The sequence below is a fragment of the Idiotropiscis lumnitzeri genome, chromosome 3 (assembly GCF_059441095.1).
Source record: "Idiotropiscis lumnitzeri isolate Australia: NSW breed Sydney's pygmy pipehorse chromosome 3, RoL_Ilum_1.0, whole genome shotgun sequence".
NCBI lineage: Eukaryota > Metazoa > Chordata > Actinopteri > Syngnathiformes > Syngnathidae > Idiotropiscis > Idiotropiscis lumnitzeri.
Window position 1 is genome coordinate 18768973 of NC_142393.1, and position 72089 is coordinate 18841061.

A 72089-nucleotide genomic window follows, 5' to 3' on the forward strand; every position below is an offset into this window, starting at 1 on the left:
AACTGTCATAAAACTCTTGCCCTTCCTCACTACGTAAGAGCTTTTGCTGCGTTATGTTGTCTCAAGATTGAGAGGACAATATTGAGTAAAAATAGTTAGTTTGGATACGTTGCACTAGGCTGTTTCGTTAAAAAGTGTTAGCTGTAATGCTCTGGTGCAAAAGGAAGCCCATCAGACACAAAAGTAAGTATGTCTGTCGATTAATTTCATTGCTTAGTCAGTTTAGTTATCGTTGTATTTATTGCATCATTTATGGCTCTGAGATAATACTTTGGGAAGAGGACGTAACCACAGTTGTCTGGTCAGGGGATCAGTGTGAATTGGTGTCCTACCATTTAAATTATTATTATTATTTTTTTTTTAGCGTGTTAAATTACCAATTGAGCTTGACTTGTGGGTGATTTTAAGTTAATGTTGCTGCAGAAGAGTTGATGATAACAAGCTAATATGTAATGCCAATTTAGTACCAATGAAGCAGTGCTTGGTCCTTCAGAGCAAAATTATGTTTTTTTTTAATTTCCTGAAGACATGGGATTTTGGACGTGAGTATTTCACCTGACGCCAACAATATGTTAGAATTATCCAGTTGTTGTCATTCTATCAGATCGTCACCGATGGACTCTGACGACTTTGACACACTGACGGAATAAGCGCAGACGGAAACAATTTACAGCCGTCACCTAAACCGTCACTGCCCTGAAAAGCAAGGACGACCTTCAGCAAATAATGTTTTGCGGCACACATTCACGCGTTAATCCCATCCACATTAGAGGAATGTCAGCGTGACCGTGCAGTATTATATCAGTCGCCAGCTGGCTTTTGTAATTAAAGGTTGTCTGTCGCAAGAGCTTCGCTTTTGCGGTGCTGAGGGCCAGCATCCAAGACTGGAAGCCCCGGCGGGAAGCCCTCTCCTGGGCCCTCTTCCCAAGGTGCACAGGGAGGCGTGAGATGACTTGTTCATCAAGTACAACATCCCCTCCCTTGTCCACTTCTGTGGACAGGCCAAAGTGGCCTGCCCTGACAGGCGCCAACTTGAAGCACGAGAAGCAGCGATAATAGTACAATAATTCATATTTGTGGCCCAAATAGTTTCTCAATTAATAACATTGTGTGCTGTTGCCCTTGTAAACATTTTTTTACTGATGGTCCTAAAATAGCGGTGACCAACTGTGATTTAGAATTGACGGTAGCGCGGTTAAAGTAAAAAAAAAAAAGTTATGGTGTGATGAAGAAAGAAATGAAAAACATGACTTCCAAATAATTATCTGCCCAATTTCTAATGAATTCTTCTCTCTTTTGTTCTCATTGTATTCCATATTACCGAATACCCACAGTAATACCAAGGCCTTCCACATGGTTACAATATATTGACCATTGTTTACCAGACTTAACAGACACTGAATGCTTGCTTACAAATTCTAGCAATGACAATTTGTTTTTAGCCCAAAGTGTACACATGCTCAAAAATACATCAGCACATGACCTAGTCATTATTTTGGTAATAATGTTTAATTGTGATCCCTCAATATTTATCCACAAGTGCTGTCATATAAAGTGGCAACAATTTGTTTGAGTTACCTCGTGATGTATCGATCCACCAACCAAAACTATAGTAAAGTCTGATTGTTTTCGCACTGCCGTGGTACTTGGAAACCTCTCTGACTCAATCTCCCTGCAGATGCAGTCTTGGTAAATGCACAGTAAAGTCCAATCCATCAGTTTGCAGGAAAGCACAAGGACTGCTCTGAAGCATAAAAACCTTGAGGAGCCCTCATGCTAAACGGAGCGCTCCATAATCAAATCACACAAGGTAAATTGACTTTTATGAGTTGGAATCTGGGATGGGACCGCCAACAAGCAAGTAAAGATGAAGATGGCTGTAAGTGTCGTTCTCCTCTGTCAATGAGCTTGAAAGGCACGGACGCGTGTGAAGGATTGTGCTCCTGCTTGCCAATTCAGAAAGGAAAAAAAAAACCCGAAATACAAAACACCAGTTCTCATTGCGGTTGTCCGGAAAACACAAAGATCTTCATCAATGAGAATCTGTGTAACGATATTGAGAGGAAGGCTGAAACTACTTTGGCACATGAATGGAAGTAAGGCATCTGCATCATTCTAGAGTAGAGAAGAAACAAAACGCTGAAATGGAGACGGACGTTGCTTCTACTCCTCTTCTACCTCATGCCCGCAAAACATCTCCAAAAAAACAAAAAAGACACGCCTTAAAATGTAAAAAAAACCAAAAAAAACAGAGCAAATGCATCACAGTGTCGACCTGAATGTTGATATTGCAATGGCGAGGAGCAGGGAGGGCAGCGATGCATCCGCATTCAAGGCTCTCGAGCCGCGAGCACTCATACCTGTAGCACACACAAAAGGTATAAAGTGATGTTAAAAAAGATAATCAGTTCCTGTTTAGATGTGATATCTCACAGGTAGAACTGGAAGATACAATGACAGATGGTTAAAACCACGGGAAATTATGCTTTCTAAGGATTTGAATTGGGCTGGCCAATCTTGGTAGTCGAAGCGAATTGCTGCACTATAGTGGCAGTTTGCATAAAAAGGAAACAATCTGTTGGCAGTATGTGCTTGTCAAATTAACACACTTTGACAGGCAAATGTTTCTAGGTTTGTTCATTAGTTCACACAGCAAACCACAAGGGGAGTAACCAATATGGGGTGCAAGCCAATTTGAATCGCAAAATATTGTACGTCATGTGTCTAAAAAAATGTAATACAATCGTCTTAATGCGAGGCGCACGACTAGAAAAAAAAACAGCTTGATGATGCTCATGATTTGTTTGTTTCTTCGAATCAAATTAATTTGAATAGTTTGGCCTTTTGACAGTTTTGACATGTTGTGACATAATCCAACTGAATCGAAAGGACCCGAATCGTTCCACTTGAAAATTTACTGTTCCTGATTTGTACGGTACCCCATGTATCAAGATACTTAAAAAAATTATTTTATTAGTGAGCTGCACACCTCTAATTTCCACTGATAATTAAAAAGATTGTTGATGCATAGGCCAGGGAGTAACCCATTCAAATGTTGTGCAAATCCATAGACTTGATTACAATTTTTGCTTGGAGAGTGACCTGCCAGACCCAGCCAATAGAGGGTGGCGGAAAAATAGCTTTCGGTGTGGCATTTGGCACAGACCTTTGAGTGTGCAATTTTACACGACTGGATTGAAAGCGTTTATTCAGTCTTGGTCGGCATCTTGTGAATAAAAGAGTATTAGAGCCACACTCGGAGAAAAAAGTATAAATACTAGAGTAAAATCAGATGAATTCCAATGATAAAAAAGTTGGGACATAACAATAATAATAATAATAATAATAATAATAATAATCTAAATGTTCCTCATGTTATTACAATATTTTACTTAGAACAAATTGTTTTGGTCATATTATTAGAAAAAAAAATCAAAATTTCATAATCCTATTCACACAATTTTCTCAGACTCATTACATCTGTGCTCTACATTTCATCTAGGATTAAAAATGCCTACTTTCCCATAAGCTTTCCCTCCCATGCCAGTTACTGAAAGGTAGGAGCATATAAAGAAATCCATTTTTATTTATATTTAGACTTATATCTCAACTGCTGTTCTTTGGAGAGTGAATATAAAAGGCAGTTTTAAATGTAAATGAGCATCGACACTTGAAGACGAGCCCCTGTGAAGTCACACAGGACGGTAATTTCATGTGGTAATTGAGAAAATCAGCTTGCGACAGAGATGAATTGTGCAGAAATATTCTGCCCAATATAAAGCGGTTTGAGCCCACTGAGTCGGATGGGGACTCAAGCAATGTTGTGTGAACTCAGGACCAAATTTTCTTCTATAAAAAGTGTGAAGTGACATTTGGAAAGTGGCTGAATAAGAGAAAAACAGAGATCTTTTGGACTGAGGACCTGGCTTTTCCTCATGTCATGGCCAGCGTGCTCAGTGCTAGGAGGCATTAAACACTGAAATAACATATCGCATTTATTGTTGGAAAATAAAAGTATAGCTGTCAATGTTTCCCTTTCATGCAAGTGCAAAGGCTGTTCCCTTGAACCACTCAAAGGTGAAAGAAGGTGCTTACTAAACTGGTGGACTCGAATGGCATCTGAAGCAGGACCCAGGCCTCCTTCACTCAGGGACTGAATGTGAATGATGTATTCATCGTCGACCTTGGGTAGCATCAGCTCAGCTGTTGAATTGGTTGTTGTGAGCGTGTTTACATCTTTGAGTTGACTTCTTCTGTATGACAACTGAATAGGAAAAAGGTGGGTGAAATGTATACACTTACACCTATACACTTACAAACAAATAAATATAAGACTAAAAAAACCCTATTCAAAAGGAAGGATTTTGTGTTGACTTTTTTCACCATTGATGTGATAATGCGATAAATAGAACCCGTACAAATCAAATTCAATAAAAAATGGAGAAGGGGAAATAAAAATATAAACCTGAAACAATGTGGTTGTGCACACCCATTTACAACTGTGATTTTGCTGTGCTCAGAATTAACCAGTCACACTCAAACTCATGTTAATTGGGTGTGAGCATGAAGCTGCCACAATTTAAAGCCGCTGTTGTAAAAGTGTTTCTTCAGCTGGAATTGGGGACTTAGACAAGGTGGAGGGAATTAAGAACAGTTCAAAATAGCAAGAAGTGTTCGCACAAAATCTCTAGGCTTCTGCTAGAAAGAAAAAATACGTTAGTTTACTAGAACATCAGAAATGGATTTTTGGGATAATCAGACATACTTTAAATTACCCACGATGTATCATTTTTTTTTTTTTAAATCTGCATATCTTGTTCAGTATCGTGGGGGAGCTGAGGCCTATTCCACCTAATGCGAGGCAAAGGGCTAACTACAGCCTGGGCTGCTTGCCAGTCAAGGCACATAAAGAGACAAACAATTGTTCACAGCCCCATTCCCACCATCACTGAGAAAGAACTGAACACTGAACCAAAGTTGTTAATTTAGCTAAATTGTGTCATAAAGCGTATCTTTGGTGGTAATCTAATAAATGTGTTAAGCATTGTACATGGCAGTGTTAACGTGTAATAACTCACTTGGTAACCTGTAACTTCTGACTCGGACTCCAGTGCCACCACAGGCTCCCAGTAGAGCGAAAGTTGGGAGCCAATTAGAGTCCATTCAATATCTAGCGGTGGTTGAGATGGTGCTGTGACGTCATACATTTGCAAAGTTAGAAATTGACACAAATGACAAGACGCACTGTAATCGCAATGAAGAAAGGATCAAATAAGAGTGAGCAAAATATTTTGGTGAGAGAAATCATTGTGATATAGGTCTAAATGAATATATTCCTAAATTTCAAGAATCAATTATCAAATACTAGAACACATAAAAATGTGGTAGCTCTGTTCCCGCTTGATAGAAACTGTGACACACATTTGGAAAGCTGCAGTGCAAAATAAGCGAGCGAGCATAATTTGGGAACACAACAAAAAAGGAGGAATTACATTATGCAATTCCAATACAGAGAAGCCGGAAACGCAGCCAGTTGGAACGTCACCTGCCAGTCAGAGAACTACTGTACAGTTCTATCAAAACAAGTTATACCAAAACTGTCTCACAACTTAGAGCATGTCACATGATTAATTCAGCTTTCATTGCCAAGGATTTGCATCCATATTTTCTAGTTTAAAAGTAGCTTTTGACTCTGTGGCGATAATGTAGGGACTCTACTACTTGTGCCTTCTCAGCCTGCGTGACGTTTTTTGTCATTTGCTCTGTCAGACTTAAAGATAATATCGTTCTGTCTCTTGGACCTGGCGAGACGTCACACTACAAGTCCGTAACTACCCAAAATTATGTCCATCGTCCGGGTCTGTTGGGGAGGAAGGACATGTGGCTGACAAAGTCATGTCGACAACGACATTTTGGGCATGTGCGTTTGTTCTCGGCTAGGAAAATAAAAGAATAAAAATAAATAAATATATAAATAAAGAGTATGGATGCCAGGGGAGAAGGCAGTATAGACTGTCTATTCTCCAAAAAGAATTAGTTTGCTAATCAGCTACTTTTGAAGCAGTTAGCATACGTAGCATGAGTTGAAATGTTACATATACTTTACAATAATTCCTCCCTACGGTCTGTTCCTTTTTTTTGTAATTTTGGATGTACGTGCCATGTCCAGTCTCCCGTCATTGTTTCTATGACGAAAAACGACGGAGGATATGTCACACTATGCGGCAAGACATACAAAAGTCCGACGTCGACAAAAGAATCAGTCTAAGTACAGTTAGGTTGTTTTAAATTTTAAGTTCCAGCAAATTAAATCTTAAAACGTTTTAAATTATATTTAAGTATTAATTAAATAATCATTTCAGTCACAATCTTTTTTAATTTTCAAACATTTTAGAGTACTGCTTCATTTTCAAACGGTGCATAAGTGGATAACAAAAATAGACTTTGAAGGAACAAAACCACCGCCTCATTTTTGATAAACAGTTCGATCTACTACATTCATGATGGTCGTATGGAGAGCAGTAAGTATTTTTCGTTTTGGTGCTTGCTGTAAAATTGTTTAATAGCCACTTTATACAGACAGAGATACAATGTCCTAAACACGGCAATCAACTTTTGCAAATTGTGTTATAGACGGTAATTAATTTGATGGCTCCTCTCTCCGGTTATACATGTTTTGTCCTCTGCATTTCACAAAAAATGAACATACAATATTCAGTGTGTGTCAAATAATTAATAATGCATAAGCACATTTGTGATTCTCATTGATTGTTGCACAATAGAAATAAACAGATCAACTCAAATAATTAATCTGCAGAATCAGGAAAATTGCAGTAAGGTAACATTATATAACAAAGGCCAGGCAGACGTGAACATGCCATGAGAGGTGGGCAGCAAGGTACGGGAGAAGAAGGGAAAATTTGTATGACACTTTTCTAATGGCCAAATATATCGAGTAAGTCATCCTTGCACTGGGAATACAGTGGATGTACTCAGTAATTGACTTTATCTTCCCTGACATAGCTGAATACATCAAAAACCAACACGGAGGGACAAACAGAGCACAGCACCATCCATAGTTTGTACCTCGAGATAATCATCCAAGTGTAAACATAATCAAGCAGCAGAGCGGCGGGGTGTCTCGAAGACTTACGAGGTTTTTTCGTGGTAACATTGATTGCAGGAAGGAAGGGGCCGGTGCCCGCTGTGTTGAAGGCGCTGACAGTCAGGAAATACTGCGTGTGCCCTGCCAAGCCGCTAACTGTAACCGAGGTGTGGTTCCACGGGACGCGAACCTTCCCCATGGTCTCTGGTTTTGTGTCGTCTTCCCAGTACACCACCTATATGGGACATCGATTGATCGAATCAAACTGTTACGACTTGAAGTCAATGGTCAAAAGCATCTCATTTTACGCGTGGTACAAAACCGTTAAGTCTGTTTGTTGTGGATGTGTCAGCGTGTGGTATCGTTAAATGATCCCTGTATCGTCTAAAGAGAGATCACAGCAACTGAGCCATCTGCTGAGATGTTAGTCGGGCGGACTTTATTTGATCTTATTTGGAAGAACGTCTTATTTCACCAGCAAACAGAAGAGCAGTAAGTATGAGCCAAAAATGATTGGGATAAGTTCATAGATTTTCAGAGATATTAACCCATTAAATAAGATGGACGCAGTAGTCCAATTGTGTCACGTCGGATCACCAAAGCATATCTCAGAAGGGCCAAAACTCTATTTAATCAAAATTAGTTTTTTAATCAAAACAATATTTCAATGACATTATTTTTCCAGTTATAGAAATATGACCTTCTGGACATTTTAATCTGGATAGATACTGAATAGTGTAGAAGTATTTGCAAAAAAAAGTAGTTTCGCAGACACACATATAGTTAATTTCATGCATCTTACTTAAAAAAAAAAAATCAACACTCTAGTCGTATCATAAAGGGTCAACTTTAAAGCACAACATTTTTTTAATAAATACTCTCATATTATGGTATTGTGACAGTCTCACAAAGAACACACTGATGTTTTCCCACATTCAGACAATAACACTGAAAGAAATTAAACTACCATTTGCCCCCTTAGATATGAAATGGCACCAAAAGAAACCTTATGTGATGGACAACTTTAATCAAATATGTTTTTTTTTTTTTTTTTTTTTTTTTATGCAATAAAGCCACATCATCACAATCTGTGGATTCAGACCTCTAAATCCCATCTCTGGATAGTAATAACTGTGATAAAAATGAATTTTTTGCATAATCTAAAGAGTAAGTGATTTATTATCACTCATGGAAGCATAGCCTACGCTACATTTGGATTAAAATTCAAATAGTAAGTCATTCAACTTACGTTGCACTTTTGTTTGCATACATTCATACATGTTTTTGAATTCAACACGAGCTTTTTGGTGGTAGGTTGGAAATCACGCTGCCAGATTTGGGTGGGTGACAAATTCTTGGTGTTTTTTTAACTCAAAACCTTTGAGAGCATAAAGACGTTTATTTGTGGCAATGGCGCTTTTCAGCATTTTGACATGAGATCCAGTGTTGTGTGCGGCCACTGTATTGACTATGTTACCCTGTAATTGACAGCCACGGTGAAAAGTACGGGCAGGCAATTTTCTTTTGTTCCGGTGCAAACAGTCTGTCATGTCTGTCACAATCGTACAAAGCGCTATATAATTTCAGCTCGAGTAGCAGCCAAGCTGAACCAAGCGTTTCCTGGGCAACAAATGAGCAGCTTGGTGACGAATACTTGAATTGCATTTCGTGCAATTTCTGTTTGTCAACTGGATAAAGTAAAACGTACCTCATAGCCGAGTACCCTTTCAGGGGTGAAGGAAAGAGCCTGCCAATTCACTTCGATCTCATAGGCTGAAACACTTGTGGCCCAAACTCCCACTGGCATCCCACTTGGCTCTGAAGCAGACAAAAGGAGCCGGACTTAGCATCGCTGCCGTCTTACGTCCGCACAAAGAATAAATCTGTCTTTCCAAACATGAATTACATTGGTAGCATCTCAAAATGATGGCAATATTCCAGCAGAACGAACCTTTCAATGCGCGTGAATGTAAATGTCAGTGGATTGCGAGTTTTAAAAATATGTGATATTTCCAAGCAATCTTCTTTGTGTTTGAAAATCTCCACACTCTTCAATCATCGATATAAGGATTTGTTTGCCTGCACAGCACGCCCTCGTGGTTTTCTCAAGCCCTTTCAACAAAACCACTTCTGTGACCTTTGTCCTCTTTTGGCATTCAGAAGATTTTGCAGCCTTGCAAACATTTTTCTGGGTCTCATCGGCTTACCTATTTCTGCAGAGTAGATGGTGACCACGGGGCTGAAGGGGCCCTGTCCTTTGCTGTTATATGTGCCAACTTTCACATGGAATGGGGAAAAGGGCGCAATGCTTTCATTGCGGTAAACATAGCGGGATGCGCCAGGGGCAGAGGTGGCCACGTGGGTCCAGCTGACTTCTCCAAAGGCGCGGAAAGCAATGATGTAACCAAAGCTTTCGCCATTCTGTAGTTCTTCAGGGACAGGCTGAGATTGAAACACAAAACTATAGTGATATTAAAACATATACAAACCACTCACGTTCATCCCGCCCTTGGGCCGACGCGATCGGTTTTGTGTGACCCTCAAATTGCTTTTGAGACCCACCTGACAATATGGCATGAAGAAAATGACTTTAAAAGTGTCCAAGCTCACAACAGTGTATCTTTCAAATGAAAACGTTGCTTCTCCTTATACACGGTGCTTAACAAATTTATGAGCCCCCCCTGTCATAAAAATGACAATGAAGCTCTCGACATTTTAACAGCAATGAGGAATTTCTTAATAAACTCAATTCACCTTTTTATACTTACATTCAGCACAGCAGGGTCTAGTAATTAAAACAAGAAAACTCGACGGTATATTTAATCAGTGTTGTCTTTTATATGTTTAAAGAAACTTAGAGTAGTGGGGCTTCATTCCAGGAAAACTAATGCACAGGTTTCTTTTTTTATTGTAAAACAACAGCAATCCATATGATGAATCTCAAACAACATGGCAGAACTCATACAAAAATGTAACTGTGCATGTGTTAAAGTAGATCAACAGGATTTCAGTCTGACTACTTGTTGTTAGGCAGAATTCAAAAGGCTCAATCACAATTGCTCCAAAAAACAATAAAACTGTTTCGAGACTATTGGCTTTTGACTGGTAAACTGATGGTTGAAGGAGCAGTGCTTAGAGACAGTCACTATAATGACACATTCATTTTCTCATCCTCTCTATTAAATATACAATATAAAACATACAATGAGACTGAAATCTGTTGGGGCACTGCTCCGAACGCTTTCACATTTACTCTACATTCAAGTGCTACAATGATTGTCAGCTACCAGTGCCACTCCATTGCATTGCAAAGTACAACTGGTTGAACAATCGTAAACAAACCAAAGCCGTGGAAAAAAAATGTGTGGAGTGAGTGTCACACTTCAGGGGTTTATGATCTATTAAAAATGAACAACATAAGATCGATGACTTACCTCCCATGTGATGACCAACTCTGACCTGCTTCCGCCTCCTCCGCCCACATCACCTGGCGCTGCATCAGGGACTACACAACAGAGAACTTGTCAACACCTCCACAAACAAAACTTTTGAAAAAGAACAAGAGCAGAGACATCTGCCAAGGCTTCATGGAGGTAAAGTTTCAACCAGAATAAAAATGTTCTCTGAATTCCAGGGAACACAATTTTAATTTTATTTTTTTTTCATGTGATGATGTGATGAAACTTAGGGCATTTATTAGGCTCTGAATATTTTTAATGGGTTTTTAAATGTTGGATTTTAATTGCTACTATTCATGATCAGGTCTGGATAAAACTTTTTTTTTGAGGTAAACAATCACTTTAATAAATATAAAAAAATGGCCCAGTATAAATGATTGATTTTGACATAAATGGAAAAAAATCTAATAAGAATATAGAGAGTATTCATCTTAAAAAACTAATTCAGATCGTAACAAAAATTGACAAGGAAGTTGCCCTGACGCATAATTAGACAAACCGATGCTGACAAAGACACACTTGTTTTTTGTTTTTACTCCGATTACATTATGTACCTGCATCCTCTGTTCTTGTCTTGACTGACACAGGGCTGGGTTCTCCAACTCCGACACTGTTTCTAGCCAATACCCGAAACTCATACTCCACCCAGGCATTAAGGTCCACCACAGTGGCTGTCAGCGTGCTCCCATCAATTGTCTCGGGAACTAAAAAAAAAACAAACGACAATTAAGCATGTCACGCAACCTCACAAAAGGATACAAATTGGAATATCTGGCCTTCCTCGGTGGAGTTTGCGTGCTCTCTTCATGTTTGCGTGAGTTACTCTGGCCTTCTCACAAATTCCCAAAACACATGTTCATTGAAGACTCAAAAATAAGGTGTAAGTGTGGCAAGTGTTTGTTTGTTTCTATGTGTCCCGTGATTGACTCGCTATCAGGGATAGAAACAGTTTAATACTTTGTGTGAGAATACCATCAGAGGTTTTTGGTGTGATTATTAGGAATCGGTACTGATGCTGGTGAGTGACTGAAAACATTACGTTGGCGTGTGAAAAGGACTATTAATGACTGTGGGTCTAGGATTTGTGGGCCAATTGTGCCTTCTATAATCTCGGGACAATTTGGATGATTGAGAGGCGAGTTGCAGATTGGAGTCTAGACTGGTGAATGGTCACTGAAGTTCAGGTTTATTGTCGTGCAGTGCAGAAGAGCTGTTGTTTTTCATCCCCAACAGTGAATTTGTGAGCTTCGATTATGTAAGATTGTGTTCACTTGATTGGGTATCTGTAGGCAGAGTTCAAACTCTGTTTTTCTCTCCTTTTGTTCCACAGAGCTGGATCAGAGCTGCATTACGTATTATAATGGGACTTGTTCTTTTTTATTTTCTTGCCTGTCCAGGCTATTTCTAAATTGTTGTATCTTTTTCCTCTGTAGGATTCGCCACAGAGAATTTAGAACAAACAATGTACTGAGATTAGATTTCACAGTAACAAGAGCCGGAATAAATTATTGCAATGGATGATTTTTCACCACCACCCGGTTCTTTTGAAGGTCCCCGACAGAGTTGACATCCAACAATCCAATCACATGGGCCAGTTCATTTTCATAATCACAAATGCATCGCAGGGCCAAAAGCTAGCTTGCAAGATAGAAATGCATGCATTCATCAACAAAGATTTTTTGGGGGTAAACGGGGAGCAGATTTGTCATCTTAAATTACAGGTACAGAAACACTATTGTTACAAGAGCACTGTGTGTTGGTGGTGGTACTAAGATCCTCTTGTTGCTGACAAAAATCCCAGATTTCCTGAAGAGATGTTATTTGCATTGACATGAGAGGCAAGCCCTGTGATGTATGTGGTTGGAATGTCTACCATACTGGGATCACTGGGCTTCAGGGTTTCTGTATTCAAATCCAAGGCATGGCCCTCCTTGTATGAAGTTAGCATGTTCTCCTCCATGCTTGCATGCTCTATTTTCCTCGCAGTATGACTAATTGAAAAACTCTAAATGCCCCGTTGCGGTGGATATGAGTGAGTATGGTTGTTTTTCTGTACACCACGCGCCCTGTGATTAACAGGCAATCAGTCCACAGTGCACGCTGCTTCTTACTCAAAATAACCTCAACTCAATGGTTAAAGAACGTAGATGGTTAAGTGACATTGAATTGAGAGGAACAATATTATTCAATGTGAGTTATTTATTTTCCCATTATTTAGCAATACAGCCTAATAAAGAAGTTTCAATACAGGAGGATACTTGTATCTAAAACGCTTTTTTTTTCAAATGTCTTATTCTTTAATATATATATATATATATATATATATATATATATATATATATATATATATATATATATATATATATATATATACATATATATATATATACATATATATATATATATATATATATTTATATATATATTATATTGATGGCGATTATTGTGAGAGCATTACGTTACATTTACAGTTGTTGACGATGAGTGTTCTCTGAACAGATCGGGTAGACAAAATCCTTCTGAACATATCCAACACCAAAGGATAATCGCTCAGAATAATTTTTACGCGATATGTGACAAACAGGGCTTTACCGAATTTGATTGTAAGGGTGAGAAAATGCTCAAATTTGGACCAGGTTTAGTGAGGCGCCTAAAGTCAATTTAGTTAGCAAATATGGTTCCTTCACAAAGTGTTAACCTGAAGACGAGAGGACTCCGGTTTGACTGACACAGGTGTGAAGTGGTTTTGGTGAGCCCTACTGACCATCACATTGATTTAGCAAGGCACTACCCCCTGTGTAGCTGACCTCTAACTGTCCTCTTCACATACAGCAGTTGGATCTCTCTTAGGAGGCCCCCAAGATGTCTGAATAGGTGTGCAATTAAATAAACGTTTCTTTGAAGGGTTTCCTACCAGTGCTAACCCTTTGCCAGCCCACAGTGAAAAGCGTTCTGGTCTGAACGATGTAATTGATGAGGGGGCTCCCGTTGTCCCGTCCGGGGGTCCACACCAACTGGGCAGTGCTGTCTGTCACCTCCTCCACTGTCACAGAGTCTGGTGGGCTGGGCGGGCCTGGCTCGATCACAACGACACACACACACATTAAGAGGTACGCACGCCGGCAGTACTACACAACATGGGTGTACATGCGTGCACTCACATAGCTCTAAGGAACGTGTTGGCATGAATAAAATATTTCCTCCGGTGATTGTCAGCCTTTAGCCGAAAGCCTTAACACCTTTTAATCGATATTACCAAGGGGAAATATTTCTTAAGTTTTGAGTTCGAAGAGAGGCGATGCCCTTCACAAGGAATTAAAATTGAATTCACAATTTATCCCCCCAATATTCACTCAAGCTGCAATACTTCCCTTTCATGGTCCTCCTGGTAATTGATCGATGAAATAGCAGACACGAGTAGATGCCGCGAGTCACGTAAAAAAAAAAAAAAAAAAAGAAAGTTAAAGATGAAAAAGGGTCTCATAGTTGAGAAGGATCAGCATTTAATCATTTATTTCTATTACTCCTTCTTTTGAGGAGTGTTTCATCCTCATCTGCTGTTTCCTGTTCTAATGAAGGTGTCAGCTCATCAGAAATAATAGACCACTAGAGAGCTATGAGGTGCACCGCAGAATAACAACGCCTCGGGCCGCGGCTCACACACTAAAGTGGCTCTTAAACAGAAGCAAATGATATACTCTAATTATTAAAGGGGTTAAATCTTTTTAACAAGCAAACAATAGATTTTGTGGTATACTGAAGTTGTACACTCAACCTCCATCCTCGGTGAAGTAAAGTATTTCCGCATTAACCTCGTGTTCTTCACCCCGCTGGCATACACTTATACTTAAAACAGAGAGATTGATCTGAGTAAAACTAATTAGGGATCTTGATACGAAAAAATAACATAAAGCTTTGCTAATAAATAATAATGGAGAGTCAAAAGCAATCAACACTCAATTCTCCATTTTCTTAATTACATTTTGTTGGATGAAGCAAAAGCGAGCTGACACTGTTCCAAAAAACAACTATGTGCTTATTGCTTAATAAGGGAATATTTTTTTTAGATCTTTGGGAAAGCATGAGAATAAATTGCATTGCAATATAGAAAATATTTGAAAAATGACTCTTAGAACCAGGGTGAGATGATCAAATTGTCATGTCTAGAGGACAGGGACAATGACAACAATTTGAGAACTCATCCACATGGTTTCGTCTTAAAGCACTGACCTTCCCATGGGCCGACATGCCACAGTGGAGTGTTTGTGAAGTACTAACTAGAGTGGTTTCAAAAACACTTCCATGGTAGGTATAATTAGGAGGACCCGGGGAGGGAGCGATGATCATTCTGGAGTGCTCAGAGAAAAAAATCTTTGACCTTCAGTGCAATGAGAACATTGTAAAAACGTACCTCGTGCTGTGTTCAAATGAAATGAATGAGACATTCACGATTGAGCCAGCCTCCTAATTCTTGAATTCCAAGTTCAATGTACACATTACAGTAAAAAATAACCAGATACGTCTTTTAACAATTAATCACTGAATCATGGGAGATAATTTGGGATAAATTTCAAGCCATGGTGACCTTACAACTTATCCTTTGGATGGAATTCCCACAGAAACACCCGTTAACGTCTTAAAGAAAGTCCTCACAGAGGAATGGCCGCTGTTGGAGCGGACAGAGGATGCATCGAATTTTTCACACTGCAGTTGCAATGGCCAGGTTTCCCTATATTTATGTTCATATTGTGTACATCAAATCTTGGTGACACTCCCTGCCAAGCTCATGCTTCCTGTCATAACTCCCAAAACCAAAACAATTTCCCCCAGCACCATAATTCTGTATAAAACAAACAAACCTCCAAAACCTAAATTGCAGTTCTTATAAAAGTACATTTCCCATTTTTGCATGTCCTTCCTTCGCTCTGCTGTTCGATATTTCCAACCACTGCCGCCCTCAATAGTACGTAGACTGTTCTGAATATGTTTTATTTATGTATAGCTGTCACGGCACTGCTGTCAGTTGTTATTACTGGTTTCTTGCACAACTGCATATCCAGTATGTACTGTGTTGTTGATCCATGTGCTGTGCAGCCATCACAAACATTGCCACTGACTCCTTGCTGCTTTCCATTACCGTTTGTGAAGCATAGTGTCGTTTAGTCATTTTCTTCGTACTATTCCTATTCGCAGTAAGTTCTCTATATTCGTTCTATTCTTTAACAGTGAGTCATTCACATCAAAGGATTATATATGCAGTAGTACTGCTATGGTTCTCTTTCATTGCGGAAATATATGTGCTGTACATGCTGTCGATCATCCTCGGTTTATGACGGCAGCGAGATACGATGTTTCGAGGTTTTGAAGGACATGCATTGAAGTGTTCACACAGTGGCGTAAAAATAGCTACGCTGCACAGGAAGGCGCGGTCTGTTCGGGCCATGCTTAGCGTTTTCGGAATGGATTCTACACCCCAGCGTGGTCTGATTTACTGCATGTACAAATTTGGGTTATTTTGCTAATGTAGGAGTGGATCTTTGCCATAAACTGAGAACTCTCTGGCCAGCAAAATGTTTGAGTGGATCCCAGGTTGGACTTGGCTTTTAGTTGAAAAATAATATTATTATGACATGTATACGTGAGAAATGATATTACTTGTGCCAGGGGACATTTTTCGAAAGCAGACATTTGTGTCAAGATTTGAGTGTAAACTTGTGACCAGATGCTAAATCTCTTCATTTTATGCTCTGACATGCACTTTGATGTACGCATGTGTCGTTTTGTGGTTTCAAAGGTTAATTTTTAGCAATGCAATCTCTTTGTGGTTTTTAACTTATATAAATGTGAGTTTTGACTTGAAAACAGTTGAGAACCACTGCAGTCGATATTTTGGGACTTTTGATTTTGTGAAATTCATATTCTTGAGAACTGCTGCTGTCCAGTTTACTGCTCTAAACCAAACATTTCCCCATTGTGGGCAATATAAATTCATTTTTGTGTTCTAATCTTTTGTTTAAAAGCTTCTTCATATTCTATCATTGTTATTGGCCACATGTTTAAAGGTAGCAAGGTTTGCGCACAGCATATCAGCTGGCAGTTGTACTGGAAAGTAATATCTGAAATGACACATCGCTTGGTTGCCACTAGCTTCATGGTTTGCTGCCTAACATTTGAAGCCGTTTGGTGTGTGTGGAATGACACTTTGGTGACAGCTGCCATCAGAAGGATGTTCTGTATAAATAATGCAGTCACAGGCAGGATTCACTTCACTTGACATTTCATTGTTTCTATTAAGAACAAGCCTTATTTCCACTTAGTCCTCGTATATTACAGCTATTTGACTGCAAGATGATTAACGTAACTTTCAAACGAATCAACAACCTGACAAACACACACTGCCAGGCTACTTTGCTAGGCACACTTTTTTTTAAATTATGATTTAAATATTACAAAAGTCTTGTATGATAATGTGCATGAAAGCAAACTACATCAGCAATAATAATCATTCATGGATTCTATATATACAGTATATCACGTATGTCAAAACAAAAATGGCTACTATTGTCTTTATAAAGTCATACGTTTTGTTTTTTTTGCAGTTGGAAATCTTAAAAGGTGGTATGATTAATTCTTTCAATGCCATAATGATACTAGTGCAGTGGCAAAGATATGTTTACACTTGTATGAAGTTAATTAGGTTACAGTGTTACTAAAAATACAGCCAGTACAGTTTATAACGTCTGCAGTTCTTGTATAATGTATGTGCCGAATGTTGTGGCCCACGGGTGCATGCTTCTAACCTTTTCACATGCTGAACATCCTCTCTCCACTCGTTTGGCATTTAACACATTTGTGTAGTGTCAATTTGCGCCGCAATTTGGCACATTGATCCAATCGAGAAGCCGACCTCCTCTCACCCAGCTGCCATACAAATCAGCTATTAAACAAAAAAATGTCTGTACAGCCTGATGTAGTTCATGACAAATGGCGCCCTTATTGTCATGTTTGCAGACTATTAGCCGTAATAGAGGAAAGATGGCTGGCAGACAAACAAGCCGGTCCTAATCAAGTGAATCAAAGTACAAACAAAAACTGCAAATAAAACCTGGGGAGCAAACTTGATGACAATTTGGGCAATTTAGCCTCCCTCCATTCAGTAGCTGAAACTAAACCTATTTGAGCTTAAAAGCCTGAGTGAACAATACGCACCCAGAGAGAAGCACGCGCGGATAATGTCTCCTCGAAGATAAATTGCGCTTTATATTTTTGCAGCAAAGCAGTTTGCCAACACGCAGGGCATAAATAGTATTTTGGATCAATTTGTGGCTTTCACACACACTTTAAAAGTTGGGTAGGGTTTTTAATTTCTACCAACTAGAAGCTTCTAAAAAGACCCCGTGCTCTCAGCCCCGTTTTAATTAGCGCATCCAGAGCAGTGGAGACGTTCTCTTACCTTTCACGATCAATATGGCCACGGCTGAGAGGCTTTCCACATCCGTGTCCACCACGCAGATGTATTTGCCCGTGTGGTTCAGCTGAATATTCCTGATCATCAGATCTCCTGCAGCTCTCTGGCAAGGAGAACAGAAAGCTTTATGTTGCATGAAAGATTACAGAGCGTGTGACAGCTTACTAAGGGATGGAGTGGGGCAGGTTTAAGGTGGTGTAAATTAAATGACAAATAAAAAGGTTTTGCAGATGCTGCAGATATTTTACTTTAAAGGCCTGTTTCAAAGTGACAACCCATATACAGTAAGGCTCAACATGAGTCAGGAATTAGAGTAATGTGAATTCTGATTTGGTTAATAGGGGTCTTCTGGCTTGAAGATTGAAAGTCATGCTATCATGTTTCTCCGTTTGTGTTTTGAGGAAAGGCAATCTTTGACACCACTTGAAAGGACCCTGGTAGCTTGTAATATAATCTAGAGCAGGGATGGGATTTGGCGGCCTGCGCGCACAACACTTTGAGCGGCCCCTTGATTAAAAAAAGTAACAATAAGTAAAGTGTTTTTTTATTTAATTTTCATTCTTCAAAAATGCGGTTAAACATTGAATCTTTTTTCATGACAAATGGGGAGAAATGGCAGGGGGGAGTCCTGTAAAAAGCGTGAAAAATATGATTTAAAAATCTGCAAATATGTAAATCCGTGGGTGCCGAACTTCAGTCGTTGACAGCATTTTTAGGTTGTAATACCACCACGCACCACTAGATGGCAGACATGTTTTAGTTATGCTTACACTGGGTCATATAATGCTCTATTATACAGTGTGAGTAGGCCTAATAATTTTGGGCAGAGTCAGAATGATGTCCAGGACAAAAGTAATATCTTAATAATATTAACAATTTGAGTAATTTAATTTTCGCAAAAAACAATTCAAAATTTGTTCTTGCACTTGATGTTGGTTTATTGTACAGCAGTTTTGTGCTGTCCTTGAAAGGTAATTTTATGCAAGCAAGCCCTTTGCACTGGAAAAATACAAATACAACAAGTGGTTGTTTTGTTGCTTGCTTCAAACCCTTTGTTGTTGGGTTAGGATAGCAGTTCTTGATACATGCATTGAAAATGTATTGTCAAAAATCGAACACATTAAGATGACATATTTAAAATAGCATTTCATCATACATCTGGTTCAGAAGTGCATAGTTCAATGTATTAACTTAATTATGTTTTTTATTTTTGTAGCACGATATTGTGGAAACAGCAGACGTAACAAAACTGCAACAATAATGTAATGAATAATATAGTCAAAAAGTAAAGCATAATGAAAACACAGAAGACTTCCAAAAAAATCGTTGAAAGAGTCTTTTCCAGCCAAAAGTCATACATTCACCAAATATAACCATTTCAAGTAGGCTACAAAACACAATTGAGGTTGTCAAATCAAACAGAACCTTGTGATTTCGATGAAAAAGAATAAAGTTCATGATTTGTAATAGTGCGAGAAATGTCATTTTCCTGTTTAACAACGTCGCCACTTTCTTCGCCCCTTTTTTCTATGTGCACGGTCATTCCCATGACCTTCAAAGATTTGTTGCAAGCAATTGGACTTTCATGTTTGAACTATTGCAGGTTTGCTGTTTTGTAGAGAGAAGTGAAAAAATGAGCGAATACCATTTGTAAGGACAAATGGTAACTTAGCGGGAAAATTGTTCTCATGGCATTGGCAAGGAAAATGTGGAAGTTGTGCCAACATGGTTTAATTATGGAAATTAGATTCCTTGAAGCAGCAAAGTTAAGTTGATAATCTCTCTGAGCTGGGGACATTCAAGCATTTCTGGGGAAGGGAGTCTCTGTTCAGATAAGAAAACACATACACACAAAGAATGATTCATCTCGAAGCGTGTGAGGGTGTTCTGAAAGTGTACTGTCATTTGGGGCTTTGCCATGCTTTCGTTCTTTTTAAAGACACCTTTAATTATGTGTGTCCGCTTTGTGTCGCATGCAACAGACAATGTCAGTAACATCATTTTTAACATCTGAAAGGAAAAGAGCAGCCAGGCTGAGTGATAAAGAAATGAACACAAGAACAACAAAAGGTGTATTTTGACAGAGCAAGCAACAAAAATACATTTCTTCAGAGTAAAATGTAATCTAAGAATCCCCCATACCACAGCCTTTTGGTTTTTAAACAAGTAGCATCACGCAATCTGAACTCTTTTCTTTTTTTCCCCCTAAGGACTACTATCTCAATGTCAAGCTTTCTCTTCAAATGAACAGCATGGATGAAATGAAAGCAAGGGTGGAAAAGAGGTACCCACCGTCCATTCACACATTCTGAAGAGGAAGACGGCCGAAGGTCACTCACCCCGCCCACCAGCTCAAAGTGACCGTCATCACTGGCAATGAGTTGTCCGTTAAACGCCCATGAAAAGGAAACGTCGAGAACTGGATCGCTGGTCACTTGACAGGGTAACACGATGCTCTCACCTACGATGATTTCCATGTCCACTGGGCCCTGGGTAAATCTGGTTGGATCTAGCACAAAAAAATATAAAATCATATTTTTTTTTTTTATTCTGACAACTGAGCTAACAAAGCACTATTCGTGGTTTATCCATGCCATCCTAAATTTGAGACCCTATGGTTGCCCGCAGAGGGCCGATTATCGCGGTCAAACCAAATAATTGTATATTGTAAAGGGGGTGACAGTTTGCCAAATGTCATCGATCGGTACATACCTTGCGTTGAATTTCACAATGAATTCAAATTTGGAGCAGGCAAGGAACGAAATGGAAAATATTCTGCTAAGGATTTGTATATATAAGAACAGACACAATATTTTAATTAAAGAGTGTATTTGCATCTCTGATTTAGTTGACCAGTGTAATGTATAGCATGAAAAAAAGTTATTTGAGCAAATTTGTTATTTTATAAGTGCACAACAAACCGGTAGACTTTTACAATAATCAGGAACCAAGAAGCAACTCTCAATTTCCAAAAGGATGGTGAACCCTTTCATAGAGAATATGTCCCAATGCTCCAAAATTGAACCACATAAACCAGGTGCTTAATTGCAAATAAAAATTATTATTTTTATTTTATTTTTATTTTTAAGAACGTAGATGACTCCTTGTATGACTACATCCAGTAAGGCAAAGCCGGACCAATCGTCTTGTGTGTACTTTAAGTCCCGCCCTGAAGAGACCGCTTTGCTTAATTAGTCTCAGCACCAGCAGGAAATGTCAACAAATGTCATATATTAATCTTCTCCTTCAAGGTGGTTTATCTGATTGCTTTCAAATTCACACAGGGCATACAAGACAAATGGAATCATTTGAGTTCAAATCAATGAATGTGCTGGAGTGCTCAGAGCTCTCCCACTTTCCTCAAGGTGGGTTATTATCCCAGTCTGAAGTGGTCTCTATGTTCACTACTGTTTCATTGGTGCCCCTGACAGAAAAGTATAAATGTAAAAACTCCAATCAAACTGCTCCTACTTCCTCAAAATTGTCAACAGCTGTTCTTTGCTGTAGGAGCTCTTCTTCTTCTCTTTATTATTATTACATTCATATCTAAACACAATAATGATGACGGCCATTATTCTATTGTCAAGCCATCATTATAAAAATACCTACCAGATTTTCAAACCATGAGGCACACTTAAATTCTGTTAATTTTCTCAAAAGTGACCTTTTAATGCGGTGCGCCCTATGTATGGATGAATGTCAGCTTTTCAGTTTGTTGTCGTTAATTCAATTTTCTTCCGATTACGTCCACACTATTACTCTCAGCGGAATATAATTGCTAGCAAACGTCTGTACACACGCTTTCGTCATACCAAAACTAGAACTACTTCTTGCTTCCGTGTTTAAAATTCATGGGGAATGTAGTCCTATTAGCCTCATGTTGCGATCACTTGTTAGATCCAACTGAAGGTGAGCTTTTCTGACAGCATATTTCAAATGTTATAATGTGGGACCGGACCGGTGCAAGATAAACGACACATCCAGCTTACAAAGGCTGCCGGAACCGAGCAAAACAAACAAAAAAATTGAATAACAGTGAGTGCATTGACTTGTTACAACTATTGAACTGTCAAACAAGATAGCTAAAGTAATAACACAACCACCGGTCACCAGACACACTCATGATGTTAAAACTCTTTTTTTATGTCTGTCGGAGGATCCCCTCCTCCTCCCGAAGGAACCCTTGTGTTGCTGCACGGCAAACAAAAGCAATAAACAAATGCGGCGCTATACTCAATGTTTTCCGATTCTGCCAAAATGTCCCGCCTAGTACGAAACTTTCTGATTTGACAGACTGCATGAGCAAGCCCACTGGACATTGGAAGGACCTCTCGAGGAAAGAATTTCAGAACACCGGTCTAAACCTAGCCTAATAGTGCTAAATCTATCAAATAAACACAAGGTACAATTAGAATAAACTATATAACATATAATACGTCACAAAAAAAAAAAATCACCTTTTAACCAGTCATGTCTAATTTTCTCTTTTTTTAAATAGACCCGTTCATTGATATTGTGCCTAATCGACCCTAATGGTCCGTAAAATATGGCAATACTGGCAGGTGAGCAGAGTCGCCTCACAGAAAAGTCCTGGTTTTGAATCTTGGTTCAAATGGGTGGAGTTTTGCATGTTCTCCCAGTGCTTGTGTGAGTTTTATCCGGTACGCACACGCCCAGAGGAAGGGGGGTGGCAACATTCACACTATAAAATCTGGAGAAACTGCTGGGCGACGAACAGGAGGCATCAGCACAAATGCTGTCCAAGGGCACTCCTTTCAGAACACTCCAAGATGTTGTAAAACGCCTGGTTGAATGACAGTCCCACCTGTTAGCCTACAGCAGCCCAGAAGACAGCGCCTTGAAATTAAGAACGGTGTGTCTGACGAAAACTGAGAAGCAGGTCGGCATAGGGTCAGGCCCCTCAGCAGCCAAGCACAGAAGCACAGGCAAAGTTGGTTGAGAAGCCAACAGATGCAACCATATGGGGAGAGGCCACGGGTCGGAGAAGCAGAGATGGAGCAGCAGGGGAAACCAGGTGCGGGCTGGCCAAAAAGGGGCCAACATCAGCAGCGCAAGGCCTTCCTGAAGGACTCTCTGCAATGTCAGCAAAATCAGAGGGAGACGTAGAAAGTCGGACAGAACGGACTGCAGTCAAGGGTGCGCAGTGCAATCTGGCCCAGAGGATTGTTGCTCCCCATTATGGAAAACCAAAAGGGACAGTGGGGTGAGTACTCGGGGGTAAAGAGATTGACCTCCGCCTTAATGAAACGGCCCCAAAATGCAAGTAACCTGAGGCAGCGCCTTCTCAAGTGGGCTAACGGAGGCCCGCAACATTTGGGCAGACCTTGGCCCATCCAAAGCGGGGAGAGTGCGCGAGGATGTCAAGTGACTGTCCACAGTCAACCACAAAGCAACTCCGCTGGAGATAAGCCAACGGCAGCAGAGCCCAATAGTAAATCACATCCCAACATGAATAGCTGAAAACCAAGCACATCGCGGCAAACGCGGTTAAAAGGAATCAACATGGGAACCAGCCACCTCACCTTATGAAGCATAGCCACGCAGAGCAGCGAACACAAAGAATATCATCTGGGCAATTAGAAATAAACTCGTCGCAGTGACAGGAGGGTGGAAAACAAATTTACAGCTCCAACCTGTGCGGTCACGAGGCTCCCAGCGAAGAGAACAAACAACTTTCATCCGCGGGAAAAAGTGGAAACCAGTGGCATGCAGGCCTATTTGTGAGAACGTCTGAGAGATTGTCTCCCGGGTGCAACTGTTTTTTTTTTTTCCCATATAAAACACCCTGGCTGGGTCATCCACAAATTATGTCTGTTGGTATGCATTTTCAAATTATGACTGTGCAAGGGGATAGTGCGAGCTTTGAGGACCGGCCCTAGTGTTATGGAGGGACATATTTCCTGAATGAACTCAAATGAGTATTCAAAGGGCGCAAAATATAAATGTTCTGTTCATAAAAATATTAGTTCGTACGATTACGAGATCACCAAGCAGCTCAATAATAATAAATGTAGTATTTGTAAAGTCAAATCCCGTCTATTTTATTTAGTTACTATGGTTTGCTAGGTGCCCAGGTGTATGTTCTGCTACAAATAAATATTAAACTTAATTTAGAAAACCGTGGGCTTCATCATGACAGAGCTTCCTTCAAGGTTTTATTTTTTTATACTCCGTTTATCATACAAGACTTGAGGTGGTTGAAAGGGGTTGAAATATTTTTTGCCGGCAGCAATTTCAACTACATTCTTTAAGTTCGAAGGTATTTTGGGGTTTCAAACTCAGTAGGTCTACAGTATTTCTGGAAGGATCATTATTCCTGCATTGAACATTTGATTTGCTTTCTTGACTGTATTAAAAAAAAAAAAAAAAAAAAATCAGGACGAGAACACACTTTGCAATACTCGAAGCCGTCCGTGTAGTGTTCAGCACGTCTTTGAAACAGAAATAATGCGATAACAAGCATCCTGTCAACACTAGCCTTGTTTGGCTGACATAAAGCTTCTAAAATATAAACAAACAAAGTGTGTAATTGCTTTGTCGATAAATGTTGCTTTGACGCCACGAGAGGAACATTTTTTTCTCAAAGTGTGAGTTGTACACTCATTTGTTCATCGACATAAAAGTGGTCTGAAACAAAGAACTCACCAAATGCCAGAACGACTCCAATATTACCAATACTCCTAACAACTGATTTTGGATTCAAAACACTCACTGTTCCCAAACCTGACAGACATTCATACTGAACATATTTAGCTCCCAATGCACCCAGGACTTCTCTGCAAAATTCAGACATTCCATTTATCAAGCTTTTCATTAGTTCCATATGCACTCCTTGCAAGTTCCACACTTGTCAATAGCCACGAATCACACGCTAGGTCATCCTTGTCTGTATTGTTTTCGCCTTTTGTGCTTTTTTTCCCCTTCTTTATTGATTAGCTTCAAGCCTCCATCTTTGTACTAATTTTCCACCATTTCTGTTGCAATTCTTGCTCTCCTCCCATACCATGAAAAATGTCTCCATCAAGGAGGAGTAATAAGCTAGCGATTGCAACATTAGTAGTAAACAATTTAAAAATATGATATGACACATTTTAAGACTCAATGGAAATAAATTAAAAACTAGTGATAAAAAAAATAACAACAGAAGTACATATAGTGCAAATATTAAAATGTGTCAAGCTCTAATTAATTTTGTTTCTCTTGAGAAACCACTCAAGTGCCACCCACTCCCATCTTTTTTGTTCCTTCTCGAATGGGATCACATACAGTCACACAATGGAAACGAATCTCCACTTTCAGCTTGAAAAACAAATAGTCCACTGTTGAAGTTAAAATTATTATTCATTTCAGTCAGTTGACACACGACGGAAATAATCTTGTCCAAATTTATAATAAAGTAGTTATATGAACCATGAATGATAGTTGATGGAAGATTGAGAGGGGACAACTATCCAAATCTGTCCTCTATGGCTGTGTTCAGAGTGCAAGCGTATCAGATTCCTCCTTTAATATGATTTTTAGGGTTGTTTTTCGCTAGTGTTGCTGAAGCAACAACATAGAAACTAAACACGTTATCCAGTATGTGCAGCGTTTGATGTCACTACTGCGCAGTTCGACGCCCACCACCCCACTCTCGTTGACGATTGCATGTAGTTGTGTGACGGCCACCATTTGCACCGTGCACGATTACCTGTTGCCACCTGATGGCTGCCGGCCGCACCGTCACCACCCACCCTGGTTGTCGAAGAATATTCCCGTGCCGTTTTTCGGTCCCCGTATGTCCTTGATTGGCGCACTGTGGCCTGGCGCATTGGGTCTCGCATCACAGAGTGCCATCATGGACAGTCTCGTCTAATGGGTGTGTTTGGACTGAGACAAAATCTGTCCAAACTACCTCCTGAATGTGTTTTTTAATTGGCCAGTTCATAATCGAAAAGAGCCATCCAATTTCAATCCGGACGGGCTAAAAATAAGATTTTGGCTGGCAGTCTGAACGAGGCCTATGTTCGCCCTAACACATTCACGGCCTTTAAAGCAATGAAATTCCTTTATAACATGCCATTACACGTTTTTTAAAGATGCCCTTGAAGGCATCATGAACAGCCACTATGCAAGTAATCAATCACACGGGCAGCCGATGAGGGTGGACACAGTATTCTACAAACAAAAGTCTGTAAGCGGCAACATCCTTGCAAGTAATTTCCCAAACGAGCCATGTAAGAAGAGTAAACTTGTTATGCAATAATGTATGACAAATTAAGGTCACGTGAAGGGATAATGTGGAATGTGTATTGTGGAAAGACCAGAGACAGGGAGATGCTGGACTCTGCCTTGCAGCCCTTTCACAGATAAGAAGATAGGAGCATTTGAATACACAGTGTGTCATGACGGAGTGTAAGTGTTGTCAGAGAGGCTGCGATTTTTACACTTTTTTGTTGTGAGAAGGCAGTACTGTGAATCAGAGTGATCATATTGTTACCTATTTCATTGGTTATCTTGCTTGCTAGATATCGTGACGCTACAACCAAAGCTACTTCTCAGAATCAGTGCCCACCGTGTGCTTTGTAAATATAGTATATAAAACATGGTTGTAAATGTAGTATATATTGGGAACTGTTTAGCCTAGTCTGTGGAGCACAGTTATTTAAAGTTATGTTGGGTCTCACAGGAATTTCCAATGGGGTCGAGGCCCTCTTTAAGCGTCGGAATGTCTGAGTTAGTGTTTGATTTATCCCAATCTAAATTGATGTTCATGTATATCTTGTTTTGCTGAAAGCACAAAGATAACTCGTCTGCTTTCATGGAGGGTTAAGGAAATCAGAATGCATTCACACTTGAGTTCCTTAAATCAAACGAATTGGACTTGACAGGGCTAAAATAATAATTGCAACCTTTTTCACTTCTTCATTTTATGTGCAATATACTTGCTGGCATGAATGATGTTTCACAAAAGGTGCATGATTTGTTTTTTCATTGTGCATTTTTTAATCTACTCATTTTTAGACTCATTCAATTATCTACTTTACTGTCATTAGGTGTTGACGCACCCACAATTTGAATGTTTGGTCTTTGAAAATTACAGAGAGCAGCAGTTGAATGGGAGAGAATGACGATTTGCCAATACAAGTTGTCTCACTCCTTAAAAATTCCCCTCGTGCAATTATTAATTGATGGCTATGCCTCAGTCCAGCGTCAACATGATGAAACCCGGATGCTGTTTTTTTTATTACAAGGTTTTTAAAGGCAAGTCAATTCAGCTGAAATGAATTGGAGAACAACAAAGAGAAGATTTGCTCTCATGCTGCACCTTCGAGAGGCTTCCAAAGGATTAAAAAAAAAATGACATTGAAAGAGTGTCCCCTTGCTACTTAAGCTGGTAATAATCAATGTCTAGGTCATGGCCCTGTGTCACTGCCTGCATTATAGCCTTGAAAAATGTGCTGGTAATTTAAAGGAATAACGGGCCTTGACAGTTCACTGCAGACAATAGCATGCAGCACATTCAGAAACCTAGATGGAAACCCGCAGAACTATCGAGTCAATTCATTGTGTCAAGGCTCTGAATGAACAGGGCACAGTTGCACAAAGAGGGCCAGCAATATTAAAAAAAGGAAAATAATCCTCCAATCTGGAAATGTGATGGAGTGAGAAACAGGCAGAGGTGAAACAAAACATAACAAATGAACAGTGTTCAAGACTTACAAAGTGAACCACCAATCTATCCATCCATCTATCAACCTATCCATCTATTCTCTGAATAAACAACTTAAGTCAAGTGAAGTAAGAGGAGTCATAAAGCATACATGTGTGCATACACTCACTACTGCAATAATCAGAAAGCTGTGCAGATTACAAATTGCTGCAAAAAAAATTCAGTGATACTGCAGCTCTGCATTGAAAAGCTTCCTTGTCCGGATCTAGCCTTCAAAAAGAGATTGTATATTATGGTCTTTTTTTAATTTTTTTTTTGCGTGTGTGTATTTTATTTCATGTTTCTGTCGTTCAATGAATTCAATCTTATTAAGTGCAATTTAGCAATTTAAAAATTTTTAAAATTGAATTGTATCATTTGGTGAGCTAGTCTGTTATGTCAAAATATTTTCATTATTATGTCTTATTGTCTTCAACACGGCTCCCAATTTTCTAGGGAAAGGGAAGTTAGGAGGCTGTCGTACTATGATGTACAGGGTCAGTCATGATAATAGTCACTTAACAACTCACTTCACGTAACAAACGGCTACTTGTTCTTGCTGTTTTTCTTCGTAGATTTCACTTTACATAAATATTTTTTTAAAGTGGACTTTTTATGCCTGAAATGTTTAACAGTTCAAATCGCAATGGCAAAATTAACATTTACAATGTACTGCACAGAGACGATGCCAATGAAGAAAATCATTAAAATAAAAACAACAGACACACAAACATCCTGGTAATTGGTGAAATTAATTCCCATCGGTGCGACCGAAAGGGATAGAATACTTTTTTATATTTCATTTATTTGCCTGCAAGCGATCTGGCTTTCGTCAACGACCCGGATGTACTGAGGCTTCCTGAAACTCTGATGAAAGCTCACTGGCTGACAATGGCCACCTCTGGTAATGAACTGGGTTATGTGTGTTTTATTGTAATGTATTGCCGTTGGGCGGGTTGTGGCAAAAGAAGATTTGGAGGTTTTGGAAGTAATCCTACTTCTTAATTATCCCATTGACTCCACGTAAAGCACCAATTCAATTATGTTCTTTACAAGTGTATGTAAACTGTTGATCACAACTGGTCTTATAGTTAAACCCTTTCATTTATCTCTAAAAGCTTATTTAGGTTGTTATTCATCTGACCTCATTCAGTGGAAGTCTTTCGCCACTCTTTCGTCACTCAGAAGAGGGTGAAAGACTTCCTTTGAAACATGTCAAGGAACAAAAAAAAAAAAAAAAAAACCTGTCTGAGATAAAAGAACCAAGGAGTTTAATATTAAATTAGTAGTCGACGAATTTGGTCGGTAAAGTTGTTGTGACTAGTTGAATCATCTTGGCAACCTTAATGAGTAAATAAACAAAAATGTTCCTAATGTGGAGGGAAAAGGAGGATCTGGATATCATGACACTAAGTCGACTTCACCTCCTTAATAACGCGTTCATTGCCTCCACTCAGGACTGCTTCTTTTGACACTCCAAAATGGGTTGTTTTGCATCCTCTTTGGGAAACATTGGATGGGGGTGTTTTCTCAACCTCCTTCCAAGTGATTTATAACAAGATAAGATAAGATTCCCTTTATTAGTCCCACAATGGGGAAATTCGAGATTCGAACCCAGGCCTCCTGGGGAGACTGGGACCGAAACGCGGCGCCTTAGACCACTCGGCCATCCTGGCAGCCAACGGTCACAAAATGCAACTGCACCGAACAACCAATGTAAATTTTAAAAGTCGGTGACCATAGACTGTTCAATTTGCAGAAAGAATCTAGGTAAAACAAGCCTACCTTTACAAATGAATAGATACAGAATATGGAACCAAAATTTACAGGTCTCGGTAATGCAAGGACATCTTAACATTGTGCCTCCCACTGATATGAGGCACATAATTCATCATTAATAATGCTGTATTTGTTTTTAACTTTCCTAATTTGGAGCTTCTGTATGCCTCTCGGCAAGCACTTATTTTACTATCTTGAAATCATATTATTTAATACTACAGTTATTGCAATTGCCCAACTACTAACCTGCAGGTCAATGGATTGATGGAAATTGTACCACTCGATGATGATTGATTATTCACATCCCAGTGGCAAACCCCCAGTAGCCACAGCGATTGGAATTCCATCATTTATTTATTTCATTATTAAAAACAATTATTGCCTACCTTCTCTTTTCTTTCGTTTAACCATTAGCTGTGTAAAATTCTCTACTGACCTGTGCGGTGTACAAATATCTTGCCATTAAACAGTTTACCTGTGACAAGGAGCCTTCCAGTTGTGCTCGACATGCCAAATCTATTCCGAGCAAAGCACGTATAGCTGCCTGCGTCAGACTTGCTTACATTGGCAAGCCTCAATGTTCCATCTGGTGAAAGAGTGATCCTAGAAGAGTGCAACGACACACACAGCAGTTTTGGAGCCAACATCAATTAATGCCGAGTGATTTTTATCATGACATGAAGTTAAGAGCCCCAACTGGAGTCCAGGGTCTGAGCCAGTCAATGAGTATTTCACATGTGCTCGAATCAGCTTTATTTGCAGTTTATGTTTCAACAGGGAATTTCATTAAATGCTCGAAAGGATGTTGTAAAGATTATCAATCCATCTATACATTGATCGGAACACTAAATAAACATGAGCACTTGAGTGCTTACCTGTTATTGGTGAGAACAGGAATGTTTCCTTTCTTCCATAAAATGCTCGCCAAGGGATATGCTTGGGGTTTACACTCCAATGTCACTGTGCTTCCTGCCTTGGCCTTAAGCAATGCTCTGAGGACACTCCCTGTGAAGTCTGGAGGAGAGGCTGATAGGATACAAAAAGTAGACTTCACAAAACGACTGTGGCGAGCCAAGAATACAATCAAGATTTTCTACACATGGATGACCCAAAAGGTAAACGATTCACCATTACTTTAGCAAATCTTGCAGGCGTTTGGCTCAGTGAGACTCTATCGGATTCGAGCCACAAGTGTGCTTTCCTGTGTCGTTTTTTTTATTTGACAACTAACAATTTTAAGTGTCAATTTGAAAAAAAAAAACAATGTGCTTCTTCTTCTTCTATGAAATCACCATCAATTGACAGTATCAATCTGGAAACACCTCCCTCTTCCCTCTCATTGGTGTCGTCAAAGTGCGAGTAAGTTAACTTGTACTGTGAATTTATAATAGTGACAGTCAGGATGAATTGACTTTGAGATTTTCTACGGGGATAATGTTTTGAAATGAGAAAAGGTTGGAAGTCAATCGGTGTCACAGAAAGGATTGTGATGCTCCACTGCTTATTAGGGCTGCCACAAATAATTATTTCGCCAGTCGACTAGTCTCGATAGTAGACACGATTACTTGACTAATCCGATCATATGTAGATCGAATCATATATCAGCAAACAGCTGCACTAATGTAACTATCACTAGCTTAGAGCTTGAATTTGTTTACTGGTACTCCAGTATACTCCAACATTCCAAAGACATGCCTGGTAGGTTAACTGAAATTTTCCATTTGTGTGTTTGTGAGTGTGAATGATTTTCTATGTATGCCGTGCGATTGGCTGACGGAAAGTTGAAGGCGTACCCTGCCTCCCACCCAAACACAGCTGGGATAGCTCAGTCGCAGACAGGCAGACTACCAGCGGGATCATTAAGAGAAAAACAATGCAGCAAAAATAAATAAATGAATACATGAAATAAACTTTTAATTAATTGTTGACTACTTTGATCGTGGATGTAGTTGTGACTAGTCGACTAATCCTGGCAGCCCTACTGTGTACGACATGAAATCAGTTGTCATTTTTTGACTGCACTAAAAGAATTAAAGGGTTCCTCTCCCAAATGATTAGTGTTACACTTCAAACAATCATATTGTGGCATTTCTGTTCTCATTTGGCTGGTAAATATCGGAAACTATATTTTAAATGTGTTTGACCTCCCCAAAACATCCTGACTGACCCCATTATGCGCTAAGCCAGACAACCTTTTAGAATGTCAGCAAAATGACCTTTAAAATTCTGGAGCAACAATGATTTGATGATTTAAGGGAGAGATAAATGCCACCCTACCTAAAACCATTAGTTCAGCAGCAAAATATATAATGCTGTGCTCGTTCTCTGCCACACACTGGTACATTCCGGCATCGGAAAGTGTTAGCACAGACACGGAGAGAGCGCCGTCCTTCACAAGGATCCTGTCCTGTGAGGGATGAAAGAAAGTAATTATTGCCTGACACTTAAGATAGCCTTTACTTTGCTCAGCGGACTCTGGCAAAGCTTAATAGGCATCGGATTGGGCGCAGATCAATACTGGATTAACAAATAAGAAATGAATCAATCCATGAAGAAACCACATTTGTGTCTGCCAAATAAAGCGGAGCAAACTCTCACCATCATGTAAACCGCAATTTAGGTTCCAGTAGCTTCACTCACTGAAAAATTTGCTCTGACATATTCTATGTTGAGTCTGCAGTATTATTTAAGAAGTTATGGAGTGGTTCATGTGTCTGTGCAGGCAGCATCGGTTCAGTTCCCACTCAGTGACGGTGTGAATGTGAGTGTGAATTGTTGTCTGTCTCTGTATATGTCCTGTGCCGGACTGGCAAACAGTTTAGGGTGTTGTCAGATGAGGTAGGCTGTGGCCCCCCCACAACCCTGAATAAGCGGTTTTGAAAATGGATGATTTGATAATATAAATACAGGGGGTGTGCCAAAACAAAGGCACTTTGTAGTCAGTTAACACGGCCAATAGCGTAATTTATCTAAAACTGAATCGAGATGTGTAAAAGCTACGTTTAATGTTTTACTTTTTCTTTTCCACTCACTAGGGATGAAAATGCATTTTCTATGTTTGAAAACGCTCGAGCACAATCAAACAAGAGTGTGCAACATTTAGTTCATAAGAGCTCTGTTCAGATTTGGACATGCTTGCAAAAAAAAAAAATTCAAAGAGGAAGTCTGTCTGTGAAGGGCAAAGGAATATTGATGGAGTGTGTCGTGTCACGGGTGATGCTCTAATTGAACATTTGTGAAGCTTTGTAAAATCCGTTATCAAATCTATATCCTTTTGACTGTGTTGCTGTAATATTAATGATTTTTTTTTAAATGTATGAAGTCTATCAATTTGTTCTACCTTGGTTAGCAGTTACTCCCATATTCACATTTTAAAATATGTACATTTTTGGGACACCCTGTACAATGCTGACACTCAACATAAGTAATGAGACATGTTAAATGAATGGCACACCAAAGTATGCATTGTTTTGATCACTGTTGACCACATTTGGTTGGTTGTGTCTTTCTGCAGGGTTGTGACTGTGCCGTGAGTGCCCATTTTTCTGCGACTGTTTATGCAAGCATTGGACAGTCTTACCGGTCAGTCACGATAGCATGAGTACTAATAGTTGGTTGTGAGTAAAACCGCCGTAACCTGCACTTCAATGCCACCTGAGCCACGACTATATTATTGACGTGGTCTTTCTTTCTTGCTGTACTCAATTGAAACGAGGAGTGAAAGGTCACCGGGTATAAAGATGACAGAAAAACATTTTTTGATGAATTTACAAAACTTCATTCAGGTGATTTTATTTCATGAAACCACTTGACAAAATAACATTGAGTAAATTCTACACATTTTTTTCAGTGTAGTGTACAGAAACCCCATTATTACCTAAAAGCCCCACAAAATGTGTTTTAATTGCCTATGTTGATAATTTTGCTTCTGCCCAATGAGCTCATTTCATTTGTGCTTATCCTGTGAATACCTTCAGTTGAATGATGAAACAACATGTCCACTTGAAATAAATCTTAACAGGCAGACGGCGTTGAGGTCAATCTCCTTAAATAATGTCTACAGTTAGGAGTTATTCAACAGACATAAATAAATCTCTGTAATGCTAAAGACAATCAAGCTAAAAGCTGTGGTTGTCGCATAGGCTTACAGACTGTGGTAGCAAGGTGTATTTCAAACTAGATTAAGCTCACTGTCCCTTAATCAAGCGGGTCTTAAATATGCAGCATTAATAATGAAGCGCTACGAGTGACTCCATTCAGATGAAATGGAGCAACCTCCGTGGGGACCACAGTGCTGCACTCTGTGATCTGCTGAGGTAGACAGGGAACCATGTCTCTTCACTCTGTGACATGTTTACACTCTCCTTCCATTGCACCCTGAATTGCACTTGGAAAAGCAGCAATGATTTTGACAGCAGACAATGAGAAAAAAAATCTAAGGATGAGTCGAAGAGGAAGATTAAGTCTTTAGAATGAAACACTGGTGAAAACAAGATGCACATTTACCCTGGAGAGCAGTGGCTGGCCGTTCTTCAGCCACATGTGAATTGGTTTAGGTTTGCCGCTAGCCCGACACTCCCAATCCAAATTCTCCTCTATGGCCAGGGCTGTGTCCTTCATGGTTTGAATCCACTGAGGCTTGGCTGAGGGAACACAAACACAAGGCCTAGATATTTGGATGAAGCAAAATTGTGTCACCGCATTGAAAACAGGTCAAATAAGAGCATACCCATATTAAGCATAACCATCTTGCAAATTGTGTTAGCTCTTGCACAGTTGCGGCTTTTCGTTCATTTCCTTGGACACAATATTGGAACAACTCACTCCAATATCACATCAAGTGCAATTTTATTCCACTCTCAAATTCACTGGCAAACGTATGCTGCCCAAAATAAACAGTAATAACTAGCATAAAATGAAACCCAGCAGTGCTTATTATGTGAGAAGATTGCAATGTTTAGTTCAGAGTGCATCAGTAAAAATGGATTTTAGTACAATCATTAAATCACCAAAGTATGATATTTAACTGTAGCTCATTCAGGCCCTATTACAAAATAAAAGCAAGACCATTAAACAACTATCAGCCACACTTAAGGTTTGGAATCTTTGATGAATAAATTTAAACACATGACACTGAAAATAATAGGGAAAGTTAACATTCCCTTAGAGAGGTTAGCTAAAATGTGATCTTTTTTCTTTTATTTTGGTCAGGAGTCTCAGACTGCGCCCGCTCAAAACAAACTACAAGGTCTCGTAGAAAGTCTTTCTCTGAAGAATTAAAACTTTTATAGCTGCAAAGGAGTGGACCATCTCCATGTATTCATTCCTGTCAGGTTTCCCATGGCAGAGGTGGGGGACTCGAGTTCTATGACTTAACTCAAGTCAGACTTAAATGACCAATTTTAGGACTTGGGACTTGCTTAACAAACACGATTTGGCTCTGACGTGGTATTCATGAGACTTGACTTTTGCTAATATTTGGGATTTGGAACCAAGACGCTGAGTTACTCTTATTCTAACTTGAATATTTGGTCATATAAATTCATATAGCAATGCCTCTATTGAAAGAAACATTGTTTTGTGTTGTCTACAGCAAGGACTTGTAAATAAAATATCGAATCAAATCGAAATCGCAAACTGAAAATCGAAAACCGAATCGAATCAGGGCTTGAGTGAATCGTTACATCCCTCCTAACTGTGCATTAAAACCCAAGCGGAAACCCAAACCGGGTTTTTAAACTCTAGCTGGGAACCCGAACTGTGTTTTAAGACTTGCTTAGCTCAAGTAATTACTTGCTTGAAATTTAGTGAAGATTCACTTGATTTTCGCCACAAGAACATACACAGTTGGATAGTTTTTCTGTACAAGGTGAAAATTTAACTCCGGAAATTAAAGATAGTTTACCGTAGAAAGCCAGAAGGCCCGTGGCTGTATTCTTGCCCATCTTATTCTCAACCACACACTCATATCCTCCCGTATCTTCCTGTTGGAAGCTGGGGATCTCCAGCACTGCATTGGCATACTTCATTTTGACTTTGCTGGGGAATGGAACTCCATTGGCTCTCTTCCAAGTGATCTCAGGGACAGGACTGTGAGGAGACAGCAAAGACTCTCATTTAAGTTCCTCTGAAAGTTTGAGATGGTTGAGTGTTTAATAGGTGTGCACTAAAGCGCTTGACAGAGTCGAAAGGAACGTGACAGGAGCCGTCAACAAAATAAATCTGATTTACATCACGGGATTTCAGACCCGTCGAGGTTTAAAATGCTACCTTTTAAGAAATATAATTGCCACAGTAACTTTTCTTTATCCACTAGTTTCTCATCCAATGGTAAAGGATTGAAAACACGCGTTGAGGAATCCAGCTTACTTCCCGAGAGCGAAACACTCCAGCGTAACTGTTGATCCTTTTGCGGCGGGTACATTGTCTGGGAAATTAACTTCTATTTTTGGCTCATATTCACCCATCACTCCTGTGAAGAGAAAGCACAAGATCTCATGCTTCCATTATTCAGGACTTACAAGCAATATGGTTTGAATTATAGGCCGTAAAAGCAAAGCAGTAACAAAAAACATGGATGACCACAATGTAGAAAATCACTTGAGAGCATGCACAACGATGTCGCAATATTTTAAATCTGGTCTTGAGTGGAATAGATTTTGAATGTCGGACAATATGTCTATTTTAGACTTGTGACGGAATTGAAGACATGTTCTGTGCAATGAGTGGAAAGTAACTGGACGAGCCACTGGAACACTCAATATAATGGTCCAGTGATGTATGGCTTATGTTTAATTCATTTCAAAGCCAATCTTTAGTCACTATTTTTGTGAAAGTGCACCAGAAGCGAACTGGCCCTGTGAAATCACTAGGGAGAGCTTTTAAAGTGAGCAAGGAAGCTATTGACGCCCATTGTTTTCCTGCCCTACATGGAACGGGCAACTATTTATTTAAAGGCGTTTGCACTTGGCGATTCAAGCTAAAGTGCCAAACAAGTGCAGACACACGAAAAGCTCTGAATTTTGCAAGGAGCGGCAAAGAATAACACCATGCCACATCAGAAGCACAACACGATTGTATTTCTCACCATCTGTCCTGAGGATGAGAGATGTAGGCGAGCTATGAACTTTGCCCTTTGTGATGCTGTTCATCACAACACAAGTATAGTTGCCCACGTCGGATGGCTCCACCTTGGCGATGTAAAGGTTTCCTGTCTGCTGAGAGACGAAGCGGCGATTGTCTTGCTGTACAAAGTATGGGTACTCGTTAAAGACCCATGCATATGTAAGATCTGTGACAGGAGCGGATCAATTAGCCATGATACAACATTTTTGGTAAGCTCATGCCAGCCAATGATTTTTTTGTTTGTTTTAACCTCCTGAGGATGTGGGCGTTCCGCAAAGCAACACCACTCCTTGTCCCTCTCGAACGGACACAGCGCTCCTGGTGTGGACTTTGAAATGATCCAAGTCTGCGGTGGAAGAGAAGACAAAAGGGACATGATGACAGGATCTGACATACAGACTTGGTATGAGTAGAACAGACACAGGGTAAAAGCTTTGAGCAGCACACCGACACAAATCCATTAGTAAGGATTGTTGGGGGAATTGCACTTCAGCCACGCCTGAGCAACACTGAAAAAGGAAGAGTGACACAGATAGACACACTAAACACTTCGCCCCAACTGAAAGTGCCCTCCTAAAATCGTAACCGAGACCTAATACGGACATCTTCTATACTGTACGAGCCAATGGCATGCCCTGTACTCAACTATACTATGTCATGCCAAATGAATGAAAACACTAAAATCGAACGCATAATATAAAGTTACACACGATCCTATGCTATAGTGTACCATGGCATACAGTATAGTTATGTATTATGCCATATAATACTATACTGCACTATAAAAAAAAGCCTATAGTAATATACTTTGTACTACGATACAGTACTATGCCATGCCATGCGAGCCTATTGCATACTCAATTATACAGCACCAAAACATAATTTATCATAAGATATCATCACCGTTTTCCTCCGGGTACTCCGGTTTACTCCCACATTCCAAAAAACATGCATGGTAGGTGTATTGGACACTCTAAATTGCCCCTAAATATGAGTGTGAGCGCGGCTGGTTGTTCGTCTATGTGTGCCCTGCGATTGGCTGGCAACTAGTTCAGGGTGTCCCCCGCCTGCTGCCCGAAAATAGCTGGGATTTGCTCTAGCACCCCCCACGACCCTTATGGGGAGAAGCAGTCCAGATAATGGATGGATGGATACCATCACCGTACCAGCTAATGCTATGCTACAGGGCATGTCATGTCTTCCACGCCAATCTGTGATCTAATTTTATTATTATGATTTAAGAGGTTTTCCATGTGTTATTTGGAAAAAAATCTAAATGCATTTGAGTATTTCACAATATTGACACGGAGCTTGTGATATTTTAGAAGTAAAAATTATGTTGTTACCATGTAAAATAAATCATTCAGGTATTTTGGTCACCACTCTATAGTGAATTAGCTTCAATGACAACAATAAGGAACAGGTGTAAGACAGGATGTTTTACAGATATGCATGTCCATTATCTAAGAGCTGTTTATGCAGTTTTGTCATCTGAATCAATTCGTTTCAGTCAAATGAACCATTTTTTTAAGTGTGGAATCTGCCAGCATCTTCGCAGTATGTCTCTGGTGGGAGGCGGCTCACGCCATCGCCTCACGACCGATTATAACAATGTGCTGACATGACATCCCTCCCCCAAAGATTGTCTCATTCCACGGGAAGAGTGGCCACTTCATGAGCTGTTTTGCCACCAACTAGTTAATAAGCAGGACGGTTATTCACCAGCTATGCCAGACAAAAACAACTCTATTGTGGCAACCCCTCGGGGACTCATTCTCGATATTTATATAGGAAGACGCCACACTTAAAAATTAGACGCAAAGAAGCTTTTGAATCTAAGGAGGAAATGTCTGCCACAAACAAGAAATAGTCCAGTTGAATCAACCATAAAAATAATTACTATAACCTGGATGACTGAGAACCTACACAGACATATTTCAATAAAACACTTTTACAGTAATGGTTCTATGGTTATGTTTGGAGTTTATTTATTAATTATGCAGTTTTTATTCAACCCTCACTGTATTTTGTGACCCTAACCTTGTGATTAAAGCAAGACTTTAAGGCATGCTTGAAGGCAGAAAGTTTGAAAGAGCCATGAAAACAAGCTTCAGCTTTTTACATGCGAAAAATACCAAGAAAATGTAGGTATGCAAATACACCAGGTTTGGATTCTAATGTGAGTTCCATTAATTTTGAATCATTTGGTTTAGTTAAACAACCATTACTTTGAATGTCTGTGAACATCACATGGAAATTATACAGTTTACTTTGTATAATCCTTGACGCTCGCAGCAGTGGATTAATGGGAGCAACACGCCATATTTGCATTGAAAAACAGTTAAGGCTCTCTTCAGTGGCCCCAAAAGTGAATTTTCAAGAAGTTCTAACGGCAATATTGTTTCTGCAATGAGGGGTGTACCATTTACATCTATTTTTCATGTTTTTAACAAATTACGTTTTCAACAAATCCGACCATAACTCAGCAGCGGATGTGTTAAAAGCTCTCTGATTGGAACCAATGGTGCATGGCAATATGGCTTGAAGCGTAGGTGATCTGCATGAGAAGAGTCCTTAATGAGTGGTAAATATGCTTTTTTTTCCCAACACTTGTTTCCTTTTATTGTCACACATCTGCACGATGTGAAAAACAGGATTATATTGTATCTTTTGAAAAACATGCTATTCACCAAACCTTGGAGCTTTTTCAAAAAGAAAAACTGTCTTTCTGGGTACCCAATATCACAACACAGTTAGAATTCAGTAAACAAGTCATCGAGGTTGTTTTCTCGTCATCAAGTTTAAAGTGATGAGTCAGAGGTCTTTACACACAAGCCCCCTCACACATTTTAACATTTAATGCAACTTCACACCAAGGCGGTGGCAGTCTGATAAATATTGCAAATAATTGCTGCATGTGCCTCTGCATTATTTGCTGACTGAGTGCGACGCACCCGCCACCTCTGAGTGACGAGTGACACAAAGTGACAGGGAGTGACTTACAGGCAAACTTGAGATGTGCTCTCCTGCTGAGGATTGCTCCTGCAGTGTTGTAGGCCATACACTGGTAGACGCCTACATCCTGGTAGCGGTCCAGGCTGCTTATAATGAGGTTGCCCCCTGACAGACGCCGCCGTCGATCCAGGCTCAGATTTATGTAAGTCCCATTCAGCGACCATCTGTGGGGGCAAAGACACCATCGGTCCCTGGCAAAATGCACCATCCATTTCCTACAACCAAGCAAGATGCTATAATAGAAGTTGAGTATGAATAATATACCCAATATAGCCACTCACTCCCAGGTTGAAATGCATAGCGTGAAGTGAAAGGTTTGGTTATTATCAGGAATTCTACAAGCACAGCCTCAATGCTTGTCTATAAGCAAACGATAAATGCGGCAATTGAAGAGGCTATTTTTGAGCATTTGCGTGGTCTCTGTCATTATTGAAGCATTTATTATCTGCATGTATTGTTTTTTTAATTGTCTGGACTATTTCCGGGATATTGGGGCCATGACAGTTGTGAAATGAAGAGAAAATCCTCATATCCATCCATTTTCTACAACATTTACCCTCACTAAGGTGAGCTGGAGCCCAATTTCCAGCTGATTTTGGGTAATAGACGGGGTACACCCTGGACTGGTCAACAGCCAATCAGAGAGCACATTGAGGTAATCATTCATACTGCAACTAATAGATTATCAACTAAATCGACAGCTGTTTTAATTATCGAGTAATCGTTAGGAACTATTGTTTAAAGCATCTGGCCAGCCAAGATGGCCCATTTTTCGCAAACAAGCACATTTTATATATATATTTTTCAAGAAAACTGAAATTAACTCTCCTTGTCTTTTTTTATTTATTCATTTTGGAGAAATTAGGAAATAAGTAACAACTTTCAATTAAGAATATGGCCACGCCCCCCTCCGCTCTCTCCATGTTTCAGAGATTACAAACTCTCCATTGGGAGCCATTGTGCTTTCATTGCTTATAACGTCTAAAAATGGTGATCAATTGGCACCAAAATTCAGGTGGCCATCCCTACCTATGACCACTTCAACATATAAAAAGGATTAACCTCTCCGTGGCTGATTGATTTGACAATGAGGAAATGTGGCCGTGAACAGATCACCCGCAGAGCCACATATATGAGCCAGAAGAGGCCCCGACTAAAAGCACATGCCGCTGCGTGATGCGCACCGTTCATGAAGACAGCCCCGATGTTCGATGAGGTTTTTATCTGAAATTGACGCCCACTCGCTCTCACAGCAAACCTGGCGGCTGCAAGCGATATCAAACGACGCATGCGACTCTTTGGGAGGCAACCCCGCGACATGGAGCCACAAGCTGGATAGTAAGGCGCTAATTTTGTTGTGCTAACGCCTTATGTTTGAACGGCCTGATGCAAAAGTGTTGCCGTTAGCCCTACTATTATCCCGTTGTTAGCCGAGGAGGGAGGAGGGGGGTAAAAGTGGACAAGAGTAGTAATGTGCATTTTCATTTTGGTTGTGATCAGTCGTCGTTTTAGACAACAGGACTGACAAAGCGAGGAATATTACCTCATATGCCTCCCTACTGTGACGTAGACACAGAGACCGGAAAAAATAACAAGCCGAGTTCCAAAAGGGGGCGTTTCAATTTGTTGTATATCTAATCACAAAAAAATAAAATAAAAAATGTAAACACTATAGTGTCTTTCAGGGGGCGGGAGTAGGGGCTAGGGGCGTTTTAGAACTGATGTAATTTTTGCATGCAAACGTATTACATAAGTGCCAATGTTAAGCTCACCCAAGTGTCCCTTTAAATTAAAATGGCCCAAATATTCAGATTTCAGCCTTTCTTTCAGCAGGAGTAATTATTCTTTGATTTATTGAGTCTTTCATGAAAGCAGATTGATTTCCTTGGGTTGAATCAAAATAAGACTTCAGAAAACAATGACCAAACCTGTAACTCAAAAAGGTTACGTTCAACATTACGTTCATCTGCCATTACTTGTTTAGTTGTTTTTTTATTACTAAACAATAACAAACAAACAACAATAATTGATTAATAAACAGTAATAGGGGAAATAGTTTTGTAATACACTTAAAAGCAAAATCAAATTTCATCTAATTATTGAATTAATCAATATTGGATTTTAAAACTATTCAGTAAGAAAATCTGTTGTTCAGTGTAGTAGCCCCATACCCAAATGATCCTAAACCTTTGAACAGGACCACCTTCCTCGCAGGGTCTTCTTTTCTGCCCTGCAAAATGCCTTTCTATTTGGTGAATAGTTTGCCGTTATAGCACCTTTAGAGACCATTGATAAAGGTGATCCGGGGTTGCCATGGCAACTTCCGAGGCAGTATTCTTCCTATTAGAAGACACTCAATGTTGTTTTTAAGTCAGATCATGACACATTGTTTACTACCTTTCCCTGTAAATCCAAGTCCGTTCAATGGAGCTATGTCTCAATTAGGCCAAAGATTTGCAACTCTAGTTAATTTATGTAAAAACATACCAGACATGTTTTATTTACACAGTAGGCACGAGGTTATATTCCCTTTCTATCAATTTTAATCCACAGTGTCTTTCAACTATCACTGCCTGCTGAGGCAACAATCTCTGTTTCCCCATAGGGACCGTTAAATATTTAATCTTAGCGTAACATACACAGAGCTGTCCTCTGTTATTTAGAGGGAAATAGAACACTAAGGTTTTATAAAGCATTTGAGATATTATCATCAATATCACACACAGTCACCTCTTCACTGTCACATTAGATTTACATAATGTGACATTATTTCTTCTTTGACCTCTCATTCGGACTAAAAAAATAGTATTTGGTAAGAGACATCCATACTATGGTACCAAAATAGCTTTTGCACTAATTTTAACCTTCCATTGGATCTCTGTCACAATCTGTAGTCAGGTAAAAATATAAGTGATACCTAAACCAATTTGAAAACACTTCAAAAGATTCATTAGTTTTCTGCAAAATAAAATTCAATGAATATCTCTCCTACTACAGCTGTGCATCTCTCTTTGATTCTATTAAAAAACAGAGTATGGATAAATTCAAGGACAGACCATATTCAGTCAAATCACCTCTTTCCTTTGCACCTTGAAGTGGAAATGAAAGGTGTGGAGGACATAATGGCAAACTTTGCAAAAGCTTTCAAGTTTAACCTTAAAAATAAGAAAAATAAAAATGAAATTCCTCGGGACTAAATCCAAACCATTGAATGTCAATAGGTGCTTACTGTCGAGGATGCCATGTTTTGGTGTGCATTTAGATTAACTCGAAGACCTCAGTCCCCACGCTGTGTGAGAGCCAACTCATTCATACAGACGCTAACGCTAAGGGTGCGTGCGGGCAGTAACCTTCAGGATTATTCCAGTATAAAACTAGTAGTTCATACGGAAGCACTGGCATAGATTCTCATGTAATACAATGGCTGATTAATGTTAATTCAAATGATAAAACAAAATTACTATTCCATCCCAAATAAGCAACAGTCAAATATGAACCATTATTTGTGCGGTGTCAGTCATTTAGCACAGTCCATCGTTAAGATTACTTGCTTCAGAGAGATTAGCCTCAACATGGTATGCTAATCCGAAAATTAAAATTTCTGTAGCTGGCCAGCATGCAGGGACAAATTTATGGATTATTGTCTTACTCAATGTTTTAATAGTAGTTTTACTGACATCTGACATGATAAAGTTTTGTTCCTGCTTTTAATAGTCAATGAAACGTCTACTCCTTTTTACGTTTTCATAAATCAGATTTTATTCCTAATTATTGTTTCAGTTCAAATTGTTTAAAGGGGAAGTCAACCCAAATATTCTCTTTTCTGTGATATGTGCAATGTGCCTTCACTAGTCCAAACATGGCATTCTGATAAATATTGCGTTTGAGGAATTCGAGTTAAGCAGCAAAATCCACCTGTTTTGAGTCATATGGAGGCGGACATTTTGTCACTTTATTTTGACTTGAAAATGACATCGCAGCTGCTCAGGTAATGACCAATCAGGGTTCAAGTTTTCTGAAGCTGAACCCTGATTGGTCATTAGCTAAGCCCTGAGCAACTGTGATGTCATTTTCAGTCGACAGAACGTGGCAAAATGGCCGCCACTTAGATGGTTAAAAAAACAGGTGTATTTTACTGCTTAATTCATATTATGCAAACGCAATATCAATCAGAATGTCATGTTCGGACTCATGGGACTGCATAGAATATATTCTTGTAAAGAATATTTTTGGGTGACTTCCCCTTTGAAGGAGTGGTTTTTCAAAGTTCTTTCCACCAAGTAAACCTTAAAAAAAAAATACTTGGCTAAAAGTACCACAATCACAATCAACATTAAAATACAGCAATGTAGTAAGCCCAAGTATTTTATTCCTAAAAAGTATAACAGTATTATTGTAAGCCACTGTAACTTTATGCCCATTTTGCACACTCACACTGAATATAAAAACGTAAAAGAAACTTTCCTGAATTGATGTTTCGATTGCAGGCAGAAGACTGCATATTATCTTTGACATCAATTAACACTGTTGAGTATCAAATTCAGGATCATCATGAGATCAATTTAGTCTCTTTTATATTAATGAACTAATCTTGAACTACTTTGAGATGTAGTGCACAGATGCCTCTTTGTGCAATTTTTGTTTTTTTTTTCAAAAAGAGATTTGCGACTGCAGTATTTCTATTGTGGAAACTTCAACTCGCTGCCTGAGTGACAGGACTATCAGATGGAAAGCGAGAGGAAAAAAAAGCATAGCGGGGCGACGGAGCAATAGGAGCCCATTTACACTTCAAGAGAAGAAGTGGAGAGGTGCTGAGGGCATGCAGAATCCTGCGCAGCTAGCTTGACAAGACACCACGTCGAAATGTGCTCCATTCACCTTTAATCACTACATGGAGATACCTGGTCTTGGGCACACAGTGAGAAATAATGAGCCTACATAATGTGCTCCAATATCATTCAGCTCATCTGTGCTGCAGTAATCCAATGCACAGCGTAGGTAACGTTTCTAGTCCAGCAAAGTGGTTCTCAAGCAGTTTGGGTCCAGGGATCCCTTACAAGGGAGAAATTGTTAAGAACCCCTCATAATGCTAACATGAATTTATCACTACCATGTCTGTCCCTAAATGCAAAAGGAATTTAAAAGTTGTCTATTTTTGAGGAAAAAAGTCCTCATGTAATGATGGCAAATTCATATTTTTTGCGTAAAAGTTGCATTATTTTGACATTAAAGATGTATTTTTCCTGAAAGTCTTAATCTTTATAAGTACAAAGACGTAAGAGTATGTTGTATGGAAGAATTATGAAACTCAAAAGGCAAACTTTCATGAGGGAAGAATGCCATTTTGTCAAGTGAATTTGCACTGTACAAAATTGATGTCTGGAACTTTAGTCTTGCAAAATGATTACATCTTCTGTAAAAGAATCTCTATCAAATTAGATTCTTCTTGAGAAAAAATATAAAATTCCGTTCTTAAAAAATAGGACTTAAATGCTGTGGTAATATGCATTTTAATTAAAAAAAAAAAAAGCTAATAAAAACTTCATACATGCAGGGAAGCCAGATCATATCAGAGCCTTTAATTGGCTTGAAGCTCAGGCGGAGAGAGAGAGAGAAAGAGAGCAAATGTGTAAAAACAAAGTGATAAACGTGACTGTGTGAAGAAGCATTTGAGAGCCAAAATAAGTTGCATTAAAGTTGCAGCTATCTCTCTTGTGCGACCCCGGTCCAAGCAAGTAATAAGAGTCTGAGAAAGGTTCCGGTACGCTCTTTAACTTTAGCTGCGTTCGGCATTGTTTGAGGGAGTAAAAAATGTCTCCTAGTGTTTATAATATAGATAATACACCATTTGATATCGTAGAGACCTGCAGCTATTCATCTGAAGTGGCTAATATATCTACAAATCTGTTTTTATGGCTAAATTTATTTATTTTGGCTTTTAATCAGGTGTGTCCATTTTTTTTTTTTTATATATTTTTTTTTTACCTGGGTTGTACAGAAGAAATGTATGGACAGAAGCAAAGACGGACGCTTAAATGAATTAGGACAGAGGGGCCACGACGGAAGTGTGCCCAGGTGGAGAACAGAGGATGGGTGGCAAAAATGGGTAAAATGCCCATCCACGGCGGATCAGCTCCCCTTCTGATGCAACCCACATTTTTCTTTTTCTGGGCTTTCATGGGGCTGGCATTAGCTTGGTATTGGAACACTGGCGGAAGTGCTGTTTTGTTGTTTTTTTAACATTCATAAGGGTGTGTCTGTCTGACTAATGAACATCCCCATACATCAACAGCCTATGTTTCTGAAATTTAAAAGCAATATTGTGACATTGAAGTCCAAAAATAAACTCCATCAGTGGCATGAAGTGAGATGAGAAACAAAACACCTTAATTTATAACAATTACACGTAGCACAATGAGCAAAGACTCAGGAGAGTCTTCTTTCAGTCTATAATAATTACATTCCAATGTGAAATATCTCAACATTGAATCTGTGGTTTGAGTTTATCTTGTAAATTATTCCTGGGTGTACAGAGCACAAATTAAGTTCTGGGCGCGCTCGGCCGAGTGTAGATGAACCGTTTCCATGATGTGGTGCGATAGCGCTTCGAGAGAGGAAGCATTCAACTCGAGCCTCTTGTGGCGCTGACAGCCCGGAGTGCTGTGCAAATGAAAATGTTCTAATCCTGTTCTCAACACAGGACGCTGACTTAAGTGATGTCATTTGACACATTTGTAAACTAGAACAAATACAATATACTTCAACCTGTACTGAGGAGGTGGAGTACTCTTGGCGTCACAAGTCAGAGTAGCCTCTTCCTCAATGGATTCCACTGGAATAAACAGATCACCTGGCTCCATCCGCCATCTTGGACCATGGTACAACCCACTGTCCAGACAATCTGTAAGGAGCAGTGACGCTAACTATTAGGGTAGATCTGCACGATATGCGTTATTCAAGTCATTGGCTGGAATTAATTAGCCTAAGTGGTAGTGACAGAATCTGTGGTTCACGGTGTACGTCAAAGGGGACACATTATGGAAAATGCACTTTTTATATGCTTGTATAGTTCAATTAGTCTGTTGAGTAGCTAGGCACACATTAAGAGGGAAATTTCACAGCATTCAAAAAAATAAAATAAATGATATATTTCTGATTATGTGAAGGAATGCTAAAACTGGCATTGAGCTCATAATTACTTTGTGAGTTATTATTAGAATAATCAGCATTTCAACTGTGATATGAAATACTTTCGGCAGAGTGAATAACGTGTAATCTTCATGATCAAAGGAGTGTTTCATTCACTAAATGGTCGAGGCTAAATCGTGAACTTTAATGAAACATAGAATTGAGGTTTGAAGAGGTGCAAACTCTGGCTAGGTTTGTATGATTGATTTTCCTTAAAAAATATTTTGTGTATTCAAACTCACTTGACCTTTCAGCATTTCTGTTTTGTTGTAGTACAATACACATTGCAAATTGCTATATGATTAACATTCTGTCTGGTGGCTGAACATCTCTGAGGTTCAAATACTAGATTTGCTCCCTGATGGTAAATACGATCATATTGGTGTTGATATTTAAAAACATCAATGATTATGTATTATTACATCATGAAACTGGCAACAAAATCCCATAATATCCAATCCAAGAGCTCTATCAAATCAAACTATGCCTTGCGAAAGACAATGATGTTTGAACATCACTGTTTCAGTATACAGCATATCTATCTAACCATCCATTATCTAAGACGCTTATTCTCAGGGTCGCGAGGGTGGAGCCTATCCCAGCTGACTTCAAGCAGTAGACTGGGCACACCCTGAACCAGTTGCTAGCCAATTGCAGGGCACGCGAAGACAAACAACCATCCACGCACACAATCATACCTAGTGACAACTTAAAGTGCTCGATCAACCGACCATGCATGTCTTTGGAATGCGCGAGGGAATCAGACCCTCACGGGCACGAGGAGGGACATGAAAACTCCACACAGGAAGGCCGTGCAACTCTGCACCTCTGCACTGTGAGGCTATCGTGCTAACTGGTCGGCCACCGTGCTGCCCACACCACATCTAAATTTCCCTTTGGGAATTCCAGACCTCTCGGGTCCTTGAGCGCAGGCTTATTGAGTCTTTTCTGATGCAGGACCAAACAAAATGAAGGAGCGTGCTGAACAACTGATATCTGCTCTGTCAGTCCATGGAACTCAAGCTGTTCACTGCTGCTTTTTCATAAATCAAGTATATTTATTTCACCGTCTCACATTTATTTTGTGGTCTTAACTGGGTAATATGTGCAATTTGTCATTTCAGTGTTTTCTTTTAGCTTGTCATTTATGATGATTTGATGATGATTTTTTTATTTCAATGCCATCTCCTTTTTTGTTGTCTTTGATATTATCTTTGCCTCTGTAAGGCACTCTGGATTTGCCTTCTGCATGAATGATGCTATCCAAATAAACCTGTCTTGCCTTGCAGAGCATTTAACAACACTACAAATTACACAATAATCAATATATTGGGCGACAGACGACGCAGCTGCACTCGAGCATAAAAACTGTCTCATCTTAATTTCAATGCCAGTGCCAGCCTCATTTTGCCAGTTTGGGAAGTTGTCAGACTGCTCTGCACCATGATGGTGGTTCAGGTGGACCGAGGGTGTTTTCTTTCACCTGCGCCCAGTGCAGATTGCAATTTGGTTTCAGGATGTCGGTTGAACGTATGCCTTTTGGACCCATGTCTAACTATTGTGACGTGATTTTGGTGAATTTAATCGTGCAACACGCGGACGGATTCACTTTGATGGATTCATCATATATCATTTGTTAACATGACAAACACTCCGAATCATTGTAAAAATAAATTAAATAAATTATCAATTTGTACTTGGACAATTGACAATTTCACATCATCCACCCGTGGAGGTCTGCTTGCAGTTCCTTATAAACATATTGTGCATAGCATGCTACGACCTCCTGCTTGCACTCAAGCAAATCAGTTTCCTCTTCCGCTATATCAAGCAATGCGCCTCTCACTTGTTGATTTTAAAGGGAATGAAAGGAGCAGCTTCAACTGGTGGAGAATCAAGTCGGCTGTGTTCACACACACACAATGGTTTCTTTCTTTCTTAAATGCACCACGCTGTGGGCACGAAAATAGAGCCCATTGTCTCACAGTGAAAATCGTATTTGTAATTATGGAGTATGAAATAAATGTAGTATTTGGATTGCTCTATATGTTGGTATTGAGCAGAAGACAAATTACAATTATTTCTCAGTGTGACACAAAACAAAACTAGAAGCAGTGGGTGTTTGTGAGTATATGTCAATACAGAGGACTTTTTTTCAGCCCATGCTCTCCGACAATGAAAATATTTCCATCTCCTCAGTGAGCATCCTGCACCTGTAAATGTCCAAATGGGAGAGAATCATTACACCCATAAAAAATACAAGTGCGGCTTACCTGACAAACACTCGATGATCGATAACAGTAGAATCTGTTTCCATGGCAACGTCATCTTTGGCAACCAAGGGCAAATGACACTTTCATCCAATAAGCTTTGAAATGGCACTTGTGATCCTGGCGAGACAGCGTTTGACCTGTTTCAAAAAGATAATTTTGCCTTAAAATGCCAAACTCTGCAGCCAATCATTTTTATGTGATGCTTACAGTTTCATGTGTTTCTATAACCTAATCTGGAAGAGCAGAGAATGACAAAATGAAATAGAACTTCAAATACGATAAAAGTTACATCGCATTGCATTTTCTGTCTTAGTTGTGGTCACATTACAGTCAGAGGTGTCTTAAAGGGGGGATACGGCCGGTATACGGGACCTGAGGTAATGTTAGACTATTAGGGTAGCGACCCACAACACTGCTCATCTGTCACTCGGACGGGTTCACTTTCTGGCTGCCTGAGGAGACTTGGCCCTTACAATAGGGTGCGCTCCAATCAATTAGATCTACCCACAGTGGCAGAATGTATCTTCCGCACATCCTGCTGTGGACCTGGACTGCCCCATGGGGGAAGCCATTCCACCCGGGTCCGTAATCAAGGACAAGTGTCTGTCTGCTTGGAGCATGTGTTTGCAAATTGCCATGCGCTTGCTTATGGCAGGAGGAGAGTGGGGGCAGATGGAGTGAGTAATGATGCAATTACAAAATGTCAAACACACACACAAACACGCAACAAAAAAATCCTGAACACTGTATTAAGGTGAGTGAGTGGGGTGTACACGCAAACGTGAGATTCCGTTTTTTGCACATTGGCAACTGCATTAGGGATCCCGCCAGCTCCACCAATATGTATTTTATATTCTACACAAAGCAACAATTTAATTGTGATTTAATTAATGTCTGTGAGTAAATATTATAGTAGTTTTTTCCTGTCTGAGTTCCCTGTTCCTGCTCCAGGGGATTAGTGCCATCAGCAGCGTCATTCAAACAGCTCAGCGGGCATGGCTGTATGGCAACGTTTCATAGGTTTATGAACTCTGCCTTGCAGTAAGAGGCCGTGTTAATGTGAATGTTGTGCCCATTTCACGATACATTGGAATTGCCTGTGTGATTAAATGCCTTGAATAGAGTGATACCCCAACACCGGGCCAAATGTGGCGTAAAAGATCATCACATGTGTGGTAGAAAGTTATCCAATTTGACTTTATTAGCCAGTTACATTTGTACATTTTTTACTACAAATTAGTTTTTAACTGATCTAATTGATTGGATTGACAAGTTTGCACTTTTGCAAAGTTGTTTATCGACTTCATGATACGTCATAATTCGTGCGATCAATAAATCATATATATATATATATATATATATATATATATATATATATATATATTTATATATATATATTAGTGCTGCCAAGTGATTACTTTTTTTAACTAATTAATCACAAAAGATCCCATGATTAATCATATTTTTCAACTACTATTTTTTGCAAAGCTTATAACAGATATTTACTTGAATAATATCTTGGAATTGATGTAAAATCACCAAATATGAAGTATATTTAATTCAAAGACTGTTCTAATTTCTTTCTTGGATTCTTGAATACGATCTAAACGGAGACATCTTTGCAGACATTTATTTTCGAAACATTTCTCAAAACTGCCCACCAGCGCCACACTCCAGCAGTGTTGCTTTGCAAGGCCCCGTGGTAACTTAAACACGGTGTTTTGTTCTGAGATGTGCTAAAGACAGCTAATATGGCACAATATTTGCAAAGTATGCAAGCTATTTTTTAAGTAAATCAAACCGAGTTAACTGAGTTAAAATATTTAACTGAGTCAAAATTTTTTGGATTAATCACCCGAGTTAATGCTTTAATTTTGACAGCCCTAATATATATATATATATATATATATATATATATATATATATATATATACATAAAAAGATAGAGAAGACAAAAAAACACATTTCCACTTAAACAAAGTGAGTATTTCGGTAAATTTTTCCCAACAAATTTTGGTCCATGAGACTGTGATGTCAGAACCACAGTAGCGATTTTGCGGCTAAAACAACACATGAGTAAGCCTGGTTTATTAAAAAGTGATCAGTCGGAAGGGCAACTGTAACAGGCTGTCAGTAGCAAAAGTCACAGTACCGCAGTATATATACAGTATCATTTTTTGTGACACTTGCTTGGTGGTGTACTGGGAGAGTTTTATAATGTATATACTCCAAGAAACAATAAAGGATGCAAAAAACTGTTTTAGAAGACTAATAGGTAATTAAATGGATTGAGTCGGACAATTCCACGTGGACAAGTTTAATCACAGACGTCTGTATGCAGCTCAGCTTCCTAAGTGCGATTTCATGATGTTCTTTTTGAGACCACAAATGAGTTGAGTCTAAATCAACACCATATCAAGTAGTGCACTCCATTTGACCTAAACTGCTTCCAGACTTGATAATGTAACCCACTCAATCAACCAAATTTATTACAATCAGTTAACATGCCCATTTGTAGACAACAAGTAGGCAAGTATATTTTTTATGGTATGTGCCTAAGTCCCTTAGTGGTTGGTCAACATTTTTTTTTATGCTGTATTACGTCGCACTGAGTGTGCACCTGCATAGAGACACACTGGAACACATCGGATCAATTCATGTCTTTGGGAGGGGTTCATGATGTCTTAAGGCTCCCAGACAGATATCAACACCAATCTGCAAAAATGTCAGGGAAGACACACACACGCACACACACACACAAACGCACGCACGGAACCCCACACACATACCAACAACACCGTGCCTCCACACATGCACTCACTTTCCATTTAGAAGACATAAGCCGTGATGTGTGGCTCATTTGTGGTCTAATCCCCAGAGAGCCTGGTTCACAGCACTACTTATAGAGGGTCTAATTGTTTGTCAGCTGCCTTGGATGTCAAGTCAGACACGTGGAGTCTCAGCCAGGATTTTCTTCGCCACCTTTCATGTGTGCTCCGGCCCTTTTTTTCCTCCCCCTTCAAAGTCGGCCAAATTGGATTTTTATGCTTCCTTCCTTCCTGCAAAGAGTCCTGCATGCCGTAACTCAGTGATGGGAGCACAATGTACAGTCGGTTGGCACCTAGAGACTGAGTGATGGAGGGCACACTGGGTAATACACTCCCTGCCTACTTTGCATGTGTAGACTTGGAGTGGGGTTTCGATAAGGACGCCGCCTTGTATGCAAAAACGGCACGTGGTGCTCAGTTTACATGCCCCGCTACGAAATGCTAATGTGCATGTCAAACCCAGCGACTGAAATTAGCATTAGCAGAAGCAGAATAGTGATTCACATGTCACATGTGCGTCTGTGCCAACGCTTACCACACACCACGCACATTCTCAGCTTGCACCCAATAATGGTGTTAACGATGATGGCGATGCAAGGTGGTGTGAAAGCTTTAATGTGAATCACTCCCCACCAAGGAGCATACACCTTCCTTGCAGTATTTAAATGACAAAAAAAAAAGGAGATGGTGACATCCACCACGTCCATAACACTCTTCTAGCATCCGAGTAGGGTGATGCTTGAACAAACAGCGCAGCTGGAAGAGTGGGAGTCTACTTACTTTGAAGGCCTAAGCTGCATTCATCATAGCTATTTTAGCTGACATGGTGGCATACCAGTATGCAATTACCTACTGAATAAGTGTGTGTGTGTGTGTTTACCAAATGCATTTCTGAATGCATAGTGCCAGTCAAAACTACAGCACTCTATAAATTAGGTTGATGTGTTTTTTTTGTTTTTTTTTTTTTTTTTCCCACCATCCCTCCAAGCCCATCCCTCCTTGGTCGTTTTAAAGTAACACTTAACAGGCAGGTACATCTGCACTGAAGAATGAGAGCTATCAAATTCAATATATGTCAGAGAGGTATTCATGTGGTCCTCATTTAATTCAATTTAAAATACCAAAATTCAACCCAAGACAAAATTACAGTGGTGCTTTGATCAATGAGTTTAATTCCTTCCGTAACCATGCTCCGAACTCAAAACGCATCTCATTATCATCTTTCATTTTGATGCTTTTGTTTTAAATAAGGGAGTGAAGCAGTATGCTGTATAATGAAGTCATTCAGACAAAGAGAGAGAAATGGACTTCTTCTTTAGTTTGCTGTAATAGTCATTTCTCATAGAAGATGAAGAATATATGCCTATGAATATTGTTATATCATCCGTCACACGTGTTGTTTCACCATATGTATTGAAATATCCACCACTAAAGGGTTGTAAAATTCCCACTAACTTTTGCATGTCAAAATCATTTTCCATCGATGTTAGCGTGAACGATAGCGGGGGCTGTCTAAAGCCAATTTCATTTGATTGTTTTAAATGCACAAGGTGTAATTCTCTTGGTTTTAGGTTTAGTTTGACAGTAAACCTCAATTGGGAGTGACATTAAACAACTTGAAACCTTGTTTTTGGCAAAACTGTTTAACTGTTACTTGTAGACCGTTACCACTGATGTCATTTTACCCACAATGCTTCGTTTCTGGCACCATATTTGAGGGCACGCACGCAAAAAGAAAATACAAAGAGAAGCCTGATCCATTGTTTCCTTGAACAATCATCAGTCTACTTATGTCGAATTTTGTGAAAAATGTCCCGATTACACCTGTCCATTACATCGACACATTGAAAGCAGTTCTTCGAAGTCAATAAGTAAACAGGGAGGGAAAGATTGTTTGGCTGGAGGGAAAGATGACAGAAAAACGACGACTCCTTAGGTAAACTTTCAAAATCATAGTGAGCCGTCACAATATCGTAATTACTTGAATGTAAAGAAGTTTGCCTACGCATGGGAAAATTTTGATGCTGTCAAAAACCTGGAGTTGCATCATGACTTTATGTTTGGATTGGTGAACAATGCTGGCTGGATCTTTGTCTCGTGACAACATAGATTTTGCTTTGGGTTGACACAGCACATTGATTACTATTTTTATGGTGTAAAACATCATTCATGAAATCATGACCGGATAAAGTCGTCTTGTTGAACGTCCGATCCGCTCAAGCAACCTTAGCTTGCTAGCTGCTGTCAAAGTGACACGTGTGTTGATAACTCGTCATCAAACGAGGGACATCGAACATCATTTTGCATTGGCTTTAATCAACTTTTTAGTATCTCAAATCATATGCTTAGGCAAATGTGTACTCCACCATAATTAACAGATTAATCTTTGAATTAACGGGAACGGGAACTAAAACTAGCTTGGGTATGCAAACAGGTAAGCCTCATGTCAACCTCGAATTTACAATCAAAGGTTAATCTTGTGACCAATTGCAAATGAAAAACAAAAAAATGTATCTGATATAATTTGATCGGAGTTCTGATGGTGTATAAATTTACTCATTGTCTTTCACGCAACTGCTTTGATTTTTACCGCCTGGTTTAAAATCACTTCCTGTATCACAAAAAAAAAAAAAAAAGATTTATTTTCTCTAGTTTACTGATTAGAACACCACTGGTGTGACACGATATGATGATACTGATTATAACAACAATAAAAAGCACAGGTGTTCACCATTGTTATGATTACATAACAGATTTAACGACTATTTGGCCTCTCGGCCGCCATGAAAGCCTTTAGACATGGCCAGGGATGGCGCTACACTCGGGCTAGAGAGGGCCTATAGCCTCATCAGGATTCTGTGTAGTAGCATTTCAGCGCCTCCAGCATATTATTTTATTTTCTAAACTACACTTAATAATTTTATCAGCCCCCCTATATATCAGTCATGCCCCCCTTTAGCCCCGGGAGAGAAAAAAATCCGTGAGCCGACCATGTGCACACGGCGCACAAATGTGACATCACATGGAAGGCACTACTGTGAGGTTGAATTGAGTTTATTGCAAGACTCGAATGAACTATTTTTCTTTGAGGAGCAGTTTTGCTAATCAATGGCTTCATTTAAGGAGCAATTTACTCATTTTGAGGAGCAATTTTTTGCATAGAGGGTTGCGGGTATTGAATATTTCAGCATTTGGGTATCCTACTGAAAGTTCTACAGCGGGGTCTTCAATCCTCTTCCTCGAGGGTTTTCCATCTCTCCCTGCTGCAACACACCTAGGATTGTTATCTAGCTTCTGCTGATAAATTCAATTCATTTGTGATGATATGGATCTCACCATATGTAAATCGTGCAAACTTTTTTTTCAGATCGGATTATTTGGCCATAACAAGCGTTGCACTTCCATCGCAATTTCTTTCTCATTCCAAAGTTCCATCAAATTATTGCGTGTTTGTTTGTTTGTTTTTGATTAATACACCAATCCTTACAGGTTTTTTGTCTTCCTTTATTAATTGGACCCCGTTTTGATTGGCAGTACAGTTTTAGGAAATCTTTTAAAATTTTATAACAAATTGCAGCTGCACACTTGACTTTAAAATCGCATCTGCTAACTACAGAGTTGCGTCTCTGTGTAGAAGCACACAAAATGTGCTCTCGTACACCCCTTAGGTAGTGTTTGCCATACCTTGGGAATTTTTTTATGTTTTTATGCAAGCAGCAAATGTAAATATGTAACATACAAATATGAAATACGAATATGAATATAATGCGAATATGGAATAAATAAATAAATTAGAGCGCTTATAAAAAAGTTTATTACATTGCTGACGTGATGAGAGACAGAAACGGGCAATTGCTTATTACAAGCCTCCTCTGACCAGCTGGTGAGATGTTGCGCAATCAGAGGTGAGGTGAGGCTACTTGCTGCCTCACATCTAGCCCATGTATTTGAACAGCAATTATGTAAATTTATCAATACTGACAATTAAATCATGGATTCAAAAAGAGTATCAATATAAAACAAAGAACTGAAATAGAAAATAACTTTATTTAATCTTATTTCTTTTCTGCCTCCTCTGATAGAAAATCCCTTAATGACAGCATTACACATATTCAATGCCTCTGACAGCTTCAATCAAAACTGAATATTATCTTTGTAAAGGCAGACTTTTAGATAGCCAAAACATGCATTGGCCCTCATTAGATTGTGCAGGAGGTGGTCCTTCATTGTACCAAGCATAAAATCATTTGTAATGCAATCCACTGAGAGGGAGTTGGGCGTGAAATGTGTTGCTGTTGGGTTCCTGCCATATATTTGACAGACTGATCACAAGTGAGGCTGCAGTCAGGGTAGCATCACTCCAGGTAGGCACCCCTGGACCACTCCGTTACTAATATAACTCCATGCATCACTGTCTGACACAAACTAAAATAATTGCAATGAATGCACATTCTATATGGTATAAAATGTTCTCAACTAAACCAAAAATAAAACAACTCCACCGGGAGGGATCGGATGCAGTTATGAGGGCATGTCACCATATTCTAGCTTATAATAAAGTATTCTATACTGTATTATGACGACATGGGGTGATTGATTGAGGCAAATTGAGAAAGTAGACAAGAGCTGGTGAACCTTATTAGGTGTAATAAATAATAAATGACATATGCCACGGTGTAAATAATTTAGCGTACGTGCACGTTTACAATAGACATGCACGCGCACAGTTTTTACTGTTGTCTTGCATTTTCTGTGTGTGCGTGTGTGCGAGCGTGCGGGTGTGTATGTCTTACCGCTTATCTTTGAGTGTCTTGAGACCAACCGCGAGCAGATTCAGCTCTCAGGGAAAGGGCGACACATGTATCCTCCATGGAAAGCCTTTTATGAACATTTCGGTCACAATGGCAAGGTCGTTCATACAGGTGAAATAGACTCGAGATGACACGCGCTTCATAGCTACTGCTCCCGCCTCTTCCTCCGCTCCTCATCACATACACGCACACAAAATTTAAAACAAAAATAATAATAAAAAGGAAATCACCACACACGCGCGCGCGCAAGCGCACAGCTCACATGCACACACACACAACACCCACGTTGCTGGTGGCGCTGAATCACATTGAAATGATTCCACGGTCTCCAATCCAACGCGCGCAGCTTTCAAATCGGGCTTGGACAAAAAAAAAAAAAGGAGGAGGGGTGGCAATCTTGCAGAGGTGATTTATTATGCGCATCAAGTCAGCTTCCCTTGCGAGGAGGAGGAGGAAGAGGAGGAAGGAGAAGTGGGCAGCACGGCAGCGGAGCAATGGAGTAGCAACAGAAGCAGCAACAGCAGCAGCAGCATGGGTGTACGTGCACCCGCCGAAAGGTGCTGGTGGGAAAGGCACCTGGCAGGAAACTGCGCCACCCTGCGTCGCATCACATCATTACTACCAACCATTCACACGCCACGTTTACCTGTCAAAGACACTGGTGGGAGTTGACATTTTGAATACAGGCCATCAATCTGTAATCGATCATTTTTTTCTGACGATTTTTCACTTTAAATCCCCATGAGAAACAGGTATCCATACTTTTTTACCGCTTACTTTTTCAAAACAGCTTTGTTACTCTATTAACTACTGCGGATGACAACACCACGTTGAAAATAGGTCAATAGAGAACTAACTGTCATGGTCTGTATGTTGTTTTTTGGTTAAGTATTTAGTTTAATGTTTTTCCTTGTGTTTGGTGTGTCTCATCATGCTCATTGTGGCCACCTGTGTTCGTTCACCCAAGCCCCAGCGTTAACCGTTAATCAGCTCCCCCCAACCCTCCGTGTCTTGTCCAGGTGTTCCTCGTTGTTTCGACAATTTGTTTGTATTTAGTTCCCTGTTTGCTTTCAGTTCTTGCCGGTACATTGTTCATATCGATGTCCATGTCTGTTGTCCATGCTAGTCTTGTATTCAGGTAGTTCAATTTAGATTCATGTAATTCCTTTCACATAATTCATGTGATTTACTCTATTCATGTAATTCCTTTCAAATAATTCAGGTAATTCAATTTACATTCATGTTATTCCTTTCACATAATTCAGGTCATTCAATTTACATTCATGTAATTCCTTTCACATAATTCATGTGATTCACTTTATTCATGTATTCCTTTCACATAATTCAGGTAATTCAGTTTACATTCATGTTATCCCTTTCACATAATTCAGGTCATTCAATTTACATTCATGCATTCCCATTTTACAGTTGTCACCCAAAATTCTCCGTTCATTTCCAATGGCAAAAAATTGGGAATGCGTTTACTCCTCCAATTTTCGTCCAGCAACGCCGCGACCATCGTTTTACCCCCACACTGATATAAAAGGTACCCAGCCGTATGGGTCTCTTTCCAAATTTTCAACCAGATTTTCCACCAAAATTCCCCATTCATTTCCAATGGTAAAGATTTGGGCATGTGTTTACTCCTCCAATTTTCGTCCAGCAACGCCGAGAACATCGTTTCACCCCCACACTGATTTTTTTGTGGAATGATTTTGAATGAGACTGAATGTTTTTGAATAATATTGAATGACTCTGAAATATTGAATGAGGTTGAATGAATTTGAATCACAGTGAATGAAATTGAATGATTTGAATGACAGTGAATAATAGTGAATTATATTGAATATTCATGAATGAAATAGAAAAAAAATATTGAATAATGTTGAAAAATGTTGAATAATGTTGAAAAATATTGAATAATGTTGAATTATAGTGAATGACATCGAATGAAAATGGGGAAAGGCAGTGATGAATGGAATTGAATGATATTAAATCAAAGTGAATAAAGTTGAATGATATTAAATCAAAGTCAATAATATGAAATTGAATGACTTTAAATATTTTTAAATGGAAGTGAAAAACATTGAACAACTGAATGATACTGAATGACATTGAATGATTTGGAATGACACTGAATGTTTTTGAAAAAAATTAAATGACACTGAAATAGTGAATGAGGTTGAATGAATTTGAATCATAGTGAATGAAAGTGAAAGATTTTGAATCATAATTAATAAAATTGAATGATATAAAATCAAAGTGAATAAAGTTGAATGATATTAAATCAAAGTGAATAATATGAAAACTGAATGACTAAATAATTTTAACTGGAACTGAATAACATTGAACAACTCTGAATGATACTGAATAATAATTGTGAATAATAATGAATGACTTTGAATGATTATGAATTAAATTAAATCATTTTGAATGAAACTGAATAACGCAAGTGAAGTTAAGTCCTTGTGTTTTGTTGATCCCTGTTATTTTGTGCTCTTGGTATTTTTTGTTTTCCCAGTCCTTTGTTTGCTTTTTTCTTCCCTGTCTCGCTTCCCTATGTTTGGTTCCTCCTCAACCTCCTTACAAAACCTTGACAGAAACATCAACTGCGATGGGGTATTATAGCCATGCCAGCATAAATTAAAATGGGGTTGGACAGACTAGTTGACTTTACGACTCAACAATGCAGTGTAAAGCGTATAACAATATGAACATATTAACCAAGATGAATACTTAATAGCTGAAAGTGATCACACAAATCTTTTGCGCAAATTGTCAAACTAAACTTCACTCAGTAAAATCATCTTCACTCTCGAAATTTTCTACGCGCAAAATTATGGTTATCTGCGAACGTATTTCTTATTACATTTCTTCAGGTTTCTTTGCTCCTTCCATACTCAAAACAAGCTTTCATTTCACACTGGCCATGTGGCATCAAATGAGTCTGTGTGAGTTGATGAGATGTGAGTAGCCACCAGATATAATGTGGGAGGTCAGACAGAGCCGCCGGGACCTGAGAATACGGCACATGCACTGCCAATCCAATATAATGAGCTGGAAGTGACTAAAAACACAAAAACACAGAGTGGGTGATAAAATTACTCAAAATGCGTGTGTGTGCGTGTGTGTGTGTCTTTGTGTGCAAACAGAACATGTTTTGAATAGGAGGGGGCGACGGACTTCACCCAAAGTAGTTTCTTTTTAGACGAGAATGAAGAGGACCTGTTCTCTGTGCTTCCATGTTTTGCCATCTGGGCATGGTGAAAATATAACAAACAATATGCAGAATGTTAAAAAACAACAACAACAACAAAAAAAATCACCCTCAATGCTATTGATGTGGATAATTGTGTTCTAATAGGCTTTCCATGGGGAATTCAGATACACCAGCGTCAAAAAACACACTTGGATGCCTTCATTTTGCCTTATTTTCCTGATATCATGAATGTCATGCCTGAATGGGACATAGTCACTCAAAAGCTACAGATGAAAGTACGCCTCCACAATTTCGCACCCAAAACGCGAGGATGCGGATGATTCCTCCTTTCCTCAACTCATGATGCAGTTTTGAATGAGCATGAGGTATTCATTAATCTCTACGCTTATTATTGTGATTGTAGTTTTCCTTGGGGTGGATTTGCACTGTATTGCTCCACTTAAAATAAAAAAAGCTCCTCAGCTCGAATGATATCTTTTTTTTTTCTTTCAGGTAAAGTACCAACAGATGGGTGGAATTACACTTCAGGCTCTAATTTCCAATATCCAAAGTGCTATACATGGATCAAAAGTAAGTCAAACAACATGAAAAAAATAAAACAAATGAATAATGAAGACAGTAAAAGTCACAAAAACAGTAACGCCCCCCCCCCAAAACAAAAAAAAACAAGTATCAATAAATAAATAAAAATGATACGTTTCATAGATGGAAAATGAGGGGTCTTGCCTAACATTTAGAGGGCGGTCATTCCAAAGAGAAGGGCCGGCAACGGAAAAGGTTCGATCCACTCTGAGTCTATACACTATTACGAATACCAGTCAAGAGGCGAGCAGCAGCATTTTGGCCCAACTGGAGCAGCTTGATGGAGGATGGCATTACAGTAATCCAGCCAAGATGTGACCAAGGCATGAATTACTGCTTCAAATTGCCTTTGAGATAGAAGATACTTTACCATAGCCAGCTGCCTAAGAGGAAAAAAATCAGGATTTAACAACAGTATTGTGCTACTCTATCCTGATCCCTCGTAATTCTGCAGTTGACTAAATAAGAAATGCATGGTTTAGTAATTCAGCAACAACATGGACAAAAAAAACAATGTTCAATCAATACCTCTTCGGCAATGTTGGATCAAAACTGAGCATTATTAGCTTTGTTATTATTGGTATGATTCTTGTGTAGGATGTTATTAGACGGTGCTATAGTTTACCTAATTTTATGGCTGGTGAACACACCTACTGTAACACTGGCACTTGTTATATGGTAGAAAGCAAAAGAAAAAAATATATATATTATATATATATATATATATATATACTCACTGTCAGTATTTCTTTCCTTCCTGTAATATTCTTACGCTTGGAGTTGTCCTGAGGTTTTTCTATGTTTTCCCCTCTTGTTTTGAATCCCTTTTTTCCTGTATCAGAATAGAGGATCTGTGGATGAATGGAAGGCGTTGTTTGCTGTGCAGATTCTGAATCCCTTGCAGAACATATTTCTGGAGTCTGGACTATGTAAGGAAAATATACTTCACCTCAACTGATTGCCAAAGTCCCTGCCCTAAAGAAACACTGACTTGCAGAGAGCTCACGGTTCACTGTTTTTGATAAGCATCCACTGACAGCTTTGGGTGAAAAAACTTATTTCCCATGACTGAAAAAAGCGAAAATAAAAAGGAAGCTCTCCATCCCTTCGTCCCTCAATTTATTAACAGTCTGCCGTATACACAACTGTCCTGCTCATCCTTGTCTGAGCTTCCGTAAGACATATCCTTAAATCCCTTGTCTTTACGATCACCAGATTGTTGCCCTTTTGTATATCACTGTTGCCTCCACACAAGTCAGTATCATGCGTTGGATTTGCTGCATCAGTTACAGCAAAGTAACTGTGTTGCTCTATATCCCACTGTCCCCCAAAATATAGTGACGCTGACTCAACTTCCATTGATCATCTTCAGCTCAGACACAGGATCCTTTTATGTGAGCCGGGCGCTGTTATTATAGCTCCATACAGAAGCCAGCTGACATTTCCTTTAATTATACCTGTAATTTATTCATGCCCTTGAGCCTGGCCGCTTGTTGTGAAAATCTTCCTCCCAGAATATTTTATCACTCTCCTCCCGAGCCCCGCGGAGTAACCATCTTAATAGCAGCTCCTGAAGGCATCATTTCCTTCCCAAGGTGTGCCGCTATCTGTGCTGTCGTGTTCACTGTCAATTGGATACAGCGTCTTTAAAAAAAGTAGCTTTTTTTTTTTTTTTTGCTCCATTGCTCCCCTAACACATTTATGCAGTTTATTTTGTATGTGAATAATAATGTACAATCGTCAACAGAAAAAAGTAAATGGTTCAACACATACTGGAGGCTATACTCGCTTTTGGGGGATTTTCTAGTTATGTCACATCTTAATACCCTTTACCGTTACATCTTAATGACAGGTGGCTACATGTTAACAAAATTAATTTCTTATTTTAACATAAATATGAGGATACAGCCAACTTCAACATATCCGACAGTTATTCAAATAAAAAATAGAGGCGGGCCTTCAGCAGTCGGTTACCTGATTTGATCAAATTCTTTGTATGATTGCTATCATGTTGGAGTTGTAGAAACCTTCAAAATGCTACAGAATGTAATATAACATTACATAGTTATACCATTCATATCATACAGAGTAGTTCACAACCAATATTTAACTAATAACATGACAAAAACAGAAAACATTGAAATAAAATGCATTATACTCGCCAGATATGCTCAATAATAAATGCATAAATGTGTGCAGATCGCTCCAGACATGTTTTTGCAACACTCATATTTGGCTTGCTTTGAATAAACAATCTGAGGAGAGTTTTTATGTCAGCTTGCTAGCCCTGCAAAGTGAATCTGATTGGTTAAAGAGAGTTTTTGTTCAAGTTACATCAGCCAGCACTAGTGATTCTGAAGGCCCTGGGCAGATTAGTTTGACAGCGCTTAGAGGTTGAAATCTGAATGGACAAAAAAAAAAAAACTAACAACTCTAACCTGTCTTTGTCTTTTTTTAGTTTGGTTTTTGATTTAGAAATTATTTGAATGGTTTTCTTATGGTTCTTTGTCTGTCTGTCTTGTTAGGTTATTGGCACACCTGTGCTCGTTTACCCGATCCCTTTTGTTACCCAATCAGCTCCCTCCAAACCTTTCTTGTCTTGTCCAGGTGTTCTTCGTTGTCTCATTAGTTTGTTTGTAGTTTCCTCCTTCCAGTTCTTGTTGTTTGATTGTTTTTGTCTTGTGTAGTTGCTGTTAGTCTTGTTTTTTGTCGGTCCACACCAAGTGCAGTTTTTTCCTAGTAATGGTTTTGTTATTTTGAACGTGGTGATTTTGGACTTCTGATGATTTAGTATTTTTGAGTATCCGATTACTTTGTTTGCCTTTTTATTTTCTTCTCTTGGGAATTAAAGTCATTTTGTTTTGAACACTTCACTGCATTTGGTTCCACCCTGACAATTTACAATGGAAGCAGTATTTCCAAGAGAACTGACATAAAATGAAGAGACTCGATGGTTGGAAATAGATGACTACAATACAAAATCATGGAACACTCCAGAGATACCACAACAAAATATGGAAGAAAATGCTGGCACAAAGTTTCAACCATTTTTGACATCAGCTTCACGTGGGCTGAGGTGTGAATCCTCTTTATTTTCAATAAAAAAAAAAAAAAAGCGACTCAATGTACCTCATTTTAACCATCAAAGAACAAATGTGAGCGTGCATTTTGCATTTTTTTTCCGGCCCTTTCTGGCTTTTGTGATACTTTTTCTTTTGTCCAGAATTAGTATTTCTGTGCCATGATGGTACGAGATATCCATGTGGCTGAGTGGAGGTGTTGGTTTTGTTTTCAGACATTTAGCTCAGTTTTTTTTCCATTTGGTTCTTTGTTATTTTTAGTTTTGTTCCATTATCATTTACTTGATCAGAAAAACCTATTTTGATTTTCTTTCACTTGTGCCGTGGACAGTGCTTCCAACTTACGGACTGCGCCGCTAGTGTACATGACTTTTCCAAACCCTTTAGCAACATTTAGTCACGATCAACTGTTTTAGATCATGTTTCATGTAAAAAAAAAAAAGCTGCATTAGACACAACACATTGAAGTGATTATATTGTTTCTGATGTAATAGTTTTAAGTGGAATCATCATCTTCTCTTCAAATTGCTATAATATAGTCAATTGTGGCTGGCACACATACTACCAGTCTATTCTCCAAAAATGGTAAGAAAAGAAGGTCAGATATGTGGGCTGCATTTGGTGGATTTTTTTTTTCCACACAGTCGCCCCTCAAGCACTGCTCGCATTGCTAATATTAGTAATAACGTGTGTGCTAACATAGCATAGGGTATCCTGGCTGGTCCACCTGTGCTATAGCCCACTAAAGTAGGTGATGTGGGGTTGCCATGGCAATGATAGACCCAATTACCCCTATTCACACCCCAATTCACCAGCTTTTATTTTAAGAAAAAACATACTGCATTATATATTGTAGCTTTGATGCTTGCTTTGTGCTGTAAACGGCTTCCTGTATTTTATTTGCATTTTTTTTTGCCATTATACTCATTTTCAATTGTTCTGCAATACAAGCTTGTTCCATTTAGGGAGAGCGAGAGAAGAAAAGTGCAAATGTTTGCAAAATCTGCAAGAAGGCAGCGTTCCCCATATTTAACCCAGTTTTGCAGAGGGAGATGTCGGCACCTAATTTGCTCACTTTGCAGATTGGTTAGAAGACAGCAAAATACAACAATTTCGCTCAAAGTAAGCGAAGAAATCACACAATCATGATTGAGCACACTTCAGGTGGCCCTCAAGATGTTAATTATGATATTTCTGATCTAGACTCTTCTCTGCAGACCCGTAAAACTGTAATGACATTTCTGCACTTTAATCACACATGCAATCTTATTTATTTATTTATTTTTTACATGTAGCGATTACTTATTGAACAGACATTTCACACTATAGTCTTTGTGGTCATCGTTGTTTGTTGTTGCAGACTCACAAGCACTGCATTTGATCCCCTGAGCCCTTTGACACACATTTCAACCGCAAAGTTAATGGGGTTATAAATTATTGAGTCCAGAAATGAAATCTTTATCGAATCTATTGGTAGACAGACAATATATAACCTACTTTATGATGTCATAAAATATTAAACACCCACGCTTCAAACAGGTAAACTTACATTGCGTTCAATTCCATTGAAATCCTGGTTCAATGAGCCTTAAATCCTTTTGCTGCTGTAATTTCAGCACAAATTAAAACATGTATGTTCATTTTGTGCACAAGAGCTCATGTTTTTTTTTTGTGTGTGTGTGTTTTCCTCCTTGTTTTTCCTCTTGTTCTCACTCACCCTGTTCAGGGCTACATTAGCTCATTAGCCAGACTGCATTGGAAAGGCTCTCACAGAGGACTGATGAGCCAATGTACGTTATATTGCACGCTGCAATTCAGTGTCGAGGATACGCGGAAGGGTTTGAATATAGAGAATTTCAATTTATTATGTCCTTAACTACCACATAGCACACCCATGCCTTCCTCTTAGTTACTGCTAAGTCAGACAAATTTTTAACATTTCACTGTCTGCACACTTGGGAGAAATATGATCACATTCTTTTTCATTTCTTTCAGCCAGAAGCAGGAAGAATGGTCCGCACTATTCCTTTGAATGCTCTACATTATTGATATGAACCAAGAGTAAAAGGACAAGGAACTAGGGACTGATAATGTTTAGCACTTATGCATTCCTTTCGCCTTGTTCCAGGGAAGCAACAAATTTTGACCAATCAACAGACTTTAGTGTTTAGAGCCCCAGCATTCATAAACATTGGCACAGATAAAAATCCTCCATTTATAAAGTATATAGACATCGACTTCCGATAAATGCCTGCTGTTCACTGCAGTAGACCATTTGGCCAAAATTGGAAGAAATGTAGCATAATCTAAAGCAGCCGTGGGCAAACTACGGCCGGGGGGCCACATGCGGCCCGTTAAATGTTTTATTCTGGCCCGCCAAACTTGAAAAAAATCAAATGAATAAACCTTGTTATATATACTGTGGTGTGTCAAAAACATTCATGTTCACTTTCATTTAAGATTAAATGGTTTTTTTTTCCTCAGATGAGGTGAGGTTACCAAAACACCATCTGCCCCTCAGTCAAATTTTAGAACCCATTGTGGCCCGCCAATCAAAAAGTTTGCCCACACCCTGCTCTAAAGTATTTATCCATCTACCTGTCTTTCTATAATATATATATATATATATATATATATATATATAAAAAATCACAGTGGTAGTGGGTTTGGTCTTCCTGAGTGACGTTTGCATGTCCTATCCGTGCCCGTCTGGGTTCTCCGCTGTCGTCCCACATTCCAAAGACGTGCATTGTAGGACACTTTAAATTGGCCCTAGGTGTGTGTGCGCGAATGTTTGTTCGTCTTTGTGTGCCCTGCGATTGGCTGGCAACCAATCCAGGTTGTACCTCGCCTACTGCCCAAAGACAGCTGGGTTAGGGTCCAGCACCCCCCGCGACCCTAGTGAGGAGAAGCGGTACAGATGATGGATGGATGGATGGCTAATTTATAAGTAGTGTCAGAGCTTTTTTTGTTTTGTTTTTTTGATCAATTGAGCTTTTCTTCTCGACAAGAATATAAATGTTGCTACTACACTAAATATGAATTCATTCTACTAAAAGAACGCCAATTGTTCATTCATTGTATTTTCATATTTTTATTATTTAATAACCTGGCAAAAAAATGTTCCACAAAGTTAGAAAGCTACTCCTCAAATCTATTTGCAATACTGCTGTGCAAAGAAAAACTAAATAAATTTCGAGCCTTGTATATATTTATATGATTAACAAAATATGTACTTCTAACCATTTCCCTATGTTTAATTATTATCAAGAGCTTTTACTAGTGAATTAAGTATACTGTAATTCCACATTTGATGACAACGCATGTATGCCGCACACTGCAAACTAGACAATACACAAGATACAGAGGCTTGAACTTGTCCTTTAAAACGTGCACTCAATGACAAAAGAGACAAATGTGGCAAAACTCATAATGGCTATTTGTGCAAGGGATGCTCAATGGCCATTCAGCAGCTTTGTGTCATTCAGCAAATGTCACAGCTTAGTGTTTTTAGTCATAGTTGATGCGGGCCCACGCCACAAACACAAACCTCCCACCCCACAACAAACCCTTCTCCCTTCCTAGTGCTCATTTAATGTTTGTGAAATGAATTGATTGAGAAGCTTCTTTGGCCGCATTATACAATTAGGCCTGTACACCCTGGTGTGCGAGGAGTACTTGCAATTTCTGCTGCGACACCTGTTAAACAAAAAGGCATCTTCACACAAGTGAGTCATTTCAAGTTGAATAGCGATCAACAACGTGCCTCATGTTCACTCCAACACGTTTTTGAAGCCATTTTAAATGTCGAGCCCTTCAAGTTCACAGGAGGAGGCGCCAAAAAAACAAAAAACAAAGTAGAGGCTCTTATTCCTTGCAGGAGCGCATCGCCCTGGCAGTAATTTGGGTGTTTAGTGTCTGACTTAAGGACTCTTTAGCTGTGTTCGTGGTGCGTATCAACAGCTACATCACGCCTGATAGTGTGCCACTTTAATGGCCTTCCTCCACTGCAGCTCCAGAAATCAAACTAGCGGAGCATCATAGCTTGTAGCAACTTTGAGGCCAGCGTGGCGGGTAAAGAAAAAAGAAATAAAAAGAATAAATTGTTGCGGCATCATAATCGTTCAAGCTTTCGCCGCGCTGTAAAAGCTCTTTAAATCGTGGAGAATGAGATGCTGCACTGCCTGTGGCTTTGTTGCACAAAGCAGGTGGCAGCAGACATTACTGGTCAAGCACCCCCACCCACCATCTGAGCACACACTTTTAGAAGTGATTGTGCTAGAGACAACATGTACAGTGATAAGCAAATCTAAATGGCTTTAACACTTATGCGAGCAGAGCGATGGGGAGATGTCAAGTGCGGTGCAGGAGTGGAAACAAGCGCTTATAACGTGCAATAACTCCAAATGGCTTTTCTGTTTTCAAACATGATGCGCATCTTTCCTAACAGAATTTAAGAGATATACTGATTAGGGAGAGGCATTTGTGATTTTTGTCAGATTTTAAATCACATTTCCCGAACACAAAGTACATTAGGGGTTCAATCAACTCGTCAAAGTGCCAATTTTTTACCACTCCGAAATGACAGTTATAGCTCGAGGTCGATTAATTGCCGCTACCATTTTTTTGGTACAGGAAGTCCTCTATTTACGAACGAGATCCGTTCCAACGCTGTAGAGGTGTCAGTCGGATTTAACCCTTTAATGGTCTCTAAATTCCTGAATAAATATCCAGATACGCATTTTAAACTTAGATATTAATAAAAAAAAATCATTTCAAATAAAAAAAAAATACTGTACTTATCAACACTACTGAGAAATGGGGCCATCATGTGAAAAAGATTTTTACGTAAGCGTTCACATTAAATTATAAATGCGACCGTGGTTTGTTTGATGTGTGAAAATATTGTATGCTTCATCTTTCAAGTGGGATTAAATTAAATTAAAATATACAGTCAATAATGTTACTCAAAACAACTTTGTATATGCGATCTCCCAGCTGCCAGCACTGAACCTAAAATGTCGGACGAGGCAAAACGTAGTAGCTCGTGCATGTAATTTGTGGACTTCCTGTATTAATAGAATTGGAAAGCTCGATGAAATTAGCATGTGCAGCGGTGCCTCAAGCTTGTGAAACTATATTAATAAAAAAAAATATTAAAGTCTATTCTCTAATATAATCAATGCACTCTCATCTGAATAGGCACTCAGTAACGCTAGCTGATGAGCTAATAATTGATCGACGGTACCTTGTCATTGCTCTCAGAGGGAAGAGGCCACTGAGCTGAGAACAGGTAACAAAAGACATGCAGAAATACTGAAAGAGTCCCAGAAGTGGCATAGAAGTGGAGTTCCTTGAATTTTTCCATGGATGAAACACCTTTTGTAAATTCTGTCCTTCGGCTCCTTTTTAGATAACAGCAAGTTGTGCAAAAAGTACTGAAACCATAAACAGTTGGACATGCATTTAAAAGTTTCAAAAGGTCATATACGGTTCACTAGTATAGTTTATAATGCATTTGAGGTTAATCCTAAAAATTTACATGAAAGGAAATTGTGAATATTGCTTCCTAAATGCAACAATTCTAGTGTGGATCCAAATTATGAGATTTTTTCTTCATTGAGGTCTGCAGATGCGCAAGGCAGAAAAATGCTTGTATGCTCGTAATGCGCATCTCCATCTCCATCGGCTGATGCAAGTTCAATCAATATCTCAATGCGCTACCAACTGAGATTTAATAGCTTGTTAAGAACAAATGTGATTGGCTGGCCTTGAAAGTGGCAACATGGTGAGTTTGCACGTCCACATCAGAGTTTTCAGATTCTGACCCAGACTTCCAATGGCAATTTCTCTGGGCCTCATCATTCTCCTGAATAAAAACCCTGCCATTAAAACTGAAGTTCAGAATATCAAGATGGATATTCTCCCATTCCAGTTTTTCAAAAAAAAAAATACTTGCATTAATTGATCTTTATTTTTTTCCGAGTGGAAGGAAATGTTGTCAATACCCTTCCATACTAATAACCAATATGGATAATATTGCCATGAAGCAATTATAAAATTCAATTTCACTCACTTCAAATAAAATGTAATGCAGATTGTCAGCAGTGGATATAAAATATTGTTCAGTTGAGTTTTTTAAATTTGTTCTATTGCATGCACAGTGTTTGACTGCTTAGCACGTCTGCCTCACAGTGCAGAGGACATGGGTTTGATTCCGGATGTGTGGAGTTTGCATGTTCTCCTGTGCCTGTGTATTCCAAAAACATGCATGGTTGGTTGATTGGACACATCTAAATCCCCCAGGTGTGACTGGTTGTTTGTCTTTGCATGCCCTGCGATTGGCTGGCAACCGATTCTGGGTGTACCCGCCAAATGCCTGAAGACGGCTGGGATAGGCTCCAGCGCGCCCGCGACCCAGGTGAGGAGAAGCGGCTTAGATAATGAAGAGATGGATGGATGCTTGATTACTTTATAACAGGACTGTAACAAATCTTCTAAATTCATTCTTTCATGATGAATTCAAAATGTAGTCCGACTTACTGCAATTGAGAGAAATTAACTCTCCTTCCACCATTGTTTGCACTGTTTAAAACAATATCGGAAGATTTGGCCAATATTGTCAGCGCCTTGATGAGAGTTCAGACACAGCAGAGGATGAAACAATCCGAAATTAAATTATACATTCATGATTGGCCCATTTCCAGGTAATAAAGCCAGAGGGTCTTTACTATCAGTTATGCATGAAGGATAATTGTTTTTACCAATCATACATCTTTTTTAAATTATATCCGTGACACAGGTTGTTAATTTGTGTAACAATTAGGTGATGGCTTGTATACCATCGCTTCGCATCCCGTAAAAATACCAATTACTTCTTCCTATTAGTTACTGTATTTTGTTTTTGTCTCAGTGATAAACAAAGTCTGTGTGAATTTATTTAAAATTTCAGTTCAGTCGTGTTCTTTTCCTCGTCTTCTTTATGCACTGGTACTCCTAGTTTCTATTTCTGAGTTTGTAATTATTTTTTAAATCACATTTTTATTGTTTTGGTGCAAAACAGAAAAGAAACAACACACATTGGCTCTCCAGAGAACCACAGATAAGCACTTTCACATACAGTGGCTCTAATGTTAAGCAGAGCTGCAGTTTTGGCACAATAAATATTTAATATTATTAACAGCATTATTATTGTTAACTTTGGCTATACATCACATATTGCAATGCTCTTGAAAGTTGCCATTATGGGGGTAGTAGTGGCTATTTGTGTTTCACAATGCAATGCATAACAAATGCTCACTGGAAATTGGGATTATTTGTCTTTCGCTGAACTCTGTGCTCCACTCGATCCGATCCTAGTTGCTTCTAACAAGGCTAAGATTCTCTCCCATTGAGACTTACACGTGTAGTTTACAAATCCACAACATGTAGGTGGTGTGTTTGCACCTTTATGTAAGCACGTATAAATATTTAAACGGCAAAAGTGTCGCTGATGATGATACAAATGTACCATCACCTAAATATTCATTACCTATTAATATTTTATCTCATGTTCCGAAGGCGGGGGAGAGAGAGAGAGAGAGAGAGAGAGAGAGCGAGAGAGAGATTTTCAGGTAGGTAATTTCCCTAATAAATTATCTTAAATGACACCAAAATAATACATTCAATAGGACGTTACAAAACGTAAATGAGATATATTAACTGTCATACTGTGCAGCGACACAAAGTCAGGTCACCACTTGTCTTAAAATAGCTAAAATTTACCAGTAACCTGAATTGAATCATTTTTGCAAACATGGACCAACTCAATGTGACGCTATTCTTTCACTTTCCCCTTCCTAGTAATTTCGCCTGCCCTTAAACAAAGTTTTAAACTGACACTATTGCTCGTGGTGGAGAGTATTTAAAACCACAACTAAATACCTCTTTACCAAACCTCTCATTAACAACAGTAAAAGCAAAGGGAAAGCCTGACTGACAGTGGCACTTCAAATATGATAACAGTGAAAAATGTCTCTCTTGAGCCGCAGAATGGCCAGATGCCCTCATTCATTGTGGATACAAAACTCTTCACTGTCATAATTCCACAAAGCAGCCTCCACTGTACGTCTATATTGCTAAGTAGAGGCTTATTCAAAAACCACCATTGAGATCTTGATCCCAGGTCTTGTGCGAGTGCCTGTTTAGGGTTTTCACCATTATTTTGAACAATTTATTCTGAGGTCTTCTCCAGCGGAAGAGGCTGTGCCAGCTCCTTCAGTGGAACAGAACAGTCGATAAAATCCACCACAAAAAAGTGTTCAGAATAGAATCCTCATTATTGGGAAAAGCAAACCTATCCTAAAACATTTTTGAATCCGAATGTCTTAACTGTTTGCTTTCTCAATGGTCAAGACATCATCGGTAATCTTTGTGGATCTGAGTTCAGTTTGTCAGAAAGCCTGG

At 39.2% G+C, this 72089-nt stretch overlaps 1 protein-coding gene across 2 annotated transcripts; it reads right to left on the bottom strand.

The window, feature by feature from the left end:
- Window positions 1-1908: 1908 nt before the first annotated feature.
- On the bottom strand, window positions 1909-57331 carry cntn3a.2 (contactin 3a, tandem duplicate 2). Of its 2 annotated transcripts, XM_088290182.1 has the most exons (23): window positions 56745-57331; window positions 49124-49260; window positions 46428-46563; window positions 39651-39826; window positions 36898-36993; window positions 36610-36813; window positions 35892-35994; window positions 35428-35612; window positions 34029-34165; window positions 31800-31929; window positions 30398-30548; window positions 29998-30125; window positions 20371-20540; window positions 18017-18134; window positions 13478-13636; window positions 11118-11267; window positions 10540-10610; window positions 9313-9547; window positions 8814-8923; window positions 7154-7340; window positions 5079-5191; window positions 4096-4264; window positions 1909-2360 (listed from the first exon to the last, which is right to left on the bottom strand). In XM_088290182.1, exons 2-23 carry the CDS (start codon window positions 49176-49178, stop codon window positions 2263-2265), a joined length of 3081 nt encoding a protein of 1026 aa, XP_088146308.1. In that variant the 5' UTR covers window positions 49179-49260; window positions 56745-57331; the 3' UTR covers window positions 1909-2262. The 2 variants fall into 2 exon arrangements, with proteins under 2 accessions (XP_088146308.1, XP_088146309.1); XM_088290183.1 differs by lacking the exons at window positions 46428-46563; window positions 49124-49260.
- Between the last annotated feature and the right edge of the window lie 14758 nt (window positions 57332-72089).

Coding starts and splice junctions, on each gene's coding strand:
- cntn3a.2 (XM_088290182.1), bottom strand. CDS start 49,178: ATGACGTTGCCATGGAAACAGATTCTACTGTTATCGATCATCGAGTGT. Junction 36,814..36,897: donor AACGCCCACATCCTCAGGAG/GTTAAAACAAAC, acceptor CTCCTGTCACAG/ATCTTACATATGCATGGGTC. Junction 8,924..9,312: donor CATCTACTCTGCAGAAATAG/GTAAGCCGATGA, acceptor TGTCTGCTTCAG/AGCCAAGTGGGATGCCAGTG.